Source organism: Leucopleurus acutus, assembly GCF_964270905.1.
Source record: "Leucopleurus acutus genome assembly, chromosome: 9".
NCBI classification, from domain to species: Eukaryota; Metazoa; Chordata; class Mammalia; order Artiodactyla; family Delphinidae; genus Leucopleurus; species Leucopleurus acutus.
The window spans coordinates 601,145-671,569 of NC_139144.1; positions in this window are offsets into that span (position 1 = coordinate 601,145).

The window sequence follows — 70,425 nt, forward strand, 5'->3', positions numbered from 1 at the left end:
AAACTCATAATTTTCCCCGAAGCATTCTTCCAGGGCTCACCGGACTGTCGGGTGCCGGGAATGTCATGTAGCTTCAAGGCAGGCATGAATGCCGCCCTCAAAGTGGGAAAGCAGGACTAGTTCCAGCAGGCCCCGTTTTCATGGGCACACTCAGCGTACATCCCTGTGGTTTCTAACGAGTCCCAAGAGACACCGGTTACCCTGTGTTTCCTTCCCTGAATCAACTCATCGAAGTAGGGAGTCCCGCATCCAGCGAACTGTCTCCACCAAGGAACGCCGTAGCTGCTCCTCTGGGCCTGGGGCTGCCTGCACTGACACAGAAGGAAGAGGAGTTGAATTGCAGTAAGAACCCAAGCCGCCGTCCTCTAGGAGGCACGGTGACTTCAGTCAGGAGGTCCTGGATGGAATGCGAAGACGAGGGTTACTCTGAGCGCAGCTCCGAATAGGGCCATGCGTAAGACCTTCGCGCCATGTGGCATGTGCCAGAACGGTGTTCGTGAACGTGTGTGAGTGCTGAGGAAACCAAGCTGCTCCAAAAGAGAGGGCAGTGTGTTTCCCTACGCTCGGCGTGCACAGAGGGGCTCTAAAGGGCTACGGGCCTGGCTGTTGCTTAGCAGACCCAGGTGCACCTGGGGATACTCAGTGTTCCTGCCGGGAACAGGGTGCCCCGGCTAGCCTCCCAGGTGTCCAGAAAGCTGTGCTGCCGTTAAAGGTATGCAGAGCAGAGGCCACCGCCTCCTGGAAACTGCACCACGCCTCCGCTTCTGCACGGCAAAGCAGGGCCTTACTTCCAGGCATGGGTTCATGCTGGGTGTGTCGGTAGCGACACAGCATGCTAAGATGCTGACTTTCTCCTCGAGCAGAGTGACTTCAGGTACGAGGACGGGCCTCGCAGTGTTCCATGCACAGCGTTCTCTCATGGCAGCTCACACAAGGGCCATGACAGAGTCTTCCTGGGCACTTCATACTCACCAGCCATGTTGTCCTCAGGGTGCTCGAGGGCTCTGGAGGTGAACCGCTCCTCGAGGAATGCGCAGTGTGTTGTTGCCCAGCACGCGGCACACACAGAGGTCCTCCGAGGTCTCAACCCCTGGACCTCGACGTTGCTCAGCTGGCCCACAGTTGTCTGGAGGCACTCAGTGACCTTGGAGGGAAAATGAGGCACACCCGTGGGGCCTAGGATTCCCCGGACGTGTACTTCCTTTCAAATAAAGCACGTAAGTGACTAAGAACTCCTGGAAACAGCTGCATGGCTCCCTTTCTGCACGGCTACTCAGGGCCTAACCTGGAAGCGAGTTCTCATGTTGAGGTTCCCTTTAGCTCTAGAGCCTGTCATGCGGACCGCCACCGCGGCCACGGAAGCCCCTGGTTTAAGGAGAGCAAACTCATAATTTTCCCCGAAGCATTCTTCCAGGGCTCACCGGACTGTCGGGTGCCGGGAATGTCATGTAGCTTCAAGGCAGGCATGAATGCCGCCCTCAAAATGGGAAAGCAGGACTAGTTCCAGCAGGCCCCGTTTTCATGGGCACACTCAGCGTACATCCCTGTGGTTTCTAACGAGTCCCAAGAGACACCGGTTACCCTGTGTTTCCTTCCCTGAATCAACTCATCGAAGTAGGGAGTCCCGCATCCAGCGAACTGTCTCCACCAAGGAACGCCGTAGCTGCTCCTCTGGGCCTGGGGCTGCCTGCACTGACACAGAAGGAAGAGGAGTTGAATTGCAGTAAGAACCCAAGCCGCCGTCCTCTAGGAGGCACGGTGACTTCAGTCAGGAGGTCCTGGATGGAATGCGAAGACGAGGGTTACTCTGAGCGCAGCTCCGAATAGGGCCATGCGTAAGACCTTCGCGCCATGTGGCATGTGCCAGAACGGTGTTCGTGAACGTGTGCGAGTGCTGAGGAAACCAAGCTGCTCCAAAAGAGAGGGCAGTGTGTTTCCCTACGCTCGGCGTGCACAGAGGGGCTCTAAAGGGCTACGGGCCTGGCTGTTGCTTAGCAGACCCAGGTGCACCTGGGGATACTCAGTGTTCCTGCCGGGAACAGGGTGCCCCGGCTAGCCTCCCAGGTGTCCAGAAAGCTGTGCTGCCGTTAAAGGTATGCAGAGCAGAGGCCACCGCCTCCTGGAAACTGCACCACGCCTCCGCTTCTGCACGGCAAAGCAGGGCCTTACTTCCAGGCATGGGTTCATGCTGGGTGTGTCGGTAGCGACACAGCATGCTAAGATGCTGACTTTCTCCTCGAGCAGAGTGACTTCAGGTACGAGGACGGGCCTCGCAGTGTTCCATGCACAGCGTTCTCTCATGGCAGCTCACACAAGGGCCATGACAGAGTCTTCCTGGGCACTTCGTACTCACCAGCCATGTTGTCCTCAGGGTGCTCGAGGGCTCTGGAGGTGAACCGCTCCTCGAGGAATGCGCAGTGTGTTGTTGCCCAGCACGCGGCACACACAGAGGTCCTCCGAGGTCTCAACCCATGGACCTCGACGTTGCTCAGCTGGCCCACAGTTGTCTGGAGGCACTCAGTGACCTTGGAGGGAAAATGAGGCACACCCGTGGGGCCTAGGATTCCCCGGACGTGTACTTCCTTTCAAATAAAGCACGTAAGTGACTAAGAACTCCTGGAAACAGCTGCATGGCTCCCTTTCTGCACGGCTACTCAGGGCCTAACCTGGAAGCGAGTTCTCATGTTGAGGTTCCCTTTAGCTCTAGAGCCTGTCATGCGGACCGCCACCGTGGCCACGGAAGCCCCTGGTTTAGGGAGAGCAAACTCATAATTTTCCCCGAAGCATTCTTCCAGGGCTCACCGGACTGTCGGGTGCCGGGAATGTCATGTAGCTTCAAGGCAGGCATGAATGCCGCCCTCAAAATGGGAAAGCAGGACTAGTTCCAGCAGGCCCCGTTTTCATGGGCACACTCAGCGTACATCCCTGTGGTTTCTAACGAGTCCCAAGAGACACCGGTTACCCTGTGTTTCCTTCCCTGAATCAACTCATCGAAGTAGGGAGTCCCGCATCCAGCGAACTGTCTCCACCAAGGAACGCCGTAGCTGCTCCTCTGGGCCTGGGGCTGCCTGCACTGACACAGAAGGAAGAGGAGTTGAATTGCAGTAAGAACCCAAGCCGCCGTCCTCTAGGAGGCACGGTGACTTCAGTCAGGAGGTCCTGGATGGAATGCGAAGACGAGGGTTACTCTGAGCGCAGCTCCGAATAGGGCCATGCGTAAGACCTTCGCGCCATGTGGCATGTGCCAGAACGGTGTTCGTGAACGTGTGGGAGTGCTGAGGAAACCAAGCTGCTCCAAAAGAGAGGGCAGTGTGTTTCCCTACGCTCGGCGTGCACAGAGGGGCTCTAAAGGGCTACGGGCCTGGCTGTTGCTTAGCAGACCCAGGTGCACCTGGGGATACTCAGTGTTCCTGCCGGGAACAGGGTGCCCCGGCTAGCCTCCCAGGTGTCCAGAAAGCTGTGCTGCCGTTAAAGGTATGCAGAGCAGAGGCCACCGCCTCCTGGAAACTGCACCACGCCTCCGCTTCTGCACGGCAAAGCAGGGCCTTACTTCCAGGCATGGGTTCATGCTGGGTGTGTCGGTAGCGACACAGCATGCTAAGATGCTGACTTTCTCCTCGAGCAGAGTGACTTCAGGTACGAGGACGGGCCTCGCAGTGTTCCATGCACAGCGTTCTCTCATGGCAGCTCACACAAGGGCCATGACAGAGTCTTCCTGGGCACTTCGTACTCACCAGCCATGTTGTCCTCAGGGTGCTCGAGGGCTCTGGAGGTGAACCGCTCCTCGAGGAATGCGCAGTGTGTTGTTGCCCAGCACGCGGCACACACAGAGGTCCTCCGAGGTCTCAACCCCTGGACCTCGACGTTGCTCAGCTGGCCCACAGTTGTCTGGAGGCACTCAGTGACCTTGGAGGGAAAATGAGGCACACCCGTGGGGCCTAGGATTCCCCGGACGTGTACTTCCTTTCAAATAAAGCACGTAAGTGACTAAGAACTCCTGGAAACAGCTGCATGGCTCCCTTTCTGCACGGCTACTCAGGGCCTAACCTGGAAGCGAGTTCTCATGTTGAGGTTCCCTTTAGCTCTAGAGCCTGTCATGCGGACCGCCACCGTGGCCACGGAAGCCCCTGGTTTAGGGAGAGCAAACTCATAATTTTCCCCGAAGCATTCTTCCAGGGCTCACCGGACTGTCGGGTGCCGGGAATGTCATGTAGCTTCAAGGCAGGCATGAATGCCGCCCTCAAAATGGGAAAGCAGGACTAGTTCCAGCAGGCCCCGTTTTCATGGGCACACTCAGCGTACATCCCTGTGGTTTCTAACGAGTCCCAAGAGACACCGGTTACCCTGTGTTTCCTTCCCTGAATCAACTCATCGAAGTAGGGAGTCCCGCATCCAGCGAACTGTCTCCACCAAGGAACGCCGTAGCTGCTCCTCTGGGCCTGGGGCTGCCTGCACTGACACAGAAGGAAGAGGAGTTGAATTGCAGTAAGAACCCAAGCCGCCGTCCTCTAGGAGGCACGGTGACTTCAGTCAGGAGGTCCTGGATGGAATGCGAAGACGAGGGTTACTCTGAGCGCAGCTCCGAATAGGGCCATGCGTAAGACCTTCGCGCCATGTGGCATGTGCCAGAACGGTGTTCGTGAACGTGTGCGAGTGCTGAGGAAACCAAGCTGCTCCAAAAGAGAGGGCAGTGTGTTTCCCTATGCTCGGCGTGCACAGAGGGGCTCTAAAGGGCTACGGGCCTGGCTGTTGCTTAGCAGACCCAGGTGCACCTGGGGATACTCAGTGTTCCTGCCGGGAACAGGGTGCCCCGGCTAGCCTCCCAGGTGTCCAGAAAGCTGTGCTGCCGTTAAAGGTATGCAGAGCAGAGGCCACCGCCTCCTGGAAACTGCACCACGCCTCCGCTTCTGCACGGCAAAGCAGGGCCTTACTTCCAGGCATGGGTTCATGCTGGGTGTGTCGGTAGCGACACAGCATGCTAAGATGCTGACTTTCTCCTCGAGCAGAGTGACTTCAGGTACGAGGACGGGCCTCGCAGTGTTCCATGCACAGCGTTCTCTCATGGCAGCTCACACAAGGGCCATGACAGAGTCTTCCTGGGCACTTCGTACTCACCAGCCATGTTGTCCTCAGGGTGCTCGAGGGCTCTGGAGGTGAACCGCTCCTCGAGGAATGCGCAGTGTGTTGTTGCCCAGCACGCGGCACACACAGAGGTCCTCCGAGGTCTCAAACCCTGGACCTCGACGTTGCTCAGCTGGCCCACAGTTGTCTGGAGGCACTCAGTGATCTTGGAGGGAAAATGAGGCACACCCGTGGGGCCTAGGATTCCCCGGACGTGTACTTCCTTTAAAATAAAGCACGTAAGTGACTAAGAACTCCTGGAAACAGCTGCATGGCTCCCTTTCTGCACGGCTACTCAGGGCCTAACCTGGAAGCGAGTTCTCATGTTGAGGTTCCCTTTAGCTCTAGAGCCTGTCATGCGGACCGCCACCGCGGCCACGGAAGCCCCTGGTTTAGGGAGAGCAAACTCATAATTTTCCCCGAAGCATTCTTCCAGGGCTCACCGGACTGTCGGGTGCCGGGAATGTCATGTAGCTTCAAGGCAGGCATGAATGCCGCCCTCAAAATGGGAAAGCAGGACTAGTTCCAGCAGGCCCCGTTTTCATGGGCACACTCAGCGTACATCCCTGTGGTTTCTAACGAGTCCCAAGAGACACCGGTTACCCTGTGTTTCCTTCCCTGAATCAACTCATCGAAGTAGGGAGTCCCGCATCCAGCGAACTGTCTCCACCAAGGAACGCCGTAGCTGCTCCTCTGGGCCTGGGGCTGCCTGCACTGACACAGAAGGAAGAGGAGTTGAATTGCAGTAAGAACCCAAGCCGCCGTCCTCTAGGAGGCACGGTGACTTCAGTCAGGAGGTCCTGGATGGAATGCGAAGACGAGGGTTACTCTGAGCGCAGCTCCGAATAGGGCCATGCGTAAGACCTTCGCGCCATGTGGCATGTGCCAGAACGGTGTTCGTGAACGTGTGCGAGTGCTGAGGAAACCAAGCTGCTCCAAAAGAGAGGGCAGTGTGTTTCCCTACGCTCGGCGTGCACAGAGGGGCTCTAAAGGGCTACGGGCCTGGCTGTTGCTTAGCAGACCCAGGTGCACCTGGGGATACTCAGTGTTCCTGCCGGGAACAGGGTGCCCCGGCTAGCCTCCCAGGTGTCCAGAAAGCTGTGCTGCCGTTAAAGGTATGCAGAGCAGAGGCCACCGCCTCCTGGAAACTGCACCACGCCTCCGCTTCTGCACGGCAAAGCAGGGCCTTACTTCCAGGCATGGGTTCATGCTGGGTGTGTCGGTAGCGACACAGCATGCTAAGATGCTGACTTTCTCCTCGAGCAGAGTGACTTCAGGTACGAGGACGGGCCTCGCAGTGTTCCATGCACAGCGTTCTCTCATGGCAGCTCACACAAGGGCCATGACAGAGTCTTCCTGGGCACTTCGTACTCACCAGCCATGTTGTCCTCAGGGTGCTCGAGGGCTCTGGAGGTGAACCGCTCCTCGAGGAATGCGCAGTGTGTTGTTGCCCAGCACGCGGCACACACAGAGGTCCTCCGAGGTCTCAACCCATGGACCTCGACGTTGCTCAGCTGGCCCACAGTTGTCTGGAGGCACTCAGTGACCTTGGAGGGAAAATGAGGCACACCCGTGGGGCCTAGGATTCCCCGGACGTGTACTTCCTTTCAAATAAAGCACGTAAGTGACTAAGAACTCCTGGAAACAGCTGCATGGCTCCCTTTCTGCACGGCTACTCAGGGCCTAACCTGGAAGCGAGTTCTCATGTTGAGGTTCCCTTTAGCTCTAGAGCCTGTCATGCGGACCGCCACCGTGGCCACGGAAGCCCCTGGTTTAGGGAGAGCAAACTCATAATTTTCCCCGAAGCATTCTTCCAGGGCTCACCGGACTGTCGGGTGCCGGGAATGTCATGTAGCTTCAAGGCAGGCATGAATGCCGCCCTCAAAATGGGAAAGCAGGACTAGTTCCAGCAGGCCCCGTTTTCATGGGCACACTCAGCGTACATCCCTGTGGTTTCTAACGAGTCCCAAGAGACACCGGTTACCCTGTGTTTCCTTCCCTGAATCAACTCATCGAAGTAGGGAGTCCCGCATCCAGCGAACTGTCTCCACCAAGGAACGCCGTAGCTGCTCCTCTGGGCCTGGGGCTGCCTGCACTGACACAGAAGGAAGAGGAGTTGAATTGCAGTAAGAACCCAAGCCGCCGTCCTCTAGGAGGCACGGTGACTTCAGTCAGGAGGTCCTGGATGGAATGCGAAGACGAGGGTTACTCTGAGCGCAGCTCCGAATAGGGCCATGCGTAAGACCTTCGCGCCATGTGGCATGTGCCAGAACGGTGTTCGTGAACGTGTGCGAGTGCTGAGGAAACCAAGCTGCTCCAAAAGAGAGGGCAGTGTGTTTCCCTACGCTCGGCGTGCACAGAGGGGCTCTAAAGGGCTACGGGCCTGGCTGTTGCTTAGCAGACCCAGGTGCACCTGGGGATACTCAGTGTTCCTGCCGGGAACAGGGTGCCCCGGCTAGCCTCCCAGGTGTCCAGAAAGCTGTGCTGCCGTTAAAGGTATGCAGAGCAGAGGCCACCGCCTCCTGGAAACTGCACCACGCCTCCGCTTCTGCACGGCAAAGCAGGGCCTTACTTCCAGGCATGGGTTCATGCTGGGTGTGTCGGTAGCGACACAGCATGCTAAGATGCTGACTTTCTCCTCGAGCAGAGTGACTTCAGGTACGAGGACGGGCCTCGCAGTGTTCCATGCACAGCGTTCTCTCATGGCAGCTCACACAAAGGCCATGACAGGGTCTTCCTGGGCACTTCGTACTCACCAGCCATGTTGTCCTCAGGGTGCTCGAGGGCTCTGGAGGTGAACCGCTCCTCGAGGAATGTGCAGTGTGTTGTTGCCCAGCACGCGGCACACACAGAGGTCCTCCGAGGTCTCAACCCCTGGACCTCGACGTTGCTCAGCTGGCCCACAGTTGTCTGGAGGCACTCAGTGACCTTGGAGGGAAAATGAGGCACACCCGTGGGGCCTAGGATTCCCCGGACGTGTACTTCCTTTCAAATAAAGCACGTAAGTGACTAAGAACTCCTGGAAACAGCTGCATGGCTCCCTTTCTGCACGGCTACTCAGGGCCTAACCTGGAAGCGAGTTCTCATGTTGAGGTTCCCTTTAGCTCTAGAGCCTGTCATGCGGACCGCCACCGCGGCCACGGAAGCCCCTGGTTTAGGGAGAGCAAACTCATAATTTTCCCCGAAGCATTCTTCCAGGGCTCACCGGACTGTCGGGTGCCGGGAATGTCATGTAGCTTCAAGGCAGGCATGAATGCCGCCCTCAAAATGGGAAAGCAGGACTAGTTCCAGCAGGCCCCGTTTTCATGGGCACACTCAGCGTACATCCCTGTGGTTTCTAACGAGTCCCAAGAGACACCGGTTACCCTGTGTTTCCTTCCCTGAATCAACTCATCGAAGTAGGGAGTCCCGCATCCAGCGAACTGTCTCCACCAAGGAACGCCGTAGCTGCTCCTCTGGGCCTGGGGCTGCCTGCACTGACACAGAAGGAAGAGGAGTTGAATTGCAGTAAGAACCCAAGCCGCCGTCCTCTAGGAGGCACGGTGACTTCAGTCAGGAGGTCCTGGATGGAATGCGAAGACGAGGGTTACTCTGAGCGCAGCTCCGAATAGGGCCATGCGTAAGACCTTCGCGCCATGTGGCATGTGCCAGAACGGTGTTCGTGAACGTGTGCGAGTGCTGAGGAAACCAAGCTGCTCCAAAAGAGAGGGCAGTGTGTTTCCCTACGCTCGGCGTGCACAGAGGGGCTCTAAAGGGCTACGGGCCTGGCTGTTGCTTAGCAGACCCAGGTGCACCTGGGGATACTCAGTGTTCCTGCCGGGAACAGGGTGCCCCGGCTAGCCTCCCAGGTGTCCAGAAAGCTGTGCTGCCGTTAAAGGTATGCAGAGCAGAGGCCACCGCCTCCTGGAAACTGCACCACGCCTCCGCTTCTGCACGGCAAAGCAGGGCCTTACTTCCAGGCATGGGTTCATGCTGGGTGTGTCGGTAGCGACACAGCATGCTAAGATGCTGACTTTCTCCTCGAGCAGAGTGACTTCAGGTACGAGGACGGGCCTCGCAGTGTTCCATGCACAGCGTTCTCTCATGGCAGCTCACACAAGGGCCATGACAGAGTCTTCCTGGGCACTTCGTACTCACCAGCCATGTTGTCCTCAGGGTGCTCGAGGGCTCTGGAGGTGAACCGCTCCTCGAGGAATGCGCAGTGTGTTGTTGCCCAGCACGCGGCACACACAGAGGTCCTCCGAGGTCTCAACCCCTGGACCTCGACGTTGCTCAGCTGGCCCACAGTTGTCTGGAGGCACTCAGTGACCTTGGAGGGAAAATGAGGCACACCCGTGGGGCCTAGGATTCCCCGGACGTGTACTTCCTTTCAAATAAAGCACGTAAGTGACTAAGAACTCCTGGAAACAGCTGCATGGCTCCCTTTCTGCACGGCTACTCAGGGCCTAACCTGGAAGCGAGTTCTCATGTTGAGGTTCCCTTTAGCTCTAGAGCCTGTCATGCGGACCGCCACCGCGGCCACGGAAGCCCCTGGTTTAGGGAGAGCAAACTCATAATTTTCCCCGAAGCATTCTTCCAGGGCTCACCGGACTGTCGGGTGCCGGGAATGTCATGTAGCTTCAAGGCAGGCATGAATGCCGCCCTCAAAATGGGAAAGCAGGACTAGTTCCAGCAGGCCCCGTTTTCATGGGCACACTCAGCGTACATCCCTGTGGTTTCTAACGAGTCCCAAGAGACACCGGTTACCCTGTGTTTCCTTCCCTGAATCAACTCATCGAAGTAGGGAGTCCCACATCCAGCGAACTGTCTCCACCAAGGAACGCCGTAGCTGCTCCTCTGGGCCTGGGGCTGCCTGCACTGACACAGAAGGAAGAGGAGTTGAATTGCAGTAAGAACCCAAGCCGCCGTCCTCTAGGAGGCACGGTGACTTCAGTCAGGAGGTCCTGGATGGAATGCGAAGACGAGGGTTACTCTGAGCGCAGCTCCGAATAGGGCCATGCGTAAGACCTTTGCGCCATGTGGCATGTGCCAGAACGGTGTTCGTGAACGTGTGGGAGTGCTGAGGAAACCAAGCTGCTCCAAAAGAGAGGGCAGTGTGTTTCCCTACGCTCGGCGTGCACAGAGGGGCTCTAAAGGGCTACGGGCCTGGCTGTTGCTTAGCAGACCCAGGTGCACCTGGGGATACTCAGTGTTCCTGCCGGGAACAGGGTGCCCCGGCTAGCCTCCCAGGTGTCCAGAAAGCTGTGCTGCCGTTAAAGGTATGCAGAGCAGAGGCCACCGCCTCCTGGAAACTGCACCACGCCTCCGCTTCTGCACGGCAAAGCAGGGCCTTACTTCCAGGCATGGGTTCATGCTGGGTGTGTCGGTAGCGACACAGCATGCTAAGATGCTGACTTTCTCCTCGAGCAGAGTGACTTCAGGTACGAGGACGGGCCTCGCAGTGTTCCATGCACAGCGTTCTCTCATGGCAGCTCACACAAGGGCCATGACAGAGTCTTCCTGGGCACTTCGTACTCACCAGCCATGTTGTCCTCAGGGTGCTCGAGGGCTCTGGAGGTGAACCGCTCCTCGAGGAATGCGCAGTGTGTTGTTGCCCAGCACGCGGCACACACAGAGGTCCTCCGAGGTCTCAACCCATGGACCTCGACGTTGCTCAGCTGGCCCACAGTTGTCTGGAGGCACTCAGTGACCTTGGAGGGAAAATGAGGCACACCCGAGGGGCCTAGGATTCCCCGGACGTGTACTTCCTTTCAAATAAAGCACGTAAGTGACTAAGAACTCCTGGAAACAGCTGCATGGCTCCCTTTCTGCACGGCTACTCAGGGCCTAACCTGGAAGCGAGTCCTCATGTTGAGGTTCCCTTTAGCTCTAGAGCCTGTCATGCGGACCGCCACCGCGGCCACGGAAGCCCCTGGTTTAGGGAGAGCAAACTCATAATTTTCCCTGAAGCATTCTTCCAGGGCTCACCGGACTGTCGGGTGCCGGGAATGTCATGTAGCTTCAAGGCAGGCATGAATGCCGCCCTCAAAATGGGAAAGCAGGACTAGTTCCAGCAGGCCCCGTTTTCATGGGCACACTCAGCGTACATCCCTGTGGTTTCTAACGAGTCCCAAGAGACACCGGTTACCCTGTGTTTCCTTCCCTGAATCAACTCATCGAAGTAGGGAGTCCCGCATCCAGCGAACTGTCTCCACCAAGGAACGCCGTAGCTGCTCCTCTGGGCCTGGGGCTGCCTGCACTGACACAGAAGGAAGAGGAGTTGAATTGCAGTAAGAACCCAAGCCGCCGTCCTCTAGGAGGCACGGTGACTTCAGTCAGGAGGTCCTGGATGGAATGCGAAGACGAGGGTTACTCTGAGCGCAGCTCCGAATAGGGCAATGCGTAAGACCTTCGCGCCATGTGGCATGTGCCAGAACGGTGTTCGTGAACGTGTGCGAGTGCTGAGGAAACCAAGCTGCTCCAAAAGAGAGGGCAGTGTGTTTCCCTATGCTCGGCGTGCACAGAGGGGCTCTAAAGGGCTACGGGCCTGGCTGTTGCTTAGGAGACCCAGGTGCACCTGGGGATACTCAGTGTTCCTGCCGGGAACAGGGTGCCCCGGCTAGCCTCCCAGGTGTCCAGAAAGCTGTGCTGCCGTTAAAGGTATGCAGAGCAGAGGCCACCGCCTCCTGGAAACTGCACCACGCCTCCGCTTCTGCACGGCAAAGCAGGGCCTTACTTCCAGGCATGGGTTCATGCTGGGTGTGTCGGTAGCGACACAGCATGCTAAGATGCTGACTTTCTCCTCGAGCAGAGTGACTTCAGGTACGAGGACGGGCCTCGCAGTGTTCCATGCACAGCGTTCTCTCATGGCAGCTCACACAAGGGCCATGACAGAGTCTTCCTGGGCACTTCGTACTCACCAGCCATGTTGTCCTCAGGGTGCTCGAGGGCTCTGGAGGTGAACCGCTCCTCGAGGAATGCGCAGTGTGTTGTTGCCCAGCACGCGGCACACACAGAGGTCCTCCGAGGTCTCAAACCCTGGACCTCGACGTTGCTCAGCTGGCCCACAGTTGTCTGGAGGCACTCAGTGACCTTGGAGGGAAAATGAGGCACACCCGTGGGGCCTAGGATTCCCCGGACGAGTACTTCCTTTCAAATAAAGCACGTAAGTGACTAAGAACTCCTGGAAACAGCTGCATGGCTCCCTTTCTGCACGGCTACTCAGGGCCTAACCTGGAAGCGAGTCCTCATGTTGAGGTTCCCTTTAGCTCTAGAGCCTGTCATGCGGACCGCCACCGCGGCCACGGAAGCCCCTGGTTTAGGGAGAGCAAACTCATAATTTTCCCCGAAGCATTCTTCCAGGGCTCACCGGACTGTCGGGTGCCGGGAATGTCATGTAGCTTCAAGGCAGGCATGAATGCCGCCCTCAAAATGGGAAAGCAGGACTAGTTCCAGCAGGCCCCGTTTTCATGGGCACACTCAGCGTACATCCCTGTGGTTTCTAACGAGTCCCAAGAGACACCGGTTACCCTGTGTTTCCTTCCCTGAATCAACTCATCGAAGTAGGGAGTCCCGCATCCAGCGTACTGTCTCCACCAAGGAACGCCGTAGCTGCTCCTCTGGGCCTGGGGCTGCCTGCACTGACACAGAAGGAAGAGGAGTTGAATTGCAGTAAGAACCCAAGCCGCCGTCCTCTAGGAGGCACGGTGACTTCAGTCAGGAGGTCCTGGATGGAATGCGAAGACGAGGGTTACTCTGAGCGCAGCTCCGAATAGGGCCATGCGTAAGACCTTCGCGCCATGTGGCATGTGCCAGAACGGTGTTCGTGAACGTGTGCGAGTGCTGAGGAAACCAAGCTGCTCCCAAAGAGAGGGCAGTGTGTTTCCCTACGCTCGGCGTGCACAGAGAGGCTCTAAAGGGCTACGGGCCTGGCTGTTGCTTAGCAGACCCAGGTGCACCTGGGGATACTCAGTGTTCCTGCCGGGAACAGGGTGCCCCGGCTAGCCTCCCAGGTGTCCAGAAAGCTGTGCTGCCGTTAAAGGTATGCAGAGCAGAGGCCACCGCCTCCTGGAAACTGCACCACGCCTCCGCTTCTGCACGGCAAAGCAGGGCCTTAATTCCAGGCATGGGTTCATGCTGGGTGTGTCGGTAGCGACACAGCATGCTAAGATGCTGACTTTCTCCTCGAGCAGAGTGACTTCAGGTACGAGGACGGGCCTCGCAGTGTTCCATGCACAGCGTTCTCTCATGGCAGCTCACACAAGGGCCATGACAGAGTCTTCCTGGGCACTTCGTACTCACCAGCCATGTTGTCCTCAGGGTGCTCGAGGGCTCTGGAGGTGAACCGCTCCTCGAGGAATGCGCAGTGTGTTGTTGCCCAGCACGCGGCACACACAGAGGTCCTCCGAGGTCTCAACCCCTGGACCTCGACGTTGCTCAGCTGGCCCACAGTTGTCTGGAGGCACTCAGTGATCTTGGAGGGAAAATGAGGCACACCCGTGGGGCCTAGGATTCCCCGGACATGTACTTCCTTTCAAATAAAGCACGTAAGTGACTAAGAACTCCTGGAAACAGCTGCATGGCTCCCTTTCTGCATGGCTACTCAGGGACTAACCTGGAAGCGAGTTCTCATGTTGAGGTTCCCTTTAGCTCTAGAGCCTGTCATGCGGACCGCCACCGCGGCCACGGAAGCCCCTGGTTTAGGGAGAGCAAACTCATAATTTTCCCCGAAGCATTCTTCCAGGGCTCACCGGACTGTCGGGTGCCGGGAATGTCATGTAGCTTCAAGGCAGGCATGAATGCCGCCCTCAAAATGGGAAAGCAGGACTAGTTCCAGCAGGCCCCGTTTTCATGGGCACACTCAGCGTACATCCCTGTGGTTTCTAACGAGTCCCAAGAGACACCGGTTACCCTGTGTTTCCTTCCCTGAATCAACTCATCGAAGTAGGGAGTCCCGCATCCAGCAAACTGTCTCCACCAAGGAACGCCGTAGCTGCTCCTCTGGGCCTGGGGCTGCCTGCACTGACACAGAAGGAAGAGGAGTTGAATTGCAGTAAGAACCCAAGCCGCCGTCCTCTAGGAGGCACGGTGACTTCAGTCAGGAGGTCCTGGATGGAATGCGAAGACGAGGGTTACTCTGAGCGCAGCTCCGAATAGGGCCATGCGTAAGACCTTCGCGCCATGTGGCATGTGCCAGAACGGTGTTCGTGAACGTGTGTGAGTGCTGAGGAAACCAAGCTGCTCCAAAAGAGAGGGCAGTGTGTTTCCCTACGCTCGGCGTGCACAGAGGGGCTCTAAAGGGCTACGGGCCTGGCTGTTGCTTAGCAGACCCAGGTGCACCTGGGGATACTCAGTGTTCCTGCCGGGAACAGGGTGCCCCGGCTAGCCTCCCAGGTGTCCAGAAAGCTGTGCTGCCGTTAAAGGTATGCAGAGCAGAGGCCACCGCCTCCTGGAAACTGCACCACGCCTCCGCTTCTGCACGGCAAAGCAGGGCCTTACTTCCAGGCATGGGTTCATGCTGGGTGTGTCGGTAGCGACACAGCATGCTAAGATGCTGACTTTCTCCTCGAGCAGAGTGACTTCAGGTACGAGGACGGGCCTCGCAGTGTTCCATGCACAGCGTTCTCTCATGGCAGCTCACACAAGGGCCATGACAGAGTCTTCCTGGGCACTTCGTACTCACCAGCCATGTTGTCCTCAGGGTGCTCGAGGGCTCTGGAGGTGAACCGCTCCTCGAGGAATGCGCAGTGTGTTGTTGCCCAGCACGCGGCACACACAGAGGTCCTCCGAGGTCTCAACCCCTGGACCTCGACGTTGCTCAGCTGGCCCACAGTTGTCTGGAGGCACTCAGTGACCTTGGAGGGAAAATGAGGCACACCCGTGGGGCCTAGGATTCCCCGGACGTGTACTTCCTTTCAAATAAAGCACGTAAGTGACTAAGAACTCCTGGAAACAGCTGCATGGCTCCCTTTCTGCACGGCTACTCAGGGCCTAACCTGGAAGCGAGTTCTCATGTTGAGGTTCCCTTTAGCTCTAGAGCCTGTCATGCGGACCGCCACCGCGGCCACGGAAGCCCCTGGTTTAGGGAGAGCAAACTCATAATTTTCCCCGAAGCATTCTTCCAGGGCTCACCGGACTGTCGGGTGCCGGGAATGTCATGTAGCTTCAAGGCAGGCATGAATGCCGCCCTCAAAATGGGAAAGCAGGACTAGTTCCAGCAGGCCCCGTTTTCATGGGCACACTCAGCGTACATCCCTGTGGTTTCTAACGAGTCCCAAGAGACACCGGTTACCCTGTGTTTCCTTCCCTGAATCAACTCATCGAAGTAGGGAGTCCCGCATCCAGCGAACTGTCTCCACCAAGGAACGCCGTAGCTGCTCCTCTGGGCCTGGGGCTGCCTGCACTGACACAGAAGGAAGAGGAGTTGAATTGCAGTAAGAACCCAAGCCGCCGTCCTCTAGGAGGCACGGTGACTTCAGTCAGGAGGTCCTGGATGGAATACGAAGACGAGGGTTACTCTGAGCGCAGCTCCGAATAGGGCCATGCGTAAGACCTTCGCGCCATGTGGCATGTGCCAGAACGGTGTTCGTGAACGTGTGCGAGTGCTGAGGAAACCAAGCTGCTCCAAAAGAGAGGGCAGTGTGTTTCCCTACGCTCGGCGTGCACAGAGGGGCTCTAAAGGGCTACGGGCCTGGCTGTTGCTTAGCAGACCCAGGTGCACCTGGGGATACTCAGTGTTCCTGCCGGGAACAGGGTGCCCCGGCTAGCCTCCCAGGTGTCCAGAAAGCTGTGCTGCCATTAAAGGTATGCAGAGCAGAGGCCACCGCCTCCTGGAAACTGCACCACGCCTCCGCTTCTGCACGGCAAAGCAGGGCCTTACTTCCAGGCATGGGTTCATGCTGGGTGTGTCGGTAGCGACACAGCATGCTAAGATGCTGACTTTCTCCTCGAGCAGAGTGACTTCAGGTACGAGGACGGGCCTCGCAGTGTTCCATGCACAGCGTTCTCTCATGGCAGCTCACACAAGGGCCATGACAGAGTCTTCCTGGGCACTTCGTACTCACCAGCCATGTTGTCCTCAGGGTGCTCGAGGGCTCTGGAGGTGAACCGCTCCTCGAGGAATGCGCAGTGTGTTGTTGCCCAGCACGCGGCACACACAGAGGTCCTCCGAGGTCTCAACCCCTGGACCTCGACGTTGCTCAGCTGGCCCACAGTTGTCTGGAGGCACTCAGTGACCTTGGAGGGAAAATGAGGCACACCCGAGGGGCCTAGGATTCCCCGGACGTGTACTTCCTTTCAAATAAAGCACGTAAGTGACTAAGAACTCCTGGAAACAGCTGCATGGCTCCCTTTCTGCACGGCTACTCAGGGCCTAACCTGGAAGCGAGTCCTCATGTTGAGGTTCCCTTTAGCTCTAGAGCCTGTCATGCGGACCGCCACCGCGGCCACGGAAGCCCCTTGTTTAGGGAGAGCAAACTCATAATTTTCCCCGAAGCATTCTTCCAGGGCTCACCGGACTGTCGGGTGCCGGGAATGTCATGTAGCTTCAAGGCAGGCATGAATGCCGCCCTCAAAGTGGGAAAGCAGGACTAGTTCCAGCAGGCCCCGTTTTCATGGGCACACTCAGCGTACATCCCTGTGGTTTTTAACGAGTCCCAAGAGACACCGGTTACCCTGTGTTTCCTTCCCTGAATCAACTCATCGAAGTAGGGAGTCCCGCATCCAGCGAACTGTCTCCACCAAGGAACGCCGTAGCTGCTCCTCTGTGCCTGGGGCTGCCTGCACTGACACAGAAGGAAGAGGAGTTGAATTGCACTAAGAACCCAAGCCGCCGTCCTCTAGGAGGCACGGTGACTTCAGTCAGGAGGTCCTGGATGGAATGCGAAGACGAGGGTTACTCTGAGCGCAGCTCCGAATAGGGCCATGCGTAAGACCTTCGCGCCATGTGGCATGTGCCAGAACGGTGTTCGTGAACGTGTGCGAGTGCTGAGGAAACCAAGCTGCTCCAAAAGAGAGGGCAGTGTGTTTCCCTACGCTCGGCGTGCACAGAGGGGCTCTAAAGGGCTACGGGCCTGGCTGTTGCTTAGCAGACCCAGGTGCACCTGGGGATACTCAGTGTTCCTGCCGGGAACAGGGTGCCCCGGCTAGCCTCCCAGGTGTCCAGAAAGCTGTGCTGCCGTTAAAGGTATGCAGAGCAGAGGCCACCGCCTCCTGGAAACTGCACCACGCCTCCGCTTCTGCACGGCAAAGCAGGGCCTTACTTCCAGGCATGGGTTCATGCTGGGTGTGTCGGTAGCGACACAGCATGCTAAGATGCTGACTTTCTCCTCGAGCAGAGTGACTTCAGGTACGAGGACGGGCCTCGCAGTGTTCCATGCACAGCGTTCTCTCATGGCAGCTCACACAAGGGCCATGACAGAGTCTTCCTGGGCACTTCGTACTCACCAGCCATGTTGTCCTCAGGGTGCTCGAGGGCTCTGGAGGTGAACCGCTCCTCGAGGAATGCGCAGTGTGTTGTTGCCCAGCACGCGGCACACACAGACGTCCTCCGAGGTCTCAACCCCTGGACCTCGACGTTGCTCAGCTGGCCCACAGTTGTCTGGAGGCACTCAGTGATCTTGGAGGGAAAATGAGGCACACCCGTGGGGCCTAGGATTCCCCGGACGAGTACTTCCTTTCAAATAAAGCACGTAAGTGACTAAGAACTCCTGGAAACAGCTGCATGGCTCCCTTTCTGCACGGCTACTCAGGGCCTAACCTGGAAGCGAGTTCTCATGTTGAGGTTCCCTTTAGCTCTAGAGCCTGTCATGCGGACCGCCACCGCGGCCACGGAAGCCCCTGGTTTAGGGAGAGCAAACTCATAATTTTCCCCGAAGCATTCTTCCAGGGCTCACCGGACTGTCGGGTGCCGGGTATGTCATGTAGCTTCAAGGCAGGCATGAATGCCGCCCTCAAAATGGGAAAGCAGGACTAGTTCCAGCAGGCCCCGTTTTCATGGGCACACTCAGCGTACATCCCTGTGGTTTCTAACGAGTCCCAAGAGACACCGGTTACCCTGTGTTTCCTTCCCTGAATCAACTCATCGAAGTAGGGAGTCCCACATCCAGCGAACTGTCTCCACCAAGGAACGCCGTAGCTGCTCCTCTGGGCCTGGGGCTGCCTGCACTGACACAGAAGGAAGAGGAGTTGAATTGCAGTAAGAACCCAAGCCGCCGTCCTCTAGGAGGCACGGTGACTTCAGTCAGGAGGTCCTGGATGGAATGCGAAGACGAGGGTTACTCTGAGCGCAGCTCCGAATAGGGCCATGCGTAAGACCTTCGCGCCATGTGGCATGTGCCAGAACGGTGTTCGTGAACGTGTGGGAGTGCTGAGGAAACCAAGCTGCTCCAAAAGAGAGGGCAGTGTGTTTCCCTACGCTCGGCGTGCACAGAGGGGCTCTAAAGGGCTACGGGCCTGGCTGTTGCTTAGCAGACCCAGGTGCACCTGGGGATACTCAGTGTTCCTGCCGGGAACAGGGTGCCCCGGCTAGCCTCCCAGGTGTCCAGAAAGCTGTGCTGCCGTTAAAGGTATGCAGAGCAGAGGCCACCGCCTCCTGGAAACTGCACCACGCCTCCGCTTCTGCACGGCAAAGCAGGGCCTTACTTCCAGGCATGGGTTCATGCTGGGTGTGTCGGTAGCGACACAGCATGCTAAGATGCTGACTTTCTCCTCGAGCAGAGTGACTTCAGGTACGAGGACGGGCCTCGCAGTGTTCCATGCACAGCGTTCTCTCATGGCAGCTCACACAAGGGCCATGACAGAGTCTTCCTGGGCACTTCGTACTCACCAGCCATGTTGTCCTCAGGGTGCTCGAGGGCTCTGGAGGTGAACCGCTCCTCGAGGAATGCGCAGTGTGTTGTTGCCCAGCACGCGGCACACACAGAGGTCCTCCGAGGTCTCAACCCATGGACCTCGACGTTGCTCAGCTGGCCCACAGTTGTCTGGAGGCACTCAGTGACCTTGGAGGGAAAATGAGGCACACCCGAGGGGCCTAGGATTCCCCGGACGTGTACTTCCTTTCAAATAAAGCACGTAAGTGACTAAGAACTCCTGGAAACAGCTGCATGGCTCCCTTTCTGCACGGCTACTCAGGGCCTAACCTGGAAGCGAGTCCTCATGTTGAGGTTCCCTTTAGCTCTAGAGCCTGTCATGCGGACCGCCACCGCGGCCACGGAAGCCCCTGGTTTAGGGAGAGCAAACTCATAATTTTCCCCGAAGCATTCTTCCAGGGCTCACCGGACTGTCGGGTGCCGGGAATGTCATGTAGCTTCAAGGCAGGCATGAATGCCGCCCTCAAAATGGGAAAGCAGGACTAGTTCCAGCAGGCCCCGTTTTCATGGGCACACTCAGCGTACATCCCTGTGGTTTCTAACGAGTCCCAAGAGACACCGGTTACCCTGTGTTTCCTTCCCTGAATCAACTCATCGAAGTAGGGAGTCCCGCATCCAGCGAACTGTCTCCACCAAGGAACGCCGTAGCTGCTCCTCTGGGCCTGGGGCTGCCTGCACTGACACAGAAGGAAGAGGAGTTGAATTGCAGTAAGAACCCAAGCCGCCGTCCTCTAGGAGGCACGGTGACTTCAGTCAGGAGGTCCTGGATGGAATGCGAAGACGAGGGTTACTCTGAGCGCAGCTCCGAATAGGGCCATGCGTAAGACCTTCGCGCCATGTGGCATGTGCCAGAACGGTGTTCGTGAACGTGTGCGAGTGCTGAGGAAACCAAGCTGCTCCAAAAGAGAGGGCAGTGTGTTTCCCTACGCTCAGCGTGCACAGAGGGGCTCTAAAGGGCTACGGGCCTGGCTGTTGCTTAGCAGACCCAGGTGCACCTGGGGATACTCAGTGTTCCTGCCGGGAACAGGGTGCCCCGGCTAGCCTCCCAGGTGTCCAGAAAGCTGTGCTGCCGTTAAAGGTATGCAGAGCAGAGGCCACCGCCTCCTGGAAACTGCACCACGCCTCCGCTTCTGCACGGCAAAGCAGGGCCTTACTTCCAGGCATGGGTTCATGCTGGGTGTGTCGGTAGCGACACAGCATGCTAAGATGCTGACTTTCTCCTCGAGCAGAGTGACTTCAGGTACGAGGACGGGCCTCGCAGTGTTCCATGCACAGCGTTCTCTCATGGCAGCTCACACAAGGGCCATGACAGAGTCTTCCTGGGCACTTCGTACTCACCAGCCATGTTGTCCTCAGGGTGCTCGAGGGCTCTGGAGGTGAACCGCTCCTCGAGGAATGCGCAGTGTGTTGTTGCCCAGCACGCGGCACACACAGAGGTCCTCCGAGGTCTCAACCCCTGGACCTCGACGTTGCTCAGCTGGCCCACAGTTGTCTGGAGGCACTCAGTGACCTTGGAGGGAAAATGAGGCACACCCGAGGGGCCTAGGATTCCCCGGACGTGTACTTCCTTTCAAATAAAGCACGTAAGTGACTAAGAACTCCTGGAAACAGCTGCATGGCTCCCTTTCTGCACGGCTACTCAGGGCCTAACCTGGAAGCGAGTTCTCATGTTGAGGTTCCCTTTAGCTCTAGAGCCTGTCATGCAGACCGCCACCGCAGCCACGGAAGCCCCTGGTTTAGGGAGAGCAAACTCATAATTTTCCCCGAAGCATTCTTCCAGGGCTCACCGGACTGTCGGGTGCCGGGAATGTCATGTAGCTTCAAGGCAGGCATGAATGCCGCCCTCAAAATGGGAAAGCAGGACTAGTTCCAGCAGGCCCCGTTTTCATGGGCACACTCAGCGTACATCCCTGTGGTTTCTAACGAGTCCCAAGAGACACCGGTTACCCTGTGTTTCCTTCCCTGAATCAACTCATCGAAGTAGGGAGTCCCGCATCCAGCGAACTGTCTCCACCAAGGAACGCCGTAGCTGCTCCTCTGGGCCTGGGGCTGCCTGCACTGACACAGAAGGAAGAAGAGTTGAATTGCAGTAAGAACCCAAGCCGCCGTCCTCTAGGAGGCACGGTGACTTCAGTCAGGAGGTCCTGGATGGAATGCGAAGACGAGGGTTACTCTGAGCGCAGCTCCGAATATGGCCATGCGTAAGACCTTCGCGCCATGTGGCATGTGCCAGAACGGTGTTCGTGAACGTGTGCGAGTGCTGAGGAAACCAAGCTGCTCCAAAAGAGAGGGCAGTGTGTTTCCCTACGCTCGGCGTGCACAGAGGGGCTCTAAAGGGCTACGGGCCTGGCTGTTGCTTAGCAGACCCAGGTGCACCTGGGGATACTCAGTGTTCCTGCCGGGAACAGGGTGCCCCGGCTAGCCTCCCAGGTGTCCAGAAAGCTGTGCTGCCGTTAAAGGTATGCAGAGCAGAGGCCACCGCCTCCTGGAAACTGCACCACGCCTCCGCTTCTGCACGGCAAAGCAGGGCCTTACTTCCAGGCATGGGTTCATGCTGGGTGTGTCGGTAGCGACACAGCATGCTAAGATGCTGACTTTCTCCTCGAGCAGAGTGACTTCAGGTACGAGGACGGGCCTCGCAGTGCTCCATGCACAGCGTTCTCTCATGGCAGCTCACACAAGGGCCATGACAGAGTCTTCCTGGGCACTTCGTACTCACCAGCCATGTTGTCCTCAGGGTGCTCGAGGGCTCTGGAGGTGAACCGCTCCTCGAGGAATGCGCAGTGTGTTGTTGCCCAGCACGCGGCACACACAGAGGTCCTCCGAGGTCTCAACCCATGGACCTCGACGTTGCTCAGCTGGCCCACAGTTGTCTGGAGGCACTCAGTGACCTTGGAGGGAAAATGAGGCACACCCGTGGGGCCTAGGATTCCCCGGACGTGTACTTCCTTTCAAATAAAGCACGTAAGTGACTAAGAACTCCTGGAAACAGCTGCATGGCTCCCTTTCTGCACGGCTACTCAGGGCCTAACCTGGAAGCGAGTCCTCATGTTGAGGTTCCCTTTAGCTCTAGAGCCTGTCATGCGGACCGCCACCGCGGCCACGGAAGCCCCTGGTTTAGGGAGAGCAAACTCATAATTTTCCCCGAAGCATTCTTCCAGGGCTCACCGGACTGTCGGGTGCCGGGAATGTCATGTAGCTTCAAGGCAGGCATGAATGCCGCCCTCAAAATGGGAAAGCAGGACTAGTTCCAGCAGGCCCCGTTTTCATGGGCACACTCAGCGTACATCCCTGTGGTTTCTAACGAGTCCCAAGAGACACCGGTTACCCTGTGTTTCCTTCCCTGAATCAACTCATCGAAGTAGGGAGTCCCGCATCCAGCGAACTGTCTCCACCAAGGAACGCCGTAGCTGCTCCTCTGGGCCTGGGGCTGCCTGCACTGACACAGAAGGAAGAGGAGTTGAATTGCAGTAAGAACCCAAGCCGCCGTCCTCTAGGAGGCACGGTGACTTCAGTCAGGAGGTCCTGGATGGAATGCGAAGACGAGGGTTACTCTGAGCGCAGCTCCGAATAGGGCCATGCGTAAGACCTTCGCGCCATGTGGCATGTGCCAGAACGGTGTTCGTGAACGTGTGCGAGTGCTGAGGAAACCAAGCTGCTCCAAAAGAGAGGGCAGTGTGTTTCCCTACGCTCAGCGTGCACAGAGGGGCTCTAAAGGGCTACGGGCCTGGCTGTTGCTTAGCAGACCTAGGTGCACCTGGGGATACTCAGTGTTCCTGCCGGGAACAGGGTGCCCCGGCTAGCCTCCCAGGTGTCCAGAAAGCTGTGCTGCCGTTAAAGGTATGCAGAGCAGAGGCCACCGCCTCCTGGAAACTGCACCACGCCTCCGCTTCTGCACGGCAAAGCAGGGCCTTACTTCCAGGCATGGGTTCATGCTGGGTGTGTCGGTAGCGACACAGCATGCTAAGATGCTGACTTTCTCCTCGAGCAGAGTGACTTCAGGTACGAGGACGGGCCTCGCAGTGTTCCATGCACAGCGTTCTCTCATGGCAGCTCACACAAGGGCCATGACAGAGTCTTCCTGGGCACTTCGTACTCACCAGCCATGTTGTCCTCAGGGTGCTCGAGGGCTCTGGAGGTGAACCGCTCCTCGAGGAATGCGCAGTGTGTTGTTGCCCAGCACGCGGCACACACAGAGGTCCTCCGAGGTCTCAACCCCTGGACCTCGACGTTGCTCAGCTGGCCCACAGTTGTCTGGAGGCACTCAGTGACCTTGGAGGGAAAATGAGGCACACCCGAGGGGCCTAGGATTCCCCGGACGTGTACTTCCTTTCAAATAAAGCACGTAAGTGACTAAGAACTCCTGGAAACAGCTGCATGGCTCCCTTTCTGCACGGCTACTCAGGGCCTAACCTGGAAGCGAGTTCTCATGTTGAGGTTCCCTTTAGCTCTAGAGCCTGTCATGCAGACCGCCACCGCAGCCACGGAAGCCCCTGGTTTAGGGAGAGCAAACTCATAATTTTCCCCGAAGCATTCTTCCAGGGCTCACCGGACTGTCGGGTGCCGGGAATGTCATGTAGCTTCAAGGCAGGCATGAATGCCGCCCTCAAAATGGGAAAGCAGGACTAGTTCCAGCAGGCCCCGTTTTCATGGGCACACTCAGCGTACATCCCTGTGGTTTCTAACGAGTCCCAAGAGACACCGGTTACCCTGTGTTTCCTTCCCTGAATCAACTCATCGAAGTAGGGAGTCCCGCATCCAGCGAACTGTCTCCACCAAGGAACGCCGTAGCTGCTCCTCTGGGCCTGGGGCTGCCTGCACTGACACAGAAGGAAGAAGAGTTGAATTGCAGTAAGAACCCAAGCCGCCGTCCTCTAGGAGGCACGGTGACTTCAGTCAGGAGGTCCTGGATGGAATGCGAAGACGAGGGTTACTCTGAGCGCAGCTCCGAATAGGGCCATGCGTAAGACCTTCGCGCCATGTGGCATGTGCCAGAACGGTGTTCGTGAACGTGTGCGAGTGCTGAGGAAACCAAGCTGCTCCAAAAGAGAGGGCAGTGTGTTTCCCTACGCTCGGCGTGCACAGAGGGGCTCTAAAGGGCTACGGGCCTGGCTGTTGCTTAGCAGACCCAGGTGCACCTGGGGATACTCAGTGTTCCTGCCGGGAACAGGGTGCCCCGGCTAGCCTCCCAGGTGTCCAGAAAGCTGTGCTGCCGTTAAAGGTATGCAGAGCAGAGGCCACCGCCTCCTGGAAACTGCACCACGCCTCCGCTTCTGCACGGCAAAGCAGGGCCTTACTTCCAGGCATGGGTTCATGCTGGGTGTGTCGGTAGCGACACAGCATGCTAAGATGCTGACTTTCTCCTCGAGCAGAGTGACTTCAGGTACGAGGACGGGCCTCGCAGTGCTCCATGCACAGCGTTCTCTCATGGCAGCTCACACAAGGGCCATGACAGAGTCTTCCTGGGCACTTCGTACTCACCAGCCATGTTGTCCTCAGGGTGCTCGAGGGCTCTGGAGGTGAACCGCTCCTCGAGGAATGCGCAGTGTGTTGTTGCCCAGCACGCGGCACACACAGAGGTCCTCCGAGGTCTCAACCCATGGACCTCGACGTTGCTCAGCTGGCCCACAGTTGTCTGGAGGCACTCAGTGACCTTGGAGGGAAAATGAGGCACACCCGTGGGGCCTAGGATTCCCCGGACGTGTACTTCCTTTCAAATAAAGCACGTAAGTGACTAAGAACTCCTGGAAACAGCTGCATGGCTCCCTTTCTGCACGGCTACTCAGGGCCTAACCTGGAAGCGAGTCCTCATGTTGAGGTTCCCTTTAGCTCTAGAGCCTGTCATGCGGACCGCCACCGCGGCCACGGAAGCCCCTGGTTTAGGGAGAGCAAACTCATAATTTTCCCCGAAGCATTCTTCCAGGGCTCACCGGACTGTCGGGTGCCGGGAATGTCATGTAGCTTCAAGGCAGGCATGAATGCCGCCCTCAAAATGGGAAAGCAGGACTAGTTCCAGCAGGCCCCGTTTTCATGGGCACACTCAGCGTACATCCCTGTGGTTTCTAACGAGTCCCAAGAGACACCGGTTACCCTGTGTTTCCTTCCCTGAATCAACTCATCGAAGTAGGGAGTCCCGCATCCAGCGAACTGTCTCCACCAAGGAACGCCGTAGCTGCTCCTCTGGGCCTGGGGCTGCCTGCACTGACACAGAAGGAAGAGGAGTTGAATTGCAGTAAGAACCCAAGCCGCCGTCCTCTAGGAGGCACGGTGACTTCAGTCAGGAGGTCCTGGATGGAATGCGAAGACGAGGGTTACTCTGAGCGCAGCTCCGAATAGGGCCATGCGTAAGACCTTCGCGCCATGTGGCATGTGCCAGAACGGTGTTCGTGAACGTGTGCGAGTGCTGAGGAAACCAAGCTGCTCCAAAAGAGAGGGCAGTGTGTTTCCCTACGCTCGGCGTGCACAGAGGGGCTCTAAAGGGCTACGGGCCTGGCTGTTGCTTAGCAGACCCAGGTGCACCTGGGGATACTCAGTGTTCCTGCCGGGAACAGGGTGCCCCGGCTAGCCTCCCAGGTGTCCAGAAAGCTGTGCTGCCGTTAAAGGTATGCAGAGCAGAGGCCACCGCCTCCTGGAAACTGCACCACGCCTCCGCTTCTGCACGGCAAAGCAGGGCCTTACTTCCAGGCATGGGTTCATGCTGGGTGTGTCGGTAGCGACACAGCATGCTAAGATGCTGACTTTCTCCTCGAGCAGAGTGACTTCAGGTACGAGGACGGGCCTCGCAGTGTTCCATGCACAGCGTTCTCTCATGGCAGCTCACACAAGGGCCATGACAGAGTCTTCCTGGGCACTTCGTACTCACCAGCCATGTTGTCCTCAGGGTGCTCGAGGGCTCTGGAGGTGAACCGCTCCTCGAGGAATGCGCAGTGTGTTGTTGCCCAGCACGCGGCACACACAGAGGTCCTCCGAGGTCTCAACCCATGGACCGCGACGTTGCTCAGCTGGCCCACAGTTGTCTGGAGGCACTCAGTGACCTTGGAGGGAAAATGAGGCACACCCGTGGGGCCTAGGATTCCCCGGACGTGTACTTCCTTTCAAATAAAGCACGTAAGTGACTAAGAACTCCTGGAAACAGCTGCATGGCTCCCTTTCTGCACGGCTACTCAGGGCCTAACCTGGAAGCGAGTCCTCATGTTGAGGTTCCCTTTAGCTCTAGAGCCTGTCATGCGGACCGCCACCGCGGCCACGGAAGCCCCTGGTTTAGGGAGAGCAAACTCATAATTTTCCCCGAAGCATTCTTCCAGGGCTCACCGGACTGTCGGGTGCCGGGAATGTCATGTAGCTTCAAGGCAGGCATGAATGCCGCCCTCAAAATGGGAAAGCAGGACTAGTTCCAGCAGGCCCCGTTTTCATGGGCACACTCAGCGTACATCCCTGTGGTTTCTAACGAGTCCCAAGAGACACCGGTTACCCTGTGTTTCCTTCCCTGAATCAACTCATCGAAGTAGGGAGTCCCGCATCCAGCGAACTGTCTCCACCAAGGAACGCCGTAGCTGCTCCTCTGGGCCTGGGGCTGCCTGCACTGACACAGAAGGAAGAAGAGTTGAATTGCAGTAAGAACCCAAGCCGCCGTCCTCTAGGAGGCACGGTGACTTCAGTCAGGAGGTCCTGGATGGAATGCGAAGACGAGGGTTACTCTGAGCGCAGCTCCGAATAGGGCCATGCGTAAGACCTTCGCGCCATGTGGCATGTGCCAGAACGGTGTTCGTGAACGTGTGCGAGTGCTGAGGAAACCAAGCTGCTCCAAAAGAGAGGGCAGTGTGTTTCCCTACGCTCGGCGTGCACAGAGGGGCTCTAAAGGGCTACGGGCCTGGCTGTTGCTTAGCAGACCCAGGTGCACCTGGGGATACTCAGTGTTCCTGCCGGGAACAGGGTGCCCCGGCTAGCCTCCCAGGTGTCCAGAAAGCTGTGCTGCCGTTAAAGGTATGCAGAGCAGAGGCCACCGCCTCCTGGAAACTGCACCACGCCTCCGCTTCTGCACGGCAAAGCAGGGCCTTACTTCCAGGCATGGGTTCATGCTGGGTGTGTCGGTAGCGACACAGCATGCTAAGATGCTGACTTTCTCCTCGAGCAGAGTGACTTCAGGTACGAGGACGGGCCTCGCAGTGTTCCATGCACAGCGTTCTCTCATGGCAGCTCACACAAGGGCCATGACAGAGTCTTCCTGGGCACTTCGTACTCGCCAGCCATGTTGTCCTCAGGGTGCTCGAGGGCTCTGGAGGTGAACCGCTCCTCGAGGAATGCGCAGTGTGTTGTTGCCCAGCACGCGGCACACACAGAGGTCCTCCGAGGTCTCAACCCCTGGACCTCGACGTTGCTCAGCTGGCCCACAGTTGTCTGGAGGCACTCAGTGACCTTGGAGGGAAAATGAGGCACACCCGAGGGGCCTAGGATTCCCCGGACGTGTACTTCCTTTCAAATAAAGCACGTAAGTGACTAAGAACTCCTGGAAACAGCTGCATGGCTCCCTTTCTGCACGGCTACTCAGGGCCTAACCTGGAAGCGAGTTCTCATGTTGAGGTTCCCTTTAGCTCTAGAGCCTGTCATGCAGACCGCCACCGCAGCCACGGAAGCCCCTGGTTTAGGGAGAGCAAACTCATAATTTTCCCCGAAGCATTCTTCCAGGGCTCACCGGACTGTCGGGTGCCGGGAATGTCATGTAGCTTCAAGGCAGGCATGAATGCCGCCCTCAAAATGGGAAAGCAGGACTAGTTCCAGCAGGCCCCGTTTTCATGGGCACACTCAGCGTACATCCCTGTGGTTTCTAACGAGTCCCAAGAGACACCGGTTACCCTGTGTTTCCTTCCCTGAATCAACTCATCGAAGTAGGGAGTCCCGCATCCAGCGAACTGTCTCCACCAAGGAACGCCGTAGCTGCTCCTCTGGGCCTGGGGCTGCCTGCACTGACACAGAAGGAAGAAGAGTTGAATTGCAGTAAGAACCCAAGCCGCTGTCCTCTAGGAGGCACGGTGACTTCAGTCAGGAGGTCCTGGATGGAATGCGAAGACGAGGGTTACTCTGAGCGCAACTCCGAATAGGGCCATGCGTAAGAACTTCGCGCCATGTGGCATGTGCCAGAACGGTGTTCGTGAACGTGTGCGAGTGCTGAGGAAACCAAGCTGCTCCAAAAGAGAGGGCAGTGTGTTTCCCTACGCTCGGCGTGCACAGAGGGGCTCTAAAGGGCTACGGGCCTGGCTGTTGCTTAGCAGACCCAGGTGCACCTGGGGATACTCAGTGTTCCTGCCGGGAACAGGGTGCCCCGGCTAGCCTCCCAGGTGTCCAGAAAGCTGTGCTGCCGTTAAAGGTATGCAGAGCAGAGGCCACCGCCTCCTGGAAACTGCACCACGCCTCCGCTTCTGCACGGCAAAGCAGGGCCTTACTTCCAGGCATGGGTTCATGCTGGGTGTGTCGGTAGCGACACAGCATGCTAAGATGCTGACTTTCTCCTCGAGCAGAGTGACTTCAGGTACGAGGACGGGCCTCGCAGTGCTCCATGCACAGCGTTCTCTCATGGCAGCTCACACAAGGGCCATGACAGAGTCTTCCTGGGCACTTCGTACTCACCAGCCATGTTGTCCTCAGGGTGCTCGAGGGCTCTGGAGGTGAACCGCTCCTCGAGGAATGCGCAGTGTGTTGTTGCCCAGCACGCGGCACACACAGAGGTCCTCCGAGGTCTCAACCCATGGACCTCGACGTTGCTCAGCTGGCCCACAGTTGTCTGGAGGCACTCAGTGACCTTGGAGGGAAAATGAGGCACACCCGTGGGGCCTAGGATTCCCCGGACGTGTACTTCCTTTCAAATAAAGCACGTAAGTGACTAAGAACTCCTGGAAACAGCTGCATGGCTCCCTTTCTGCACGGCTACTCAGGGCCTAACCTGGAAGCGAGTCCTCATGTTGAGGTTCCCTTTAGCTCTAGAGCCTGTCATGCGGACCGCCACCGCGGCCACGGAAGCCCCTGGTTTAGGGAGAGCAAACTCATAATTTTCCCCGAAGCATTCTTCCAGGGCTCACCGGACTGTCGGGTGCCGGGAATGTCATGTAGCTTCAAGGCAGGCATGAATGCCGCCCTCAAAATGGGAAAGCAGGACTAGTTCCAGCAGGCCCCGTTTTCATGGGCACACTCAGCGTACATCCCTGTGGTTTCTAACGAGTCCCAAGAGACACCGGTTACCCTGTGTTTCCTTCCCTGAATCAACTCATCGAAGTAGGGAGTCCCGCATCCAGCAAACTGTCTCCACCAAGGAACGCCGTAGCTGCTCCTCTGGGCCTGGGGCTGCCTGCACTGACACAGAAGGAAGAGGAGTTGAATTGCAGTAAGAACCCAAGCCGCCGTCCTCTAGGAGGCACGGTGACTTCAGTCAGGAGGTCCTGGATGGAATGCGAAGACGAGGGTTACTCTGAGCGCAGCTCCGAATAGGGCCATGCGTAAGACCTTCGCGCCATGTGGCATGTGCCAGAACGGTGTTCGTGAACGTGTGCGAGTGCTGAGGAAACCAAGCTGCTCCAAAAGAGAGGGCAGTGTGTTTCCCTACGCTCGGCGTGCACAGAGGGGCTCTAAAGGGCTACGGGCCTGGCTGTTGCTTAGCAGACCCAGGTGCACCTGGGGATACTCAGTGTTCCTGCCGGGAACAGGGTGCCCCGGCTAGCCTCCCAGGTGTCCAGAAAGCTGTGCTGCCGTTAAAGGTATGCAGAGCAGAGGCCACCGCCTCCTGGAAACTGCACCACGCCTCCGCTTCTGCACGGCAAAGCAGGGCCTTACTTCCAGGCATGGGTTCATGCTGGGTGTGTCGGTAGCGACACAGCATGCTAAGATGCTGACTTTCTCCTCGAGCAGAGTGACTTCAGGTACGAGGACGGGCCTCGCAGTGTTCCATGCACAGCGTTCTCTCATGGCAGCTCACACAAGGGCCATGACAGAGTCTTCCTGGGCACTTCGTACTCACCAGCCATGTTGTCCTCAGGGTGCTCGAGGGCTCTGGAGGTGAACCGCTCCTCGAGGAATGCGCAGTGTGTTGTTGCCCAGCACGCGGCACACACAGAGGTCCTCCGAGGTCTCAACCCCTGGACCTCGACGTTGCTCAGCTGGCCCACAGTTGTCTGGAGGCACTCAGTGATCTTGGAGGGAAAATGAGGCACACCCGTGGGGCCTAGGATTCCCCGGACGTGTACTTCCTTTCAAATAAAGCACGTAAGTGACTAAGAACTCCTGGAAACAGCTGCATGGCTCCCTTTCTGCACGGCTACTCAGGGCCTAACCTGGAAGCGAGTTCTCATGTTGAGGTTCCCTTTAGCTCTAGAGCCTGTCATGCGGACCGCCACCGCGGCCACGGAAGCCCCTGGTTTAGGGAGAGCAAACTCATAATTTTCCCCGAAGCATTCTTCCAGGGCTCACCGGACTGTCGGGTGCCGGGAATGTCATGTAGCTTCAAGGCAGGCATGAATGCCGCCCTCAAAATGGGAAAGCAGGACTAGTTCCAGCAGGCCCCGTTTTCATGGGCACACTCAGCGTACATCCCTGTGGTTTCTAACGAGTCCCAAGAGACACCGGTTACCCTGTGTTTCCTTCCCTGAATCAACTCATCGAAGTAGGGAGTCCCGCATCCAGCGAACTGTCTCCACCAAGGAACGCCGTAGCTGCTCCTCTGGGCCTGGGGCTGCCTGCACTGACAGAGAAGGAAGAGGAGTTGAATTGCAGTAAGAACCCAAGCCGCCGTCCTCTAGGAGGCACGGTGACTTCAGTCAGGAGGTCCTGGATGGAATGCGAAGACGAGGGTTACTCTGAGCGCAGCTCCGAATAGGGCCATGCGTAAGACCTTCGCGCCATGTGGCATGTGCCAGAACGGTGTTCGTGAACGTGTGCGAGTGCTGAGGAAACCAAGCTGCTCCAAAAGAGAGGGCAGTGTGTTTCCCTACGCTCGGCGTGCACAGAGGGGCTCTAAAGGGCTACGGGCCTGGCTGTTGCTTAGCAGACCCAGGTGCACCTGGGGATACTCAGTGTTCCTGCCGGGAACAGGGTGCCCCGGCTAGCCTCCCAGGTGTCCAGAAAGCTGTGCTGCCGTTAAAGGTATGCAGAGCAGAGGCCACCGCCTCCTGGAAACTGCACCACGCCTCCGCTTCTGCACGGCAAAGCAGGGCCTTACTTCCAGGCATGGGTTCATGCTGGGTGTGTCGGTAGCGACACAGCATGATAAGATGCTGACTTTCTCCTCGAGCAGAGTGACTTCAGGTACGAGGACGGGCCTCGCAGTGTTCCATGCACAGCGTTCTCTCATGGCAGCTCACACAAGGGCCATGACAGAGTCTTCCTGGGCACTTCGTACTCACCAGCCATGTTGTCCTCAGGGTGCTCGAGGGCTCTGGAGGTGAACCGCTCCTCGAGGAATGCGCAGTGTGTTGTTGCCCAGCACGCGGCACACACAGAGGTCCTCCGAGGTCTCAACCCATGGACCTCGACGTTGCTCAGCTGGCCCACAGTTGTCTGGAGGCACTCAGTGACCTTGGAGGGAAAATGAGGCACACCCGTGGGGCCTAGGATTCCCCGGACGTGTACTTCCTTTCAAATAAAGCACGTAAGTGACTAAGAACTCCTGGAAACAGCTGCATGGCTCCCTTTCTGCACGGCTACTCAGGGCCTAACCTGGAAGCGAGTTCTCATGTTGAGGTTCCCTTTAGCTCTAGAGCCTGTCATGCGGACCGCCACCGTGGCCACGGAAGCCCCTGGTTTAGGGAGAGCAAACTCATAATTTTCCCCGAAGCATTCTTCCAGGGCTCACCGGACTGTCGGGTGCCGGGAATGTCATGTAGCTTCAAGGCAGGCATGAATGCCGCCCTCAAAATGGGAAAGCAGGACTAGTTCCAGCAGGCCCCGTTTTCATGGGCACACTCAGCGTACATCCCTGTGGTTTCTAACGAGTCCCAAGAGACACCGGTTACCCTGTGTTTCCTTCCCTGAATCAACTCATCGAAGTAGGGAGTCCCGCATCCAGCGAACTGTCTCCACCAAGGAACGCCGTAGCTGCTCCTCTGGGCCTGGGGCTGCCTGCACTGACACAGAAGGAAGAGGAGTTGAATTGCAGTAAGAACCCAAGCCGCCGTCCTCTAGGAGGCACGGTGACTTCAGTCAGGAGGTCCTGGATGGAATGCGAAGACGAGGGTTACTCTGAGCGCAGCTCCGAATAGGGCCATGCGTAAGACCTTCGCGCCATGTGGCATGTGCCAGAACGGTGTTCGTGAACGTGTGCGAGTGTTGAGGAAACCAAGCTGCTCCAAAAGAGAGGGCAGTGTGTTTCCCTACGCTCGGCGTGCACAGAGGGGCTCTAAAGGGCTACGGGCCTGGCTGTTGCTTAGCAGACCCAGGTGCACCTGGGGATACTCAGTGTTCCTGCCGGGAACAGGGTGCCCCGGCTAGCCTCCCAGGTGTCCAGAAAGCTGTGCTGCCGTTAAAGGTATGCAGAGCAGAGGCCACCGCCTCCTGGAAACTGCACCACGCCTCCGCTTCTGCACGGCAAAGCAGGGCCTTACTTCCAGGCATGGGTTCATGCTGGGTGTGTCGGTAGCGACACAGCATGCTAAGATGCTGACTTTCTCCTCGAGCAGAGTGACTTCAGGTACGAGGACGGGCCTCGCAGTGTTCCATGCACAGCGTTCTCTCATGGCAGCTCACACAAGGGCCATGACAGAGTCTTCCTGGGCACTTCGTACTCACCAGCCATGTTGTCCTCAGGGTGCTCGAGGGCTCTGGAGGTGAACCGCTCCTCGAGGAATGCGCAGTGTGTTGTTGCCCAGCACGCGGCACACACAGAGGTCCTCCGAGGTCTCAACCCCTGGACCTCGACGTTGCTCAGCTGGCCCACAGTTGTCTGGAGGCACTCAGTGACCTTGGAGGGAAAATGAGGCACACCGGAGGGGCCTAGGATTCCCCGGACGTGTACTTCCTTTCAAATAAAGCACGTAAGTGACTAAGAACTCCTGGAAACAGCTGCATGGCTCCCTTTCTGCACGGCTACTCAGGGCCTAACCTGGAAGCGAGTCCTCATGTTGAGGTTCCCTTTAGCTCTAGAGCCTGTCATGCGGACCGCCACCGCGGCCACGGAAGCCCCTGGTTTAGGGAGAGCAAACTCATAATTTTCCCCGAAGCATTCTTCCAGGGCTCACCGGACTGTCGGGTGCCGGGAATGTCATGTAGCTTCAAGGCAGGCATGAATGCCGCCCTCAAAATGGGAAAGCAGGACTAGTTCCAGCAGGCCCCGTTTTCATGGGCACACTCAGCGTACATCCCTGTGGTTTCTAACGAGTCCCAAGAGACACCGGTTACCCTGTGTTTCCTTCCCTGAATCAACTCATCGAAGTAGGGAGTCCCGCATCCAGCGAACTGTCTCCACCAAGGAACGCCGTAGCTGCTCCTCTGGGCCTGGGGCTGCCTGCACTGACACAGAAGGAAGAGGAGTTGAATTGCAGTAAGAACCCAAGCCGCCGTCCTCTAGGAGGCACGGTGACTTCAGTCAGGAGGTCCTGGATGGAATGCGAAGACGAGGGTTACTCTGAGCGCAGCTCCGAATAGGGCCATGCGTAAGACCTTCGCGCCATGTGGCATGTGCCAGAACGGTGTTCGTGAATGTGTGCGAGTGCTGAGGAAACCAAGCTGCTCCAAAAGAGAGGGCAGTGTGTTTCCCTACGCTCGGCGTGCACAGAGGGGCTCTAAAGGGCTACGGGCCTGGCTGTTGCTTAGCAGACCCAGGTGCACCTGGGGATACTCAGTGTTCCTGCCGGGAACAGGGTGCCCCGGCTAGCCTCCCAGGTGTCCAGAAAGCTGTGCTGCCGTTAAAGGTATGCAGAGCAGAGGCCACCGCCTCCTGGGAACTGCACCACGCCTCCGCTTCTGCACGGCAAAGCAGGGCCTTACTTCCAGGCATGGGTTCATGCTGGGTGTGTCGGTAGCGACACAGCATGCTAAGATGCTGACTTTCTCCTCGAGCAGAGTGACTTCAGGTACGAGGACGGGCCTCGCAGTGTTCCATGCACAGCGTTCTCTCATGGCAGCTCACACAAGGGCCATGACAGAGTCTTCCTGGGCACTTCGTACTCACCAGCCATGTTGTCCTCAGGGTGCTCGAGGGCTCTGGAGGTGAACCGCTCCTCGAGGAATGCGCAGTGTGTTGTTGCCCAGCACGCGGCACACACAGAGGTCCTCCGAGGTCTCAACCCATGGACCTCGACGTTGCTCAGCTGGCCCACAGTTGTCTGGAGGCACTCAGTGACCTTGTAGGGAAAATGAGGCACACCCGTGGGGCCTAGGATTCCCCGGACGTGTACTTCCTTTCAAATAAAGCACGTAAGTGACTAAGAACTCCTGGAAACAGCTGCATGGCTCCCTTTCTGCACGGCTACTCAGGGCCTAACCTGGAAGCGAGTTCTCATGTTGAGGTTCCCTTTAGCTCTAGAGCCTGTCATGCGGACCGCCACCGTGGCCACGGAAGCCCCTGGTTTAGGGAGAGCAAACTCATAATTTTCCCCGAAGCATTCTTCCAGGGCTCACCGGACTGTCGGGTGCCGGGAATGTCATGTAGCTTCAAGGCAGGCATGAATGCCGCCCTCAAAATGGGAAAGCAGGACTAGTTCCAGCAGGCCCCGTTTTCATGGGCACACTCAGCGTACATCCCTGTGGTTTCTAACGAGTCCCAAGAGACACCGGTTACCCTGTGTTTCCTTCCCTGAATCAACTCATCGAAGTAGGGAGTCCCGCATCCAGCGAACTGTCTCCACCAAGGAACGCCGTAGCTGCTCCCCTGGGCCTGGGGCTGCCTGCACTGACACAGAAGGAAGAGGAGTTGAATTGCAGTAAGAACCCAAGCCACCGTCCTCTAGGAGGCACGGTGACTTCAGTCAGGAGGTCCTGGATGGAATGCGAAGACGAGGGTTACTCTGAGCGCAGCTCCGAATAGGGCAATGCGTAAGACCTTCGCGCCATGTGGCATGTGCCAGAACGGTGTTCGTGAACGTGTGCGAGTGCTGAGGAAACCAAGCTGCTCCAAAAGAGAGGGCAGTGTGTTTCCCTACGCTCGGCGTGCACAGAGGGGCTCTAAAGGGCTACGGGCCTGGCTGTTGCTTAGCAGACCCAGGTGCACCTGGGGATACTCAGTGTTCCTGCCGGGAACAGGGTGCCCCGGCTAGCCTCCCAGGTGTCCAGAAAGCTGTGCTGCCGTTAAAGGTATGCAGAGCAGAGGCCACCGCCTCCTGGAAACTGCACCACGCCTCCGCTTCTGCACGGCAAAGCAGGGCCTTACTTCCAGGCATGGGTTCATGCTGGGTGTGTCGGTAGCGACACAGCATGCTAAGATGCTGACTTTCTCCTCGAGCAGAGTGACTTCAGGTACGAGGACGGGCCTCGCAGTGTTCCATGCACAGCGTTCTCTCATGGCAGCTCACACAAGGGCCATGACAGAGTCTTCCTGGGCACTTCGTACTCACCAGCCATGTTGTCCTCAGGGTGCTCGAGGGCTCTGGAGGTGAACCGCTCCTCGAGGAATGCGCAGTGTGTTGTTGCCCAGCACGCGGCACACACAGAGGTCCTCCGAGGTCTCAACCCCTGGACCTCGACGTTGCTCAGCTGGCCCACAGTTGTCTGGAGGCACTCAGTGACCTTGGAGGGAAAATGAGGCACACCCGAGGGGCCTAGGATTCCCCGGACGTGTACTTCCTTTCAAATAAAGCACGTAAGTGACTAAGAACTCCTGGAAACAGCTGCATGGCTCCCTTTCTGCACGGCTACTCAGGGCCTAACCTGGAAGCGAGTCCTCATGTTGAGGTTCCCTTTAGCTCTAGAGCCTGTCATGCGGACCGCCACCGCGGCCACGGAAGCCCCTGGTTTAGGGAGAGCAAACTCATAATTTTCCCCGAAGCATTCTTCCAGGGCTCACCGGACTGTCGGGTGCCGGGAATGTCATGTAGCTTCAAGGCAGGCATGAATGCCGCCCTCAAAATGGGAAAGCAGGACTAGTTCCAGCAGGCCCCGTTTTCATGGGCACACTCAGCGTACATCCCTGTGGTTTCTAACGAGTCCCAAGAGACACCGGTTACCCTGTGTTTCCTTCCCTGAATCAACTCATCGAAGTAGGGAGTCCCGCATCCAGCGAACTGTCTCCACCAAGGAACGCCGTAGCTGCTCCTCTGGGCCTGGGGCTGCCTGCACTGACACAGAAGGAAGAGGAGTTGAATTGCAGTAAGAACCCAAGCCGCCGTCCTCTAGGAGGCACGGTGACTTCAGTCAGGAGGTCCTGGATGGAATGCGAAGACGAGGGTTACTCTGAGCGCAGCTCCGAATAGGGCCATGCGTAAGACCTTCGCGCCATGTGGCATGTGCCAGAACGGTGTTCGTGAACGTGTGCGAGTGCTGAGGAAACCAAGCTGCTCCAAAAGAGAGGGCAGTGTGTTTCCCTACGCTCGGCGTGCACAGAGGGGCTCTAAAGGGCTACGGGCCTGGCTGTTGCTTAGCAGACCCAGGTGCACCTGGGGATACTCAGTGTTCCTGCCGGGAACAGGGTGCCCCGGCTAGCCTCCCAGGTGTCCAGAAAGCTGTGCTGCCGTTAAAGGTATGCAGAGCAGAGGCCACCGCCTCCTGGAAACTGCACCACGCCTCCGCTTCTGCACGGCAAAGCAGGGCCTTACTTCCAGGCATGGGTTCATGCTGGGTGTGTCGGTAGCGACACAGCATGCTAAGATGCTGACTTTCTCCTCGAGCAGAGTGACTTCAGGTACGAGGACGGGCCTCGCAGTGTTCCATGCACAGCGTTCTCTCATGGCAGCTCACACAAGGGCCATGACAGAGTCTTCCTGGGCACTTCGTACTCACCAGCCATGTTGTCCTCAGGGTGCTCGAGGGCTCTGGAGGTGAACCGCTCCTCGAGGAATGCGCAGTGTGTTGTTGCCCAGCACGCGGCACACACAGAGGTCCTCCGAGGTCTCAACCCCTGGACCTCGACGTTGCTCAGCTGGCCCACAGTTGTCTGGAGGCACTCAGTGATCTTGGAGGGAAAATGAGGCACACCCGTGGGGCCTAGGATTCCCCGGACGTGTACTTCCTTTCAAATAAAGCACGTAAGTGACTAAGAACTCCTGGAAACAGCTGCATGGCTCCCTTTCTGCACGGCTACTCAGGGCCTAACCTGGAAGCGAGTTCTCATGTTGAGGTTCCCTTTAGCTCTAGAGCCTGTCATGCGGACCGCCACCGCGGCCACGGAAGCCCCTGGTTTAGGGAGAGCAAACTCATAATTTTCCCCGAAGCATTCTTCCAGGGCTCACCGGACTGTCGGGTGCCGGGAATGTCATGTAGCTTCAAGGCAGGCATGAATGCCGCCCTCAAAATGGGAAAGCAGGACTAGTTCCAGCAGGCCCCGTTTTCATGGGCACACTCAGCGTACATCCCTGTGGTTTCTAACGAGTCCCAAGAGACACCGGTTACCCTGTGTTTCCTTCCCTGAATCAACTCATCGAAGTAGGGAGTCCCGCATCCAGCGAACTGTCTCCACCAAGGAACGCCGTAGCTGCTCCTCTGGGCCTGGGGATGCCTGCACTGACACAGAAGGAAGAGGAGTTGAATTGCAGTAAGAACCCAAGCCGCCGTCCTCTAGGAGGCACGGTGACTTCAGTCAGGAGGTCCTGGATGGAATGCGAAGACGAGGGTTACTCTGAGCGCAGCTCCGAATAGGGCCATGCGTAAGACCTTCGCGCCATGTGGCATGTGCCAGAACGGTGTTCGTGAACGTGTGCGAGTGCTGAGGAAACCAAGCTGCTCCAAAAGAGAGGGCAGTGTGTTTCCCTACGCTCGGCGTGCACAGAGGGGCTCTAAAGGGCTACGGGCCTGGCTGTTGCTTAGCAGACCCAGGTGCACCTGGGGATACTCAGTGTTCCTGCCAGGAACAGGGTGCCCCGGCTAGCCTCCCAGGTGTCCAGAAAGCTGTGCTGCCGTTAAAGGTATGCAGAGCAGAGGCCACCGCCTCCTGGAAACTGCACCACGCCTCCGCTTCTGCACGGCAAAGCAGGGCCTTACTTCCAGGCATGGGTTCATGCTGGGTGTGTCGGTAGCGACACAGCATGCTAAGATGCTGACTTTCTCCTCGAGCAGAGTGACTTCAGGTACGAGGACGGGCCTCGCAGTGCTCCATGCACAGCGTTCTCTCATGGCAGCTCACACAAGGGCCATGACAGAGTCTTCCTGGGCACTTCGTACTCACCAGCCATGTTGTCCTCAGGGTGCTCGAGGGCTCTGGAGGTGAACCGCTCCTCGAGGAATGCGCAGTGTGTTGTTGCCCAGCACGCGGCACACACAGAGGTCCTCCGAGGTCTCAACCCATGGACCTCGACGTTGCTCAGCTGGCCCACAGTTGTCTGGAGGCACTCAGTGACCTTGGAGGGAAAATGAGGCACACCCGTGGGGCCTAGGATTCCCCGGACGTGTACTTCCTTTCAAATAAAGCACGTAAGTGACTAAGAACTCCTGGAAACAGCTGCATGGCTCCCTTTCTGCACGGCTACTCAGGGCCTAACCTGGAAGCGAGTCCTCATGTTGAGGTTCCCTTTAGCTCTAGAGCCTGTCATGCGGACCGCCACCGCGGCCACGGAAGCCCCTGGTTTAGGGAGAGCAAACTCATAATTTTCCCCGAAGCATTCTTCCAGGGCTCACCGGACTGTCGGGTGCCGGGAATGTCATGTAGCTTCAAGGCAGGCATGAATGCCGCCCTCAAAATGGGAAAGCAGGACTAGTTCCAGCAGGCCCCGTTTTCATGGGCACACTCAGCGTACATCCCTGTGGTTTCTAACGAGTCCCAAGAGACACCGGTTACCCTGTGTTTCCTTCCCTGAATCAACTCATCGAAGTAGGGAGTCCTGCATCCAGCGAACTGTCTCCACCAAGGAACGCCGTAGCTGCTCCTCTGGGCCTGGGGCTGCCTGCACTGACACAGAAGGAAGAGGAGTTGAATTGCAGTAAGAACCCAAGCCGCCGTCCTCTAGGAGGCACGGTGACTTCAGTCAGGAGGTCCTGGATGGAATGCGAAGACGAGGGTTACTCTGAGCGCAGCTCCGAATAGGGCCATGCGTAAGACCTTCGCGCCATGTGGCATGTGCCAGAACGGTGTTCGTGAACGTGTGCGAGTGCTGAGGAAACCAAGCTGCTCCAAAAGAGAGGGCAGTGTGTTTCCCTACGCTCGGCGTGCACAGAGGGGCTCTAAAGGGCTACGGGCCTGGCTGTTGCTTAGCAGACCCAGGTGCACCTGGGGATACTCAGTGTTCCTGCCGGGAACAGGGTGCCCCGGCTAGCCTCCCAGGTGTCCAGAAAGCTGTGCTGCCGTTAAAGGTATGCAGAGCAGAGGCCACCGCCTCCTGGAAACTGCACCACGCCTCCGCTTCTGCACGGCAAAGCAGGGCCTTACTTCCAGGCATGGGTTCATGCTGGGTGTGTCGGTAGCGACACAGCATGCTAAGATGCTGACTTTCTCCTCGAGCAGAGTGACTTCAGGTACGAGGACGGGCCTCGCAGTGTTCCATGCACAGCGTTCTCTCATGGCAGCTCACACAAGGGCCATGACAGAGTCTTCCTGGGCACTTCGTTCTCACCAGCCATGTTGTCCTCAGGGTGCTCGAGGGCTCTGGAGGTGAACCGCTCCTCGAGGAATGCGCAGTGTGTTGTTGCCCAGCACGCGGCACACACAGAGGTCCTCCGAGGTCTCAACCCCTGGACCTCGACGTTGCTCAGCTGGCCCACAGTTGTCTGGAGGCACTCAGTGATCTTGGAGGGAAAATGAGGCACACCCGTGGGGCCTAGGATTCCCCGGACGTGTACTTCCTTTCAAATAAAGCACGTAAGTGACTAAGAACTCCTGGAAACAGCTGCATGGCTCCCTTTCTGCACGGCTACTCAGGGCCTAACCTGGAAGCGAGTTCTCATGTTGAGGTTCCCTTTAGCTCTAGAGCCTGTCATGCGGACCGCCACCGCGGCCACGGAAGCCCCTGGTTTAGGGAGAGCAAACTCATAATTTTCCCCGAAGCATTCTTCCAGGGCTCACCGGACTGTCGGGTGCCGGGAATGTCATGTAGCTTCAAGGCAGGCATGAATGCCGCCCTCAAAATGGGAAAGCAGGACTAGTTCCAGCAGGCCCCGTTTTCATGGGCACACTCAGCGTACATCCCTGTGGTTTCTAACGAGTCCCAAGAGACACCGGTTACCCTGTGTTTCCTTCCCTGAATCAACTCATCGAAGTAGGGAGTCCCGCATCCAGCGAACTGTCTCCACCAAGGAACGCCGTAGCTGCTCCTCTGGGCCTGGGGATGCCTGCACTGACACAGAAGGAAGAGGAGTTGAATTGCAGTAAGAACCCAAGCCGCCGTCCTCTAGGAGGCACGGTGACTTCAGTCAGGAGGTCCTGGATGGAATGCGAAGACGAGGGTTACTCTGAGCGCAGCTCCGACTAGGGCAATGCGTAAGACCTTCGCGCCATGTGGCATGTGCCAGAACGGTGTTCGTGAACGTGTGCGAGTGCTGAGGAAACCAAGCTGCTCCAAAAGAGAGGGCAGTGTGTTTCCCTACGCTCGGCGTGCACAGAGGGGCTCTAAAGGGCTACGGGCCTGGCTGTTGCTTAGCAGACCCAGGTGCACCTGGGGATACTCAGTGTTCCTGCCGGGAACAGGGTGCCCCGGCTAGCCTCCCAGGTGTCCAGAAAGCTGTGCTGCCGTTAAAGGTATGCAGAGCAGAGGCCACCGCCTCCTGGAAACTGCACCACGCCTCCGCTTCTGCACGGCAAAGCAGGGCCTTACTTCCAGGCATGGGTTCATGCTGGGTGTGTCGGTAGCGACACAGCATGCTAAGATGCTGACTTTCTCCTCGAGCAGAGTGACTTCAGGTACGAGGACGGGCCTCGCAGTGCTCCATGCACAGCGTTCTCTCATGGCAGCTCACACAAGGGCCATGACAGAGTCTTCCTGGGCACTTCGTACTCACCAGCCATGTTGTCCTCAGGGTGCTCGAGGGCTCTGGAGGTGAACCGCTCCTCGAGGAATGCGCAGTGTGTTGTTGCCCAGCACGCGGCACACACAGAGGTCCTCCGAGGTCTCAACCCATGGACCTCGACGTTGCTCAGCTGGCCCACAGTTGTCTGGAGGCACTCAGTGACCTTGGAGGGAAAATGAGGCACACCCGTGGGGCCTAGGATTCCCCGGACGTGTACTTCCTTTCAAATAAAGCACGTAAGTGACTAAGAACTCCTGGAAACAGCTGCATGGCTCCCTTTCTGCACGGCTACTCAGGGCCTAACCTGGAAGCGAGTCCTCATGTTGAGGTTCCCTTTAGCTCTAGAGCCTGTCATGCGGACCGCCACCGCGGCCACGGAAGCCCCTGGTTTAGGGAGAGCAAACTCATAATTTTCCCCGAAGCATTCTTCCAGGGCTCACCGGACTGTCGGGTGCCGGGAATGTCATGTAGCTTCAAGGCAGGCATGAATGCCGCCCTCAAAATGGGAAAGCAGGACTAGTTCCAGCAGGCCCCGTTTTCATGGGCACACTCAGCGTACATCCCTGTGGTTTCTAACGAGTCCCAAGAGACACCGGTTACCCTGTGTTTCCTTCCCTGAATCAACTCATCGAAGTAGGGAGTCCTGCATCCAGCGAACTGTCTCCACCAAGGAACGCCGTAGCTGCTCCTCTGGGCCTGGGGCTGCCTGCACTGACACAGAAGGAAGAGGAGTTGAATTGCAGTAAGAACCCAAGCCGCCGTCCTCTAGGAGGCACGGTGACTTCAGTCAGGAGGTCCTGGATGGAATGCGAAGACGAGGGTTACTCTGAGCGCAGCTCCGAATAGGGCCATGCGTAAGACCTTCGCGCCATGTGGCATGTGCCAGAACGGTGTTCGTGAACGTGTGCGAGTGCTGAGGAAACCAAGCTGCTCCAAAAGAGAGGGCAGTGTGTTTCCCTACGCTCGGCGTGCACAGAGGGGCTCTAAAGGGCTACGGGCCTGGCTGTTGCTTAGCAGACCCAGGTGCACCTGGGGATACTCAGTGTTCCTGCCGGGAACAGGGTGCCCCGGCTAGCCTCCCAGGTGTCCAGAAAGCTGTGCTGCCGTTAAAGGTATGCAGAGCAGAGGCCACCGCCTCCTGGAAACTGCACCACGCCTCCGCTTCTGCACGGCAAAGCAGGGCCTTACTTCCAGGCATGGGTTCATGCTGGGTGTGTCGGTAGCGACACAGCATGCTAAGATGCTGACTTTCTCCTCGAGCAGAGTGACTTCAGGTACGAGGACGGGCCTCGCAGTGTTCCATGCACAGCGTTCTCTCATGGCAGCTCACACAAGGGCCATGACAGAGTCTTCCTGGGCACTTCGTACTCACCAGCCATGTTGTCCTCAGGGTGCTCGAGGGCTCTGGAGGTGAACCGCTCCTCGAGGAATGCGCAGTGTGTTGTTGCCCAGCACGCGGCACACACAGAGGTCCTCCGAGGTCTCAACCCCTGGACCTCGACGTTGCTCAGCTGGCCCACAGTTGTCTGGAGGCACTCAGTGATCTTGGAGGGAAAATGAGGCACACCCGTGGGGCCTAGGATTCCCCGGACGTGTACTTCCTTTCAAATAAAGCACGTAAGTGACTAAGAACTCCTGGAAACAGCTGCATGGCTCCCTTTCTGCACGGCTACTCAGGGCCTAACCTGGAAGCGAGTTCTCATGTTGAGGTTCCCTTTAGCTCTAGAGCCTGTCATGCGGACCGCCACCGCGGCCACGGAAGCCCCTGGTTTAGGGAGAGCAAACTCATAATTTTCCCCGAAGCATTCTTCCAGGGCTCACCGGACTGTCGGGTGCCGGGAATGTCATGTAGCTTCAAGGCAGGCATGAATGCCGCCCTCAAAATGGGAAAGCAGGACTAGTTCCAGCAGGCCCCGTTTTCATGGGCACACTCAGCGTACATCCCTGTGGTTTCTAACGAGTCCCAAGAGACACCGGTTACCCTGTGTTTCCTTCCCTGAATCAACTCATCGAAGTAGGGAGTCCCGCATCCAGCGAACTGTCTCCACCAAGGAATGCCGTAGCTGCTCCTCTGGGCCTGGGGCTGCCTGCACTGACACAGAAGGAAGAGGAGTTGAATTGCAGTAAGAACCCAAGCCGCCGTCCTCTAGGAGGCACGGTGACTTCAGTCAGGAGGTCCTGGATGGAATGCGAAGACGAGGGTTACTCTGAGCGCAGCTCCGAATAGGGCCATGCGTAAGACCTTCGCGCCATGTGGCATGTGCCAGAACGGTGTTCGTGAACGTGTGCGAGTGCTGAGGAAACCAAGCTGCTCCAAAAGAGAGGGCAGTGTGTTTCCCTACGCTCGGCGTGCACAGAGGGGCTCTAAAGGGCTACGGGCCTGGCTGTTGCTTAGCAGACCCAGGTGCACCTGGGGATACTCAGTGTTCCTGCCGGGAACAGGGTGCCCCGGCTAGCCTCCCAGGTGTCCAGAAAGCTGTGCTGCCGTTAAAGGTATGCAGAGCAGAGGCCACCGCCTCCTGGAAACTGCACCACGCCTCCGCTTCTGCACGGCAAAGCAGGGCCTTACTTCCAGGCATGGGTTCATGCTGGGTGTGTCGGTAGCGACACAGCATGCTAAGATGCTGACTTTCTCCTCGAGCAGAGTGACTTCAGGTACGAGGACGGGCCTCGCAGTGTTCCATGCACAGCGTTCTCTCATGGCAGCTCACACAAGGGCCATGACAGAGTCTTCCTGGGCACTTCGTACTCACCAGCCATGTTGTCCTCAGGGTGCTCGAGGGCTCTGGAGGTGAACCGCTCCTCGAGGAATGCGCAGTGTGTTGTTGCCCAGCACGCGGCACACACAGAGGTCCTCCGAGGTCTCAACCCCTGGACCTCGACGTTGCTCAGCTGGCCCACAGTTGTCTGGAGGCACTCAGTGATCTTGGAGGGAAAATGAGGCACACCCGTGGGGCCTAGGATTCCCCGGACGTGTACTTCCTTTCAAATAAAGCACGTAAGTGACTAAGAACTCCTGGAAACAGCTGCATGGCTCCCTTTCTGCACGGCTACTCAGGGCCTAACCTGGAAGCGAGTTCTCATGTTGAGGTTCCCTTTAGCTCTAGAGCCTGTCATGCGGACCGCCACCGCGGCCACGGAAGCCCCTGGTTTAGGGAGAGCAAACTCATAATTTTCCCCGAAGCATTCTTCCAGGGCTCACCGGACTGTCGGGTGCCGGGAATGTCATGTAGCTTCAAGGCAGGCATGAATGCCGCCCTCAAAATGGGAAAGCAGGACTAGTTCCAGCAGGCCCCGTTTTCATGGGCACACTCAGCGTACATCCCTGTGGTTTCTAACGAGTCCCAAGAGACACCGGTTACCCTGTGTTTCCTTCCCTGAATCAACTCATCGAAGTAGGGAGTCCCGCATCCAGCGAACTGTCTCCACCAAGGAACGCCGTAGCTGCTCCTCTGGGCCTGGGGCTGCCTGCACTGACACAGAAGGAAGAGGAGTTGAATTGCAGTAAGAACCCAAGCCGCCGTCCTCTAGGAGGCACGGTGACTTCAGTCAGGAGGTCCTGGATGGAATGCGAAGACGAGGGTTACTCTGAGCGCAGCTCCGAATAGGGCCATGCGTAAGACCTTCGCGCCATGTGGCCTGTGCCAGAACGGTGTTCGTGAACGTGTGCGAGTGCTGAGGAAACCAAGCTGCTCCAAAAGAGAGGGCAGTGTGTTTCCCTACGCTCGGCGTGCACAGAGGGGCTCTAAAGGGCTACGGGCCTGGCTGTTGCTTAGCAGACCCAGGTGCACCTGGGGATACTCAGTGTTCCTGCCGGGAACAGGGTGCCCCGGCTAGCCTCCCAGGTGTCCAGAAAGCTGTGCTGCCGTTAAAGGTATGCAGAGCAGAGGCCACCGCCTCCTGGAAACTGCACCACGCCTCCGCTTCTGCACGGCAAAGCAGGGCCTTACTTCCAGGCATGGGTTCATGCTGGGTGTGTCGGTAGCGACACAGCATGCTAAGATGCTGACTTTCTCCTCGAGCAGAGTGACTTCAGGTACGAGGACGGGCCTCGCAGTGCTCCATGCACAGCGTTCTCTCATGGCAGCTCACACAAGGGCCATGACAGAGTCTTCCTGGGCACTTCGTACTCACCAGCCATGTTGTCCTCAGGGTGCTCGAGGGCTCTGGAGGTGAACCGCTCCTCGAGGAATGCGCAGTGTGTTGTTGCCCAGCACGCGGCACACACAGAGGTCCTCCGAGGTCTCAACCCATGGACCTCGACGTTGCTCAGCTGGCCCACAGTTGTCTGGAGGCACTCAGTGACCTTGGAGGGAAAATGAGGCACACCCGTGGGGCCTAGGATTCCCCGGACGTGTACTTCCTTTCAAATAAAGCACGTAAGTGACTAAGAACTCCTGGAAACAGCTGCATGGCTCCCTTTCTGCACGGCTACTCAGGGCCTAACCTGGAAGCGAGTCCTCATGTTGAGGTTCCCTTTAGCTCTAGAGCCTGTCATGCGGACCGCCACCGCGGCCACGGAAGCCCCTGGTTTAGGGAGAGCAAACTCATAATTTTCCCCGAAGCATTCTTCCAGGGCTCACCGGACTGTCGGGTGCCGGGAATGTCATGTAGCTTCAAGGCAGGCATGAATGCCGCCCTCAAAATGGGAAAGCAGGACTAGTTCCAGCAGGCCCCGTTTTCATGGGCACACTCAGCGTACATCCCTGTGGTTTCTAACGAGTCCCAAGAGACACCGGTTACCCTGTGTTTCCTTCCCTGAATCAACTCATCGAAGTAGGGAGTCCTGCATCCAGCGAACTGTCTCCACCAAGGAACGCCGTAGCTGCTCCTCTGGGCCTGGGGCTGCCTGCACTGACACAGAAGGAAGAGGAGTTGAATTGCAGTAAGAACCCAAGCCGCCGTCCTCTAGGAGGCACGGTGACTTCAGTCAGGAGGTCCTGGATGGAATGCGAAGACGAGGGTTACTCTGAGCGCAGCTCCGAATAGGGCCATGCGTAAGACCTTCGCGCCATGTGGCATGTGCCAGAACGGTGTTCGTGAACGTGTGCGAGTGCTGAGGAAACCAAGCTGCTCCAAAAGAGAGGGCAGTGTGTTTCCCTACGCTCGGCGTGCACAGAGGGGCTCTAAAGGGCTACGGGCCTGGCTGTTGCTTAGCAGACCCAGGTGCACCTGGGGATACTCAGTGTTCCTGCCGGGAACAGGGTGCCCCGGCTAGCCTCCCAGGTGTCCAGAAAGCTGTGCTGCCGTTAAAGGTATGCAGAGCAGAGGCCACCGCCTCCTGGAAACTGCACCACGCCTCCGCTTCTGCACGGCAAAGCAGGGCCTTACTTCCAGGCATGGGTTCATGCTGGGTGTGTCGGTAGCGACACAGCATGCTAAGATGCTGACTTTCTCCTCGAGCAGAGTGACTTCAGGTACGAGGACGGGCCTCGCAGTGTTCCATGCACAGCGTTCTCTCATGGCAGCTCACACAAGGGCCATGACAGAGTCTTCCTGGGCACTTCGTACTCACCAGCCATGTTGTCCTCAGGGTGCTCGAGGGCTCTGGAGGTGAACCGCTCCTCGAGGAATGCGCAGTGTGTTGTTGCCCAGCACGCGGCACACACAGAGGTCCTCCGAGGTCTCAACCCCTGGACCTCGACGTTGCTCAGCTGGCCCACAGTTGTCTGGAGGCACTCAGTGATCTTGGAGGGAAAATGAGGCACACCCGTGGGGCCTAGGATTCCCCGGACGTGTACTTCCTTTCAAATAAAGCACGTAAGTGACTAAGAACTCCTGGAAACAGCTGCATGGCTCCCTTTCTGCACGGCTACTCAGGGCCTAACCTGGAAGCGAGTTCTCATGTTGAGGTTCCCTTTAGCTCTAGAGCCTGTCATGCGGACCGCCACCGCGGCCACGGAAGCCCCTGGTTTAGGGAGAGCAAACTCATAATTTTCCCCGAAGCATTCTTCCAGGGCTCACCGGACTGTCGGGTGCCGGGAATGTCATGTAGCTTCAAGGCAGGCATGAATGCCGCCCTCAAAATGGGAAAGCAGGACTAGTTCCAGCAGGCCCCGTTTTCATGGGCACACTCAGCGTACATCCCTGTGGTTTCTAACGAGTCCCAAGAGACACCGGTTACCCTGTGTTTCCTTCCCTGAATCAACTCATCGAAGTAGGGAGTCCCGCATCCAGCGAACTGTCTCCACCAAGGAATGCCGTAGCTGCTCCTCTGGGCCTGGGGCTGCCTGCACTGACACAGAAGGAAGAGGAGTTGAATTGCAGTAAGAACCCAAGCCGCCGTCCTCTAGGAGGCACGGTGACTTCAGTCAGGAGGTCCTGGATGGAATGCGAAGACGAGGGTTACTCTGAGCGCAGCTCCGAATAGGGCCATGCGTAAGACCTTCGCGCCATGTGGCATGTGCCAGAACGGTGTTCGTGAACGTGTGCGAGTGCTGAGGAAACCAAGCTGCTCCAAAAGAGAGGGCAGTGTGTTTCCCTACGCTCGGCGTGCACAGAGGGGCTCTAAAGGGCTACGGGCCTGGCTGTTGCTTAGCAGACCCAGGTGCACCTGGGGATACTCAGTGTTCCTGCCGGGAACAGGGTGCCCCGGCTAGCCTCCCAGGTGTCCAGAAAGCTGTGCTGCCGTTAAAGGTATGCAGAGCAGAGGCCACCGCCTCCTGGAAACTGCACCACGCCTCCGCTTCTGCACGGCAAAGCAGGGCCTTACTTCCAGGCATGGGTTCATGCTGGGTGTGTCGGTAGCGACACAGCATGCTAAGATGCTGACTTTCTCCTCGAGCAGAGTGACTTCAGGTACGAGGACGGGCCTCGCAGTGCTCCATGCACAGCGTTCTCTCATGGCAGCTCACACAAGGGCCATGACAGAGTCTTCCTGGGCACTTCGTACTCACCAGCCATGTTGTCCTCAGGGTGCTCGAGGGCTCTGGAGGTGAACCGCTCCTCGAGGAATGCGCAGTGTGTTGTTGCCCTAGCACGCGGCACACACAGAGGTCCTCCGAGGTCTCAACCCATGGACCTCGACGTTGCTCAGCTGGCCCACAGTTGTCTGGAGGCACTCAGTGACCTTGGAGGGAAAATGAGGTACACCCGTGGGGCCTAGGATTCCCCGGACGTGTACTTCCTTTCAAATAAAGCACGTAAGTGACTAAGAACTCCTGGAAACAGCTGCATGGCTCCCTTTCTGCACGGCTACTCAGGGCCTAACCTGGAAGCGAGTCCTCATGTTGAGGTTCCCTTTAGCTCTAGAGCCTGTCATGCGGACCGCCACCGCGGCCACGGAAGCCCCTGGTTTAGGGAGAGCAAACTCATAATTTTCCCCGAAGCATTCTTCCAGGGCTCACCGGACTGTCGGGTGCCGGGAATGTCATGTAGCTTCAAGGCAGGCATGAATGCCGCCCTCAAAATGGGAAAGCAGGACTAGTTCCAGCAGGCCCCGTTTTCATGGGCACACTCAGCGTACATCCCTGTGGTTTCTAACGAGTCCCAAGAGACACCGGTTACCCTGTGTTTCCTTCCCTGAATCAACTCATCGAAGTAGGGAGTCCCGCATCCAGCGAACTGTCTCCACCAAGGAACGCCGTAGCTGCTCCTCTGGGCCTGGGGCTGCCTGCACTGACACAGAAGGAAGAGGAGTTGAATTGCAGTAAGAACCCAAGCCGCCGTCCTCTAGGAGGCACGGTGACTTCAGTCAGGAGGTCCTGGATGGAATGCGAAGACGAGGGTTACTCTGAGCGCAGCTCCGAATAGGGCCATGCGTAAGACCTTCGCGCCATGTGGCATGTGCCAGAACGGTGTTCGTGAACGTGTGCGAGTGCTGAGGAAACCAAGCTGCTCCAAAAGAGAGGGCAGTGTGTTTCCCTACGCTCGGCGTGCACAGAGGGGCTCTAAAGGGCTACGGGCCTGGCTGTTGCTTAGCAGACCCAGGTGCACCTGGGGATACTCAGTGTTCCTGCCGGGAACAGGGTGCCCCGGCTAGCCTCCCAGGTGTCCAGAAAGCTGTGCTGCCGTTAAAGGTATGCAGAGCAGAGGCCACCGCCTCCTGGAAACTGCACCACGCCTCCGCTTCTGCACGGCAAAGCAGGGCCTTACTTCCAGGCATGGGTTCATGCTGGGTGTGTCGGTAGCGACACAGCATGCTAAGATGCTGACTTTCTCCTCGAGCAGAGTGACTTCAGGTACGAGGACGGGCCTCGCAGTGTTCCATGCACAGCGTTCTCTCATGGCAGCTCACACAAGGGCCATGACAGAGTCTTCCTGGGCACTTCGTACTCACCAGCCATGTTGTCCTCAGGGTGCTCGAGGGCTCTGGAGGTGAACCGCTCCTCGAGGAATGCGCAGTGTGTTGTTGCCCAGCACGCGGCACACACAGAGGTCCTCCGAGGTCTCAACCCCTGGACCTCGACGTTGCTCAGCTGGCCCACAGTTGTCTGGAGGCACTCAGTGATCTTGGAGGGAAAATGAGGCACACCCGTGGGGCCTAGGATTCCCCGGACGTGTACTTCCTTTCAAATAAAGCACGTAAGTGACTAAGAACTCCTGGAAACAGCTGCATGGCTCCCTTTCTGCACGGCTACTCAGGGCCTAACCTGGAAGCGAGTTCTCATGTTGAGGTTCCCTTTAGCTCTAGAGCCTGTCATGCGGACCGCCACCGCGGCCACGGAAGCCCCTGGTTTAGGGAGAGCAAACTCATAATTTTCCCCGAAGCATTCTTCCAGGGCTCACCAGACTGTCGGGTGCCGGGAATGTCATGTAGCTTCAAGGCAGGCATGAATGCCGCCCTCAAAATGGGAAAGCAGGACTAGTTCCAGCAGGCCCCGTTTTCATGGGCACACTCAGCGTACATCCCTGTGGTTTCTAACGAGTCCCAAGAGACACCGGTTACCCTGTGTTTCCTTCCCTGAATCAACTCATCGAAGTAGGGAGTCCCGCATCCAGCGAACTGTCTCCACCAAGGAACGCCGTAGCTGCTCCTCTGGGCCTGGGGATGCCTGCACTGACACAGAAGGAAGAGGAGTTGAATTGCAGTAAGAACCCAAGCCGCCGTCCTCTAGGAGGCACGGTGACTTCAGTCAGGAGGTCCTGGATGGAATGCGAAGACGAGGGTTACTCTGAGCGCAGCTCCGAATAGGGCCATGCGTAAGACCTTCGCGCCATGTGGCATGTGCCAGAACGGTGTTCGTGAACGTGTGCGAGTGCTGAGGAAACCAAGCTGCTCCAAAAGAGAGGGCAGTGTGTTTCCCTACGCTCGGCGTGCACAGAGGGGCTCTAAAGGGCTACGGGCCTGGCTGTTGCTTAGCAGACCCAGGTGCACCTGGGGATACTCAGTGTTCCTGCCGGGAACAGGGTGCCCCGGCTAGCCTCCCAGGTGTCCAGAAAGCTGTGCTGCCGTTAAAGGTATGCAGAGCAGAGGCCACCGCCTCCTGGAAACTGCACCACGCCTCCGCTTCTGCACGGCAAAGCAGGGCCTTACTTCCAGGCATGGGTTCATGCTGGGTGTGTCGGTAGCGACACAGCATGCTAAGATGCTGACTTTCTCCTCGAGCAGAGTGACTTCAGGTACGAGGACGGGCCTCGCAGTGTTCCATGCACAGCGTTCTCTCATGGCAGCTCACACAAGGGCCATGACAGAGTCTTCCTGGGCACTTCGTACTCACCAGCCATGTTGTCCTCAGGGTGCTCGAGGGCTCTGGAGGTGAACCGCTCCTCGAGGAATGCGCAGTGTGTTGTTGCCCAGCACGCGGCACACACAGAGGTCCTCCGAGGTCTCAACCCCTGGACCTCGACGTTGCTCAGCTGGCCCACAGTTGTCTGGAGGCACTCAGTGATCTTGGAGGGAAAATGAGGCACACCCGTGGGGCCTAGGATTCCCCGGACGTGTACTTCCTTTCAAATAAAGCACGTAAGTGACTAAGAACTCCTGGAAACAGCTGCATGGCTCCCTTTCTGCACGGCTACTCAGGGCCTAACCTGGAAGCGAGTTCTCATGTTGAGGTTCCCTTTAGCTCTAGAGCCTGTCATGCGGACCGCCACCGCGGCCACGGAAGCCCCTGGTTTAGGGAGAGCAAACTCATAATTTTCCCCGAAGCATTCTTCCAGGGCTCACCGGACTGTCGGGTGCCGGGAATGTCATGTAGCTTCAAGGCAGGCATGAATGCCGCCCTCAAAATGGGAAAGCAGGACTAGTTCCAGCAGGCCCCGTTTTCATGGGCACACTCAGCGTACATCCCTGTGGTTTCTAACGAGTCCCAAGAGACACCGGTTACCCTGTGTTTCCTTCCCTGAATCAACTCATCGAAGTAGGGAGTCCCGCATCCAGCGAACTGTCTCCACCAAGGAATGCCGTAGCTGCTCCTCTGGGCCTGGGGCTGCCTGCACTGACACAGAAGGAAGAGGAGTTGAATTGCAGTAAGAACCCAAGCCGCCGTCCTCTAGGAGGCACGGTGACTTCAGTCAGGAGGTCCTGGATGGAATGCGAAGACGAGGGTTACTCTGAGCGCAGCTCCGAATAGGGCCATGCGTAAGACCTTCGCGCCATGTGGCATGTGCCAGAACGGTGTTCGTGAACGTGTGCGAGTGCTGAGGAAACCAAGCTGCTCCAAAAGAGAGGGCAGTGTGTTTCCCTACGCTCGGCGTGCACAGAGGGGCTCTAAAGGGCTACGGGCCTGGCTGTTGCTTAGCAGACCCAGGTGCACCTGGGGATACTCAGTGTTCCTGCCGGGAACAGGGTGCCCCGGCTAGCCTCCCAGGTGTCCAGAAAGCTGTGCTGCCGTTAAAGGTATGCAGAGCAGAGGCCACCGCCTCCTGGAAACTGCACCACGCCTCCGCTTCTGCACGGCAAAGCAGGGCCTTACTTCCAGGCATGGGTTCATGCTGGGTGTGTCGGTAGCGACACAGCATGCTAAGATGCTGACTTTCTCCTCGAGCAGAGTGACTTCAGGTACGAGGACGGGCCTCGCAGTGCTCCATGCACAGCGTTCTCTCATGGCAGCTCACACAAGGGCCATGACAGAGTCTTCCTGGGCACTTCGTACTCACCAGCCATGTTGTCCTCAGGGTGCTCGAGGGCTCTGGAGGTGAACCGCTCCTCGAGGAATGCGCAGTGTGTTGTTGCCCAGCACGCGGCACACACAGAGGTCCTCCGAGGTCTCAACCCCTGGACCTCGACGTTGCTCAGCTGGCCCACAGTTGTCTGGAGGCACTCAGTGATCTTGGAGGGAAAATGAGGCACACCCGTGGGGCCTAGGATTCCCCGGACGTGTACTTCCTTTCAAATAAAGCACGTAAGTGACTAAGAACTCCTGGAAACAGCTGCATGGCTCCCTTTCTGCACGGCTACTCAGGGCCTAACCTGGAAGCGAGTTCTCATGTTGAGGTTCCCTTTAGCTCTAGAGCCTGTCATGCGGACCGCCACCGCGGCCACGGAAGCCCCTGGTTTAGGGAGAGCAAACTCATAATTTTCCCCGAAGCATTCTTCCAGGGCTCACCGGACTGTCGGGTGCCGGGAATGTCATGTAGCTTCAAGGCAGGCATGAATGCCGCCCTCAAAATGGGAAAGCAGGACTAGTTCCAGCAGGCCCCGTTTTCATGGGCACACTCAGCGTACATCCCTGTGGTTTCTAACGAGTCCCAAGAGACACCGGTTACCCTGTGTTTCCTTCCCTGAATCAACTCATCGAAGTAGGGAGTCCCGCATCCAGCGAACTGTCTCCACCAAGGAATGCCGTAGCTGCTCCTCTGGGCCTGGGGCTGCCTGCACTGACACAGAAGGAAGAGGAGTTGAATTGCAGTAAGAACCCAAGCCGCCGTCCTCTAGGAGGCACGGTGACTTCAGTCAGGAGGTCCTGGATGGAATGCGAAGACGAGGGTTACTCTGAGCGCAGCTCCGAATAGGGCCATGCGTAAGACCTTCGCGCCATGTGGCATGTGCCAGAACGGTGTTCGTGAACGTGTGCGAGTGCTGAGGAAACCAAGCTGCTCCAAAAGAGAGGGCAGTGTGTTTCCCTACGCTCGGCGTGCACAGAGGGGCTCTAAAGGGCTACGGGCCTGGCTGTTGCTTAGCAGACCCAGGTGCACCTGGGGATACTCAGTGTTCCTGCCGGGAACAGGGTGCCCCGGCTAGCCTCCCAGGTGTCCAGAAAGCTGTGCTGCCGTTAAAGGTATGCAGAGCAGAGGCCACCGCCTCCTGGAAACTGCACCACGCCTCCGCTTCTGCACGGCAAAGCAGGGCCTTACTTCCAGGCATGGGTTCATGCTGGGTGTGTCGGTAGCGACACAGCATGCTAAGATGCTGACTTTCTCCTCGAGCAGAGTGACTTCAGGTACGAGGACGGGCCTCGCAGTGCTCCATGCACAGCGTTCTCTCATGGCAGCTCACACAAGGGCCATGACAGAGTCTTCCTGGGCACTTCGTACTCACCAGCCATGTTGTCCTCAGGGTGCTCGAGGGCTCTGGAGGTGAACCGCTCCTCGAGGAATGCGCAGTGTGTTGTTGCCCTAGCACGCGGCACACACAGAGGTCCTCCGAGGTCTCAACCCATGGACCTCGACGTTGCTCAGCTGGCCCACAGTTGTCTGGAGGCACTCAGTGACCTTGGAGGGAAAATGAGGTACACCCGTGGGGCCTAGGATTCCCCGGACGTGTACTTCCTTTCAAATAAAGCACGTAAGTGACTAAGAACTCCTGGAAACAGCTGCATGGCTCCCTTTCTGCACGGCTACTCAGGGCCTAACCTGGAAGCGAGTCCTCATGTTGAGGTTCCCTTTAGCTCTAGAGCCTGTCATGCGGACCGCCACCGCGGCCACGGAAGCCCCTGGTTTAGGGAGAGCAAACTCATAATTTTCCCCGAAGCATTCTTCCAGGGCTCACCGGACTGTCGGGTGCCGGGAATGTCATGTAGCTTCAAGGCAGGCATGAATGCCGCCCTCAAAATGGGAAAGCAGGACTAGTTCCAGCAGGCCCCGTTTTCATGGGCACACTCAGCGTACATCCCTGTGGTTTCTAACGAGTCCCAAGAGACACCGGTTACCCTGTGTTTCCTTCCCTGAATCAACTCATCGAAGTAGGGAGTCCCGCATCCAGCGAACTGTCTCCACCAAGGAACGCCGTAGCTGCTCCTCTGGGCCTGGGGCTGCCTGCACTGACACAGAAGGAAGAGGAGTTGAATTGCAGTAAGAACCCAAGCCGCCGTCCTCTAGGAGGCACGGTGACTTCAGTCAGGAGGTCCTGGATGGAATGCGAAGACGAGGGTTACTCTGAGCGCAGCTCCGAATAGGGCCATGCGTAAGACCTTCGCGCCATGTGGCATGTGCCAGAACGGTGTTCGTGAACGTGTGCGAGTGCTGAGGAAACCAAGCTGCTCCAAAAGAGAGGGCAGTGTGTTTCCCTACGCTCGGCGTGCACAGAGGGGCTCTAAAGGGCTACGGGCCTGGCTGTTGCTTAGCAGACCCAGGTGCACCTGGGGATACTCAGTGTTCCTGCCGGGAACAGGGTGCCCCGGCTAGCCTCCCAGGTGTCCAGAAAGCTGTGCTGCCGTTAAAGGTATGCAGAGCAGAGGCCACCGCCTCCTGGAAACTGCACCACGCCTCCGCTTCTGCACGGCAAAGCAGGGCCTTACTTCCAGGCATGGGTTCATGCTGGGTGTGTCGGTAGCGACACAGCATGCTAAGATGCTGACTTTCTCCTCGAGCAGAGTGACTTCAGGTACGAGGACGGGCCTCGCAGTGTTCCATGCACAGCGTTCTCTCATGGCAGCTCACACAAGGGCCATGACAGAGTCTTCCTGGGCACTTCGTACTCACCAGCCATGTTGTCCTCAGGGTGCTCGAGGGCTCTGGAGGTGAACCGCTCCTCGAGGAATGCGCAGTGTGTTGTTGCCCAGCACGCGGCACACACAGAGGTCCTCCGAGGTCTCAACCCCTGGACCTCGACGTTGCTCAGCTGGCCCACAGTTGTCTGGAGGCACTCAGTGATCTTGGAGGGAAAATGAGGCACACCCGTGGGGCCTAGGATTCCCCGGACGTGTACTTCCTTTCAAATAAAGCACGTAAGTGACTAAGAACTCCTGGAAACAGCTGCATGGCTCCCTTTCTGCACGGCTACTCAGGGCCTAACCTGGAAGCGAGTTCTCATGTTGAGGTTCCCTTTAGCTCTAGAGCCTGTCATGCGGACCGCCACCGCGGCCACGGAAGCCCCTGGTTTAGGGAGAGCAAACTCATAATTTTCCCCGAAGCATTCTTCCAGGGCTCACCAGACTGTCGGGTGCCGGGAATGTCATGTAGCTTCAAGGCAGGCATGAATGCCGCCCTCAAAATGGGAAAGCAGGACTAGTTCCAGCAGGCCCCGTTTTCATGGGCACACTCAGCGTACATCCCTGTGGTTTCTAACGAGTCCCAAGAGACACCGGTTACCCTGTGTTTCCTTCCCTGAATCAACTCATCGAAGTAGGGAGTCCCGCATCCAGCGAACTGTCTCCACCAAGGAACGCCGTAGCTGCTCCTCTGGGCCTGGGGATGCCTGCACTGACACAGAAGGAAGAGGAGTTGAATTGCAGTAAGAACCCAAGCCGCCGTCCTCTAGGAGGCACGGTGACTTCAGTCAGGAGGTCCTGGATGGAATGCGAAGACGAGGGTTACTCTGAGCGCAGCTCCGAATAGGGCCATGCGTAAGACCTTCGCGCCATGTGGCATGTGCCAGAACGGTGTTCGTGAACGTGTGCGAGTGCTGAGGAAACCAAGCTGCTCCAAAAGAGAGGGCAGTGTGTTTCCCTACGCTCGGCGTGCACAGAGGGGCTCTAAAGGGCTACGGGCCTGGCTGTTGCTTAGCAGACCCAGGTGCACCTGGGGATACTCAGTGTTCCTGCCGGGAACAGGGTGCCCCGGCTAGCCTCCCAGGTGTCCAGAAAGCTGTGCTGCCGTTAAAGGTATGCAGAGCAGAGGCCACCGCCTCCTGGAAACTGCACCACGCCTCCGCTTCTGCACGGCAAAGCAGGGCCTTACTTCCAGGCATGGGTTCATGCTGGGTGTGTCGGTAGCGACACAGCATGCTAAGATGCTGACTTTCTCCTCGAGCAGAGTGACTTCAGGTACGAGGACGGGCCTCGCAGTGTTCCATGCACAGCGTTCTCTCATGGCAGCTCACACAAGGGCCATGACAGAGTCTTCCTGGGCACTTCGTACTCACCAGCCATGTTGTCCTCAGGGTGCTCGAGGGCTCTGGAGGTGAACCGCTCCTCGAGGAATGCGCAGTGTGTTGTTGCCCAGCACGCGGCACACACAGAGGTCCTCCGAGGTCTCAACCCCTGGACCTCGACGTTGCTCAGCTGGCCCACAGTTGTCTGGAGGCACTCAGTGATCTTGGAGGGAAAATGAGGCACACCCGTGGGGCCTAGGATTCCCCGGACGTGTACTTCCTTTCAAATAAAGCACGTAAGTGACTAAGAACTCCTGGAAACAGCTGCATGGCTCCCTTTCTGCACGGCTACTCAGGGCCTAACCTGGAAGCGAGTTCTCATGTTGAGGTTCCCTTTAGCTCTAGAGCCTGTCATGCGGACCGCCACCGCGGCCACGGAAGCCCCTGGTTTAGGGAGAGCAAACTCATAATTTTCCCCGAAGCATTCTTCCAGGGCTCACCGGACTGTCGGGTGCCGGGAATGTCATGTAGCTTCAAGGCAGGCATGAATGCCGCCCTCAAAATGGGAAAGCAGGACTAGTTCCAGCAGGCCCCGTTTTCATGGGCACACTCAGCGTACATCCCTGTGGTTTCTAACGAGTCCCAAGAGACACCGGTTACCCTGTGTTTCCTTCCCTGAATCAACTCATCGAAGTAGGGAGTCCCGCATCCAGCGAACTGTCTCCACCAAGGAATGCCGTAGCTGCTCCTCTGGGCCTGGGGCTGCCTGCACTGACACAGAAGGAAGAGGAGTTGAATTGCAGTAAGAACCCAAGCCGCCGTCCTCTAGGAGGCACGGTGACTTCAGTCAGGAGGTCCTGGATGGAATGCGAAGACGAGGGTTACTCTGAGCGCAGCTCCGAATAGGGCCATGCGTAAGACCTTCGCGCCATGTGGCATGTGCCAGAACGGTGTTCGTGAACGTGTGCGAGTGCTGAGGAAACCAAGCTGCTCCAAAAGAGAGGGCAGTGTGTTTCCCTACGCTCGGCGTGCACAGAGGGGCTCTAAAGGGCTACGGGCCTGGCTGTTGCTTAGCAGACCCAGGTGCACCTGGGGATACTCAGTGTTCCTGCCGGGAACAGGGTGCCCCGGCTAGCCTCCCAGGTGTCCAGAAAGCTGTGCTGCCGTTAAAGGTATGCAGAGCAGAGGCCACCGCCTCCTGGAAACTGCACCACGCCTCCGCTTCTGCACGGCAAAGCAGGGCCTTACTTCCAGGCATGGGTTCATGCTGGGTGTGTCGGTAGCGACACAGCATGCTAAGATGCTGACTTTCTCCTCGAGCAGAGTGACTTCAGGTACGAGGACGGGCCTCGCAGTGCTCCATGCACAGCGTTCTCTCATGGCAGCTCACACAAGGGCCATGACAGAGTCTTCCTGGGCACTTCGTACTCACCAGCCATGTTGTCCTCAGGGTGCTCGAGGGCTCTGGAGGTGAACCGCTCCTCGAGGAATGCGCAGTGTGTTGTTGCCCTAGCACGCGGCACACACAGAGGTCCTCCGAGGTCTCAACCCATGGACCTCGACGTTGCTCAGCTGGCCCACAGTTGTCTGGAGGCACTCAGTGACCTTGGAGGGAAAATGAGGTACACCCGTGGGGCCTAGGATTCCCCGGACGTGTACTTCCTTTCAAATAAAGCACGTAAGTGACTAAGAACTCCTGGAAACAGCTGCATGGCTCCCTTTCTGCACGGCTACTCAGGGCCTAACCTGGAAGCGAGTCCTCATGTTGAGGTTCCCTTTAGCTCTAGAGCCTGTCATGCGGACCGCCACCGCGGCCACGGAAGCCCCTGGTTTAGGGAGAGCAAACTCATAATTTTCCCCGAAGCATTCTTCCAGGGCTCACCGGACTGTCGGGTGCCGGGAATGTCATGTAGCTTCAAGGCAGGCATGAATGCCGCCCTCAAAATGGGAAAGCAGGACTAGTTCCAGCAGGCCCCGTTTTCATGGGCACACTCAGCGTACATCCCTGTGGTTTCTAACGAGTCCCAAGAGACACCGGTTACCCTGTGTTTCCTTCCCTGAATCAACTCATCGAAGTAGGGAGTCCCGCATCCAGCGAACTGTCTCCACCAAGGAACGCCGTAGCTGCTCCTCTGGGCCTGGGGCTGCCTGCACTGACACAGAAGGAAGAGGAGTTGAATTGCAGTAAGAACCCAAGCCGCCGTCCTCTAGGAGGCACGGTGACTTCAGTCAGGAGGTCCTGGATGGAATGCGAAGACGAGGGTTACTCTGAGCGCAGCTCCGAATAGGGCCATGCGTAAGACCTTCGCGCCATGTGGCATGTGCCAGAACGGTGTTCGTGAACGTGTGCGAGTGCTGAGGAAACCAAGCTGCTCCAAAAGAGAGGGCAGTGTGTTTCCCTACGCTCGGCGTGCACAGAGGGGCTCTAAAGGGCTACGGGCCTGGCTGTTGCTTAGCAGACCCAGGTGCACCTGGGGATACTCAGTGTTCCTGCCGGGAACAGGGTGCCCCGGCTAGCCTCCCAGGTGTCCAGAAAGCTGTGCTGCCGTTAAAGGTATGCAGAGCAGAGGCCACCGCCTCCTGGAAACTGCACCACGCCTCCGCTTCTGCACGGCAAAGCAGGGCCTTACTTCCAGGCATGGGTTCATGCTGGGTGTGTCGGTAGCGACACAGCATGCTAAGATGCTGACTTTCTCCTCGAGCAGAGTGACTTCAGGTACGAGGACGGGCCTCGCAGTGTTCCATGCACAGCGTTCTCTCATGGCAGCTCACACAAGGGCCATGACAGAGTCTTCCTGGGCACTTCGTACTCACCAGCCATGTTGTCCTCAGGGTGCTCGAGGGCTCTGGAGGTGAACCGCTCCTCGAGGAATGCGCAGTGTGTTGTTGCCCAGCACGCGGCACACACAGAGGTCCTCCGAGGTCTCAACCCCTGGACCTCGACGTTGCTCAGCTGGCCCACAGTTGTCTGGAGGCACTCAGTGATCTTGGAGGGAAAATGAGGCACACCCGTGGGGCCTAGGATTCCCCGGACGTGTACTTCCTTTCAAATAAAGCACGTAAGTGACTAAGAACTCCTGGAAACAGCTGCATGGCTCCCTTTCTGCACGGCTACTCAGGGCCTAACCTGGAAGCGAGTTCTCATGTTGAGGTTCCCTTTAGCTCTAGAGCCTGTCATGCGGACCGCCACCGCGGCCACGGAAGCCCCTGGTTTAGGGAGAGCAAACTCATAATTTTCCCCGAAGCATTCTTCCAGGGCTCACCAGACTGTCGGGTGCCGGGAATGTCATGTAGCTTCAAGGCAGGCATGAATGCCGCCCTCAAAATGGGAAAGCAGGACTAGTTCCAGCAGGCCCCGTTTTCATGGGCACACTCAGCGTACATCCCTGTGGTTTCTAACGAGTCCCAAGAGACACCGGTTACCCTGTGTTTCCTTCCCTGAATCAACTCATCGAAGTAGGGAGTCCCGCATCCAGCGAACTGTCTCCACCAAGGAACGCCGTAGCTGCTCCTCTGGGCCTGGGGCTGCCTGCACTGACACAGAAGGAAGAGGAGTTGAATTGCAGTAAGAACCCAAGCCGCCGTCCTCTAGGAGGCACGGTGACTTCAGTCAGGAGGTCCTGGATGGAATGCGAAGACGAGGGTTACTCTGAGCGCAGCTCCGAATAGGGCCATGCGTAAGACCTTCGCGCCATGTGGCATGTGCCAGAACGGTGTTCGTGAACGTGTGCGAGTGCTGAGGAAACCAAGCTGCTCCAAAAGAGAGGGCAGTGTGTTTCCCTACGCTCGGCGTGCACAGAGGGGCTCTAAAGGGCTACGGGCCTGGCTGTTGCTTAGCAGACCCAGGTGCACCTGGGGATACTCAGTGTTCCTGCCGGGAACAGGGTGCCCCGGCTAGCCTCCCAGGTGTCCAGAAAGCTGTGCTGCCGTTAAAGGTATGCAGAGCAGAGGCCACCGCCTCCTGGAAACTGCACCACGCCTCCGCTTCTGCACGGCAAAGCAGGGCCTTACTTCCAGGCATGGGTTCATGCTGGGTGTGTCGGTAGCGACACAGCATGCTAAGATGCTGACTTTCTCCTCGAGCAGAGTGACTTCAGGTACGAGGACGGGCCTCGCAGTGTTCCATGCACAGCGTTCTCTCATGGCAGCTCACACAAGGGCCATGACAGAGTCTTCCTGGGCACTTCGTACTCACCAGCCATGTTGTCCTCAGGGTGCTCGAGGGCTCTGGAGGTGAACCGCTCCTCGAGGAATGCGCAGTGTGTTGTTGCCCAGCACGCGGCACACACAGAGGTCCTCCGAGGTCTCAACCCCTGGACCTCGACGTTGCTCAGCTGGCCCACAGTTGTCTGGAGGCACTCAGTGATCTTGGAGGGAAAATGAGGCACACCCGTGGGGCCTAGGATTCCCCGGACGTGTACTTCCTTTCAAATAAAGCACGTAAGTGACTAAGAACTCCTGGAAACAGCTGCATGGCTCCCTTTCTGCACGGCTACTCAGGGCCTAACCTGGAAGCGAGTTCTCATGTTGAGGTTCCCTTTAGCTCTAGAGCCTGTCATGCGGACCGCCACCGCGGCCACGGAAGCCCCTGGTTTAGGGAGAGCAAACTCATAATTTTCCCCGAAGCATTCTTCCAGGGCTCACCGGACTGTCGGGTGCCGGGAATGTCATGTAGCTTCAAGGCAGGCATGAATGCCGCCCTCAAAATGGGAAAGCAGGACTAGTTCCAGCAGGCCCCGTTTTCATGGGCACACTCAGCGTACATCCCTGTGGTTTCTAACGAGTCCCAAGAGACACCGGTTACCCTGTGTTTCCTTCCCTGAATCAACTCATCGAAGTAGGGAGTCCCGCATCCAGCGAACTGTCTCCACCAAGGAATGCCGTAGCTGCTCCTCTGGGCCTGGGGATGCCTGCACTGACACAGAAGGAAGAGGAGTTGAATTGCAGTAAGAACCCAAGCCGCCGTCCTCTAGGAGGCACGGTGACTTCAGTCAGGAGGTCCTGGATGGAATGCGAAGACGAGGGTTACTCTGAGCGCAGCTCCGAATAGGGCCATGCGTAAGACCTTCGCGCCATGTGGCATGTGCCAGAACGGTGTTCGTGAACGTGTGCGAGTGCTGAGGAAACCAAGCTGCTCCAAAAGAGAGGGCAGTGTGTTTCCCTACGCTCGGCGTGCACAGAGGGGCTCTAAAGGGCTACGGGCCTGGCTGTTGCTTAGCAGACCCAGGTGCACCTGGGGATACTCAGTGTTCCTGCCGGGAACAGGGTGCCCCGGCTAGCCTCCCAGGTGTCCAGAAAGCTGTGCTGCCGTTAAAGGTATGCAGAGCAGAGGCCACCGCCTCCTGGAAACTGCACCACGCCTCCGCTTCTGCACGGCAAAGCAGGGCCTTACTTCCTGGCATGGGTTCATGCTGGGTGTGTCGGTAGCGACACAGCATGCTAAGATGCTGACTTTCTCCTCGAGCAGAGTGACTTCAGGTACGAGGACGGGCCTCGCAGTGTTCCATGCACAGCGTTCTCTCATGGCAGCTCACACAAGGGCCATGACAGAGTCTTCCTGGGCACTTTGTACTCACCAGCCATGTTGTCCTCAGGGTGCTCGAGGGCTCTGGAGGTGAACCGCTCCTCGAGGAATGCGCAGTGTGTTGTTGCCCAGCACGCGGCACACACAGAGGTCCTCCGAGGTCTCAACCCATGGACCTCGACGTTGCTCAGCTGGCCCACAGTTGTCTGGAGGCACTCAGTGACCTTGGAGGGAAAATGAGGCACACCCGTGGGGCCTAGGATTCCCCGGACGTGTACTTCCTTTCAAATAAAGCACGTAAGTGACTAAGAACTCCTGGAAACAGCTGCATGGCTCCCTTTCTGCACGGCTACTCAGGGCCTAACCTGGAAGCGAGTTCTCATGTTGAGGTTCCCTTTAGCTGTAGAGCCTGTCATGCGGACCGCCACCGTGGCCACGGAAGCCCCTGGTTTAGGGAGAGCAAACTCATAATTTTCCCCGAAGCATTCTTCCAGGGCTCACCGGACTGTCGGGTGCCGGGAATGTCATGTAGCTTCAAGGCAGGCATGAATGCCGCCCTCAAAATGGGAAAGCAGGACTAGTTCCAGCAGGCCCCGTTTTCATGGGCACACTCAGCGTACATCCCTGTGGTTTCTAACGAGTCCCAAGAGACACCGGTTACCCTGTGTTTCCTTCCCTGAATCAACTCATCGAAGTAGGGAGTCCCGCATCCAGCGAACTGTCTCCACCAATGAACGCCGTAGCTGCTCCTCTGGGCCTGGGGCTGCCTGCACTGACACAGAAGGAAGAGGAGTTGAATTGCACTAAGAACCCAAGCCGCCGTCCTCTAGGAGGCACGGTGACTTCAGTCAGGAGGTCCTGGATGGAATGCGAAGACGAGGGTTACTCTGAGCGCAGCTCCGAATAGGGCCATGCGTAAGACCTTCGCGCCATGTGGCATGTGCCAGAACGGTGTTCGTGAACGTGTGCGAGTGCTGAGGAAACCAAGCTGCTCCAAAAGAGAGGGCAGTGTGTTTCCCTACGCTCGGCGTGCACAGAGGGGCTCTAAAGGGCTACGGGCCTGGCTGTTGCTTAGCAGACCCAGGTGCACCTGGGGATACTCAGTGTTCCTGCCGGGAACAGGGTGCCCCGGCTAGCCTCCCAGGTGTCCAGAAAGCTGTGCTGCCGTTAAAGGTATGCAGAGCAGAGGCCACCGCCTCCTGGAAACTGCACCACGCCTCCGCTTCTGCACGGCAAAGCAGGGCCTTACTTCCAGGCATGGGTTCATGCTGGGTGTGTCGGTAGCGACACAGCATGCTAAGATGCTGACTTTCTCCTCGAGCAGAGTGACTTCAGGTACGAGGACGGGCCTCGCAGTGTTCCATGCACAGCGTTCTCTCATGGCAGCTCACACAAGGGCCATGACAGAGTCTTCCTGGGCACTTCGTACTCACCAGCCATGTTGTCCTCAGGGTGCTCGAGGGCTCTGGAGGTGAACCGCTCCTCGAGGAATGCGCAGTGTGTTGTTGCCCAGCACGCGGCACACACAGAGGTCCTCCGAGGTCTCAACCCATGGACCTCGACGTTGCTCAGCTGGCCCACAGTTGTCTGGAGGCACTCAGTGACCTTGGAGGGAAAATGAGGTACACCCGTGGGGCCTAGGATTCCCCGGACGTGTACTTCCTTTCAAATAAAGCACGTAAGTGACTAAGAACTCCTGGAAACAGCTGCATGGCTCCCTTTCTGCACGGCTACTCAGGGCCTAACCTGGAAGCGAGTTCTCATGTTGAGGTTCCCTTTAGCTCTAGAGCCTGTCATGCGGACCGCCACCGTGGCCACGGAAGCCCCTGGTTTAGGGAGAGCAAACTCATAATTTTCCCCGAAGCATTCTTCCAGGGCTCACCGGACTGTCGGGTGCCGGGAATGTCATGTAGCTTCAAGGCAGGCATGAATGCCGCCCTCAAAATGGGAAAGCAGGACTAGTTCCAGCAGGCCCCGTTTTCATGGGCACACTCAGCGTACATCCCTGTGGTTTCTAACGAGTCCCAAGAGACACCGGTTACCCTGTGTTTCCTTCCCTGAATCAACTCATCGAAGTAGGGAGTCCCGCATCCAGCGAACTGTCTCCACCAAGGAACGCCGTAGCTGCTCCTCTGGGCCTGGGGTTGCCTGCACTGACACAGAAGGAAGAGGAGTTGAATTGCAGTAAGAACCCAAGCCGCCGTCCTCTAGGAGGCACGGTGACTTCAGTCAGGAGGTCCTGGATGGAATGCGAAGACGAGGGTTACTCTGAGCGCAGCTCCGAATAGGGCAATGCGTAAGACCTTCGCGCCATGTGGCATGTGCCAGAACGGTGTTCGTGAACGTGTGCGAGTGCTGAGGAAACCAAGCTGCTCCAAAAGAGAGGGCAGTGTTTTTCCCTACGCTCGGCGTGCACAGAGGGGCTCTAAAGGGCTACGGGCCTGGCTGTTGCTTAGCAGACCCAGGTGCACCTGGGGATACTCAGTGTTCCTGCCGGGAACAGGGTGCCCCGGCTAGCCTCCCAGGTGTCCAGAAAGCTGTGCTGCCGTTAAAGGTATGCAGAGCAGAGGCCACCGCCTCCTGGAAACTGCACCACGCCTCCGCTTCTGCACGGCAAAGCAGGGCCTTACTTCCAGGCATGGGTTCATGCTGGGTGTGTCGGTAGCGACACAGCATGCTAAGATGCTGACTTTCTCCTCGAGCAGAGTGACTTCAGGTACGAGGACGGGCCTCGCAGTGTTCCATGCACAGCGTTCTCTCATGGCAGCTCACACAAGGGCCATGACAGAGTCTTCCTGGGCACTTCGTACTCACCAGCCATGTTGTCCTCAGGGTGCTCGAGGGCTCTGGAGGTGAACCGCTCCTCGAGGAATGCGCAGTGTGTTGTTGCCCAGCACGCGGCACACACAGAGGTCCTCCGAGGTCTCAACCCATGGACCTCGACGTTGCTCAGCTGGCCCACAGTTGTCTGGAGGCACTCAGTGACCTTGGAGGGAAAATGAGGCACACCCGTGGGGCCTAGGATTCCCCGGACGTGTACTTCCTTTCAAATAAAGCACGTAAGTGACTAAGAACTCCTGGAAACAGCTGCATGGCTCCCTTTCTGCACGGCTACTCAGGGCCTAACCTGGAAGCGAGTTCTCATGTTGAGGTTCCCTTTAGCTCTAGAGCCTGTCATGCGGACCGCCACCGTGGCCACGGAAGCCCCTGGTTTAGGGAGAGCAAACTCATAATTTTCCCCGAAGCATTCTTCCAGGGCTCACCGGACTGTCGGGTGCCGGGAATGTCATGTAGCTTCAAGGCAGGCATGAATGCCGCCCTCAAAATGGGAAAGCAGGACTAGTTCCAGCAGGCCCCGTTTTCATGGGCACACTCAGCGTACATCCCTGTGGTTTCTAACGAGTCCCAAGAGACACCGGTTACCCTGTGTTTCCTTCCCTGAATCAACTCATCGAAGTAGGGAGTCCCGCATCCAGCGAACTGTCTCCACCAATGAACGCCGTAGCTGCTCCTCTGGGCCTGGGGCTGCCTGCACTGACACAGAAGGAAGAGGAGTTGAATTGCAGTAAGAACCCAAGCCGCCGTCCTCTAGGAGGCACGGTGACTTCAGTCAGGAGGTCCTGGATGGAATGCGAAGACGAGGGTTACTCTGAGCGCAGCTCCGAATAGGGCCATGCGTAAGACCTTCGCGCCATGTGGCATGTGCCAGAACGGTGTTCGTGAACGTGTGCGAGTGCTGAGGAAACCAAGCTGCTCCAAAAGAGAGGGCAGTGTGTTTCCCTACGCTCGGCGTGCACAGAGGGGCTCTAAAGGGCTACGGGCCTGGCTGTTGCTTAGCAGACCCAGGTGCACCTGGGGATACTCAGTGTTCCTGCCGGGAACAGGGTGCCCCGGCTAGCCTCCCAGGTGTCCAGAAAGCTGTGCTGCCGTTAAAGGTATGCAGAGCAGAGGCCACCGCCTCCTGGAAACTGCACCACGCCTCCGCTTCTGCACGGCAAAGCAGGGCCTTACTTCCAGGCATGGGTTCATGCTGGGTGTGTCGGTAGCGACACAGCATGCTAAGATGCTGACTTTCTCCTCGAGCAGAGTGACTTCAGGTACGAGGACGGGCCTCGCAGTGTTCCATGCACAGCGTTCTCTCATGGCAGCTCACACAAGGGCCATGACAGAGTCTTCCTGGGCACTTCGTACTCACCAGCCATGTTGTCCTCAGGGTGCTCGAGGGCTCTGGAGGTGAACCGCTCCTCGAGGAATGCGCAGTGTGTTGTTGCCCACCACGCGGCACACACAGAGGTCCTCCGAGGTCTCAACCCATGGACCTCGACGTTGCTCAGCTGGCCCACAGTTGTCTGGAGGCACTCAGTGACCTTGGAGGGAAAATGAGGCACACCCGTGGGGCCTAGGATTCCCCGGACGTGTACTTCCTTTCAAATAAAGCACGTAAGTGACTAAGAACTCCTGGAAACAGCTGCATGGCTCCCTTTCTGCACGGCTACTCAGGGCCTAACCTGGAAGCGAGTTCTCATGTTGAGGTTCCCTTTAGCTCTAGAGCCTGTCATGCGGACCGCCACCGTGGCCACGGAAGCCCCTGGTTTAGGGAGAGCAAACTCATAATTTTCCCCGAAGCATTCTTCCAGGGCTCACCGGACTGTCGGGTGCCGGGAATGTCATGTAGCTTCAAGGCAGGCATGAATGCCGCCCTCAAAATGGGAAAGCAGGACTAGTTCCAGCAGGCCCCGTTTTCATGGGCACACTCAGCGTACATCCCTGTGGTTTCTAACGAGTCCCAAGAGACACCGGTTACCCTGTGTTTCCTTCCCTGAATCAACTCATCGAAGTAGGGAGTCCCGCATCCAGCGAACTGTCTCCACCAAGGAACGCCGTAGCTGCTCCTCTGGGCCTGGGGCTGCCTGCACTGACACAGAAGGAAGAGGAGTTGAATTGCAGTAAGAACCCAAGCCGCCGTCCTCTAGGAGGCACGGTGACTTCAGTCAGGAGGTCCTGGATGGAATGCGAAGACGAGGGTTACTCTGAGCGCAGCTCCGAATAGGGCAATGCGTAAGACCTTCGCGCCATGTGGCATGTGCCAGAACGGTGTTCGTGAACGTGTGCGAGTGCTGAGGAAACCAAGCTGCTCCAAAAGAGAGGGCAGTGTTTTTCCCTACGCTCGGCGTGCACAGAGGGGCTCTAAAGGGCTACAGGCCTGGCTGTTGCTTAGCAGACCCAGGTGCACCTGGGGATACTCAGTGTTCCTGCCGGGAACAGGGTGCCCCGGCTAGCCTCCCAGGTGTCCAGAAAGCTGTGCTGCCGTTAAAGGTATGCAGAGCAGAGGCCACCGCCTCCTGGAAACTGCACCACGCCTCCGCTTCTGCACGGCAAAGCAGGGCCTTACTTCCAGGCATGGGTTCATGCTGGGTGTGTCGGTAGCGACACAGCATGCTAAGATGCTGACTTTCTCCTCGAGCAGAGTGACTTCAGGTACGAGGACGGGCCTCGCAGTGTTCCATGCACAGCGTTCTCTCATGGCAGCTCACACAAGGGCCATGACAGAGTCTTCCTGGGCACTTCGTACTCACCAGCCATGTTGTCCTCAGGGTGCTCGAGGGCTCTGGAGGTGAACCGCTCCTCGAGGAATGCGCAGTGTGTTGTTGCCCAGCACGCGGCACACACAGAGGTCCTCCGAGGTCTCAACCCCTGGACCTCGACGTTGCTCAGCTGGCCCACAGTTGTCTGGAGGCACTCAGTGACCTTGGAGGGAAAATGAGGCACACCCGAGGGGCCTAGGATTCCCCGGACGTGTACTTCCTTTCAAATAAAGCACGTAAGTGACTAAGAACTCCTGGAAACAGCTGCATGGCTCCCTTTCTGCACGGCTACTCAGGGCCTAACCTGGAAGCGAGTCCTCATGTTGAGGTTCCCTTTAGCTCTAGAGCCTGTCATGCGGACCGCCACCGCGGCCACGGAAGCCCCTGGTTTAGGGAGAGCAAACTCATAATTTTCCCCGAAGCATTCTTCCAGGGCTCACCGGACTGTCGGGTGCCGGGAATGTCATGTAGCTTCAAGGCAGGCATGAATGCCGCCCTCAAAATGGGAAAGCAGGACTAGTTCCAGCAGGCCCCGTTTTCATGGGCACACTCAGCGTACATCCCTGTGGTTTCTAACGAGTCCCAAGAGACACCGGTTACCCTGTGTTTCCTTCCCTGAATCAACTCATCGAAGTAGGGAGTCCCGCATCCAGCGAACTGTCTCCACCAAGGAACGCCGTAGCTGCTCCTCTGGGCCTGGGGCTGCCTGCACTGACACAGAAGGAAGAGGAGTTGAATTGCAGTAAGAACCCAAGCCGCCGTCCTCTAGGAGGCACGGTGACTTCAGTCAGGAGGTCCTGGATGGAATGCGAAGACGAGGGTTACTCTGAGCGCAGCTCCGAATAGGGCCATGCGTAAGACCTTCGCGCCATGTGGCATGTGCCAGAACGGCGTTCGTGAACGTGTGCGAGTGCTGAGGAAACCAAGCTGCTCCAAAAGAGAGGGCAGTGTGTTTCCCTACGCTCGGCGTGCACAGAGGGGCTCTAAAGGGCTACGGGCCTGGCTGTTGCTTAGCAGACCCAGGTGCACCTGGGGATACTCAGTGTTCCTGCCGGGAACAGGGTGCCCCGGCTAGCCTCCCAGGTGTCCAGAAAGCTGTGCTGCCGTTAAAGGTATGCAGAGCAGAGGCCACCGCCTCCTGGAAACTGCACCACGCCTCCGCTTCTGCACGGCAAAGCAGGGCCTTACTTCCAGGCATGGGTTCATGCTGGGTGTGTCGGTAGCGACACAGCATGCTAAGATGCTGACTTTCTCCTCGAGCAGAGTGACTTCAGGTACGAGGACGGGCCTCGCAGTGTTCCATGCACAGCGTTCTCTCATGGCAGCTCACACAAGGGCCATGACAGAGTCTTCCTGGGCACTTCGTACTCACCAGCCATGTTGTCCTCAGGGTGCTCGAGGGCTCTGGAGGTGAACCGCTCCTCGAGGAATGCGCAGTGTGTTGTTGCCCAGCACGCGGCACACACAGAGGTCCTCCGAGGTCTCAACCCCTGGACCTCGACGTTGCTCAGCTGGCCCACAGTTGTCTGGAGGCACTCAGTGATCTTGGAGGGAAAATGAGGCACACCCGTGGGGCCTAGGATTCCCCGGACGAGTACTTCCTTTCAAATAAAGCACGTAAGTGACTAAGAACTCCTGGAAACAGCTGCATGGCTCCCTTTCTGCACGGCTACTCAGGGCCTAACCTGGAAGCGAGTTCTCATGTTGAGGTTCCCTTTAGCTCTAGAGCCTGTCATGCGGACCGCCACCGCGGCCACGGAAGCCCCTGGTTTAGGGAGAGCAAACTCATAATTTTCCCCGAAGCATTCTTCCAGGGCTCACCGGACTGTCGGGTGCCGGGAATGTCATGTAGCTTCAAGGCAGGCATGAATGCCGCCCTCAAAATGGGAAAGCAGGACTAGTTCCAGCAGGCCCCGTTTTCATGGGCACACTCAGCGTACATCCCTGTGGTTTCTAACGAGTCCCAAGAGACACCGGTTACCCTGTGTTTCCTTCCCTGAATCAACTCATCGAAGTAGGGAGTCCCGCATCCAGCGAACTGTCTCCACCAAGGAATGCCGTAGCTGCTCCTCTGGGCCTGGGGCTGCCTGCACTGACACAGAAGGAAGAGGAGTTGAATTGCAGTAAGAACCCAAGCCGCCGTCCTCTAGGAGGCACGGTGACTTCAGTCAGGAGGTCCTGGATGGAATGCGAAGACGAGGGTTACTCTGAGCGCAGCTCCGAATAGGGCCATGCGTAAGACCTTCGCGCCATGTGGCATGTGCCAGAACGGTGTTCGTGAACGTGTGCGAGTGCTGAGGAAACCAAGCTGCTCCAAAAGAGAGGGCAGTGTGTTTCCCTACGCTCGGCGTGCACAGAGGGGCTCTAAAGGGCTACGGGCCTGGCTGTTGCTTAGCAGACCCAGGTGCACCTGGGGATACTCAGTGTTCCTGCCGGGAACAGGGTGCCCCGGCTAGCCTCCCAGGTGTCCAGAAAGCTGTGCTGCCTTTAAAGGTATGCAGAGCAGAGGCCACTGCCTCCTGGAAACTGCACCACGCCTCCGCTTCTGCACGGCAAAGCAGGGCCTTACTTCCAGGCATGGGTTCATGCTGGGTGTGTCGGTAGCGACACAGCATGCTAAGATGCTGACTTTCTCCTCGAGCAGAGTGACTTCAGGTACGAGGACGGGCCTCGCAGTGTTCCATGCACAGCGTTCTCTCATGGCAGCTCACACAAGGGCCATGACAGAGTCTTCCTGGGCACTTCGTACTCACCAGCCATGTTGTCCTCAGGGTGCTCGAGGGCTCTGGAGGTGAACCGCTCCTCGAGGAATGCGCAGTGTGTTGTTGCCCAGCACGCGGCACACACAGAGGTCCTCCGAGGTCTCAACCCCTGGACCTCGACGTTGCTCAGCTGGCCCACAGTTGTCTGGAGGCACTCAGTGACCTTGGAGGGAAAATGAGGCACACCCGAGGGGCCTAGGATTCCCCGGACGTGTACTTCCTTTCAAATAAAGCACGTAAGTGACTAAGAACTCCTGGAAACAGCTGCATGGCTCCCTTTCTGCACGGCTACTCAGGGCCTAACCTGGAAGCGAGTCCTCATGTTGAGGTTCCCTTTAGCTCTAGAGCCTGTCATGCGGACCGCCACCGCGGTCACGGAAGCCCCTGGTTT